Source organism: Periophthalmus magnuspinnatus, chromosome 4 (genome assembly GCF_009829125.3).
Source record: "Periophthalmus magnuspinnatus isolate fPerMag1 chromosome 4, fPerMag1.2.pri, whole genome shotgun sequence".
In the NCBI taxonomy this organism is placed as follows: domain Eukaryota; kingdom Metazoa; phylum Chordata; class Actinopteri; order Gobiiformes; family Gobiidae; genus Periophthalmus; species Periophthalmus magnuspinnatus.
Window position 1 is genome coordinate 22,940,646 of NC_047129.1, and position 72,089 is coordinate 23,012,734.

Here is a 72,089-nt window from a genome sequence, read left to right on the forward strand (position 1 = left end):
ACTTTGAAAATGTGTTTATTCTGAATGAATAAAGCTGTCAGTGTGTTTGGCCTCCAGCAGGTTTATATGTGAGGATGTAAACAGAGAGAGCAGAAAGAGACGCTCGAGTTTCTACACACAGGGGATAACTCCACTGATCAGACAGAATAGTCTTGAGGCCAGTCTGAGAAATACTGCTGTCAAACAGGTTTAAAATGTGGAAAAGAGACGTGGATCAGGGTCCAAACTGCGTCAGTTTTAGTGTTTTTAATCTGGATGCCCTTCCTAGCATGTCTAGGCCACACCAGTCAAATGTAAGGCTTATTTTTAGAATGTTATGGCATATTTTCTTACAAATTTGTATTAAATATTGTAGTATGTTTAAGCTTTTATGGTGAGAAGTCCACCACCCGCTTGTCTCCATGGAGATGTTGGTATGGCATTAAACTAATTATCTTGTATTTCTTCAATTACAGGTTTTTATATTGCTAATAAAAAATACCTTGAAAAAATGTATTCTACCAGGGGCTGTACTGCGTAACTATACTTGCAAAGCAAAAAAGGATCCTATTTGTTTCATGTATTTTTTTCCCATTACAGATATATTGTGAAAGGTTCAAAATGAGACCATTGTGTCCATCTAAAAACACGTTGTATTGTCCACGCAGTTATGACATGCTTTATCTTAAATTTGTAACTTGTATTGTTATGGATCTCTTTGACCTAACCTTCTGATACTATCTGTTATCATGCACCGGTGTATCTCTTGTCTGTTAGTCTGTCAGCCTATGAGACGATGTGTCCAGCGTCCTTGAGCCATTTAGATTACACTAAACTGGTATGAGTGTTTTGATGGTATAAATACACTGTATGTATGTTCATTTTTGAGCTAAAGGTGAGACGACACTGCTAGAGACAACAGCTCTTTGACAATTATCCACAATTGATTCAATAAAGACAACTTCTCTGTTGATTTTATATGTTTTAAGATTTTTATTGTTAGGAATTCCACAACCATGCTCCAGGAAGAAACAGTGGCTCTGGTCATAAACTCATTTAGTTCAGATGTGAGTAGTACATTGATCATTGCAGTCAGGCACCATACTTTAACACTTACTCGAAATATTTAGTTTGAAGTAACAGTACTCTTACTTATGAAAATGTTTTGGTTAGTCAGTAGTGAAAGTAGTTTTTGTAAATTATTTGCTTATTTTTTTTATTTGATGTTTTTTTGTTTTGTTTTTTCTCAGGAAATTTCATTAACTTATAAATCAAATTTGTATTAACCTCCAAACTGCTACTCAGTACTCAAGAAGTAGTTTCACCAAAAATGTAACTTATATGCAATTATATGGATCACTACTTGATATTCTACTTTAGTAATATTACTTTTACACATTCTGGCTACTCTACCCATCTCTGATCATTGTTGCTCTGAATGCATAAGGTAAGTGAGCCTTTGAACCCCTGCAACCAGTTTAAAATGAACTAAATCTGTTTATAAAACAGTAAAACTCAGGCACAGCACCTTTAAAGTGAGAAAGCTGTAGTGGCGGTGTTTGGCGTTTCTTCTCGCTCTTCCTCTAGTTCTAGGATATGTCTTTGGAGCTGGTGATTTTCTGCACCTCACGAGCGTAACATGGACTATATAATACATCAATAGAACCACACAGCACTGGGATGAAGTCTGCACGGACCAACCCCAGGGCCCTAAACCTGGCCACCCATTCAAGTCTCTAGATTAACCTTCAGCGACTAGGTACGTCCTGGCTCTCCTGGACGTACCTAGTCGCTGTAGTGAACTTCTCATAGAGCAGCTAGGACAGCATTAGAGCGAACAACTGAAGGATTTCGAGCTGAGAAAACGTTTCTGATCTGAAAATAGGTACAAACTGACACAAAATCCAGCCTTTGTGAGAGATGTACATGCCGTCAGCTGAATACAAGCAGTGATAACATTGCACTCTATGAGAAAAATGCTTTCTGGGCAGGATTTTTATTTATTTATTTATTTTTGCTGTAGTACCCATGAGTGGCCACTAATCTAACTCGAGACAGCTCTACGCTAGCAATACCCTATCCAGTTATTTTATGTTTATATTATGCTAAATCAGTTTTATGAGGTTTGAGCCATGTGAGCTATAATGTCATTCCCTCCTCAAAAACATACCTGGAGTTGTGTTTTATTTCATTCACATGTTTGAATAATCCATCACCAAACCTCAAAATGCTCTGTTCCACCTTCTGATGTCAGTAGTTTTCACACTAAAATAGTACAATTTACCGTTTGTTTTGTAAAGATTACCAAATCTAGGGCTGAAATTATCCAAATAATTCTCGTGAAGGTATATGAAGTTTAAAAACACAGTTGAGCACTTCCTGTATTACCACATGACATCACAAGGTGGAACAGAGTGTTTTTAGGTTGAGAAAATAACTGTGTTAAACATATGTGAATGAAACAAAACTCAACTCCAGATTGCTTTTTATTGTTTTCGTTTTGAGGAAACATTATAATATACATCAGGAAATAGTGTAATATGGACCCTTTAATAGATTCATGGCTGAGACTAAAAGGGAAGGAAGGAAAGATATAGATATAGTGGGTGACAGAGAGAGAAAGGGGAGAACAAATTTGCGTTTTCTTCTAATAAGAAAAATAGTGTAAAAAAAAAAAAAGAAAGTTGTTGCTTGTTTACCTGACATGTTTCCGTTGGACAGGCAGGTCGTCCAAAGGCTCAAGCCCAAACCCAGATATAGGACAGGTAAAAATGGATCGTCTGTGCAAGGTAAGTTTAATGAGGCTCTGCACAAGGTCTTCTCTCTTTCTCTCTCTCTGTCTCTCTCTCTCTCCCTGTCTCTCTATCAATCACTCCTCCTTCCTCCTCACTCTCTCTCTCTTTCCTTGTCTCTTCTTCCCTCCTCTATCCTTTCATCCATTTCTTCCCTTTTCCCTTCCTTTTATCTCTCTCCCTTTACTCTACCTGCTCCCTCCTCTCCTCTCTCTCTGTCTTTTAAATGCAAAACAGTCTACAGCGCACCATTTTTCGTCCTTTCAACAAACTCAAACCTCGAGTCCGAAAATAGCGCATGTCTTTAGCATAACAGTAACTCCTCTAGTCTCAAGACTTTTTGTTCACAGAGAAAAAAAAACAAAAAAAAAACAACAACCAAAACAAATATATATATATATATATATATATATATATATATATATATATATATATATATATATATATATATATATATATATATATATATATATATATATATATATATATATATATTTAAATAAATAAAAAATCTAATTAAATAAATATTGAAAACTATACCTCTGACTTTATGTTCCAAAATGGAGCTGTGGTTTTGTGGTATTGTAATTTTTACTCATTACAATAGAGAAATAATGCATTTTTTTTTATTTTTTTTTACTATTTTTGCAAACATTGCCTTATTGTTTTGTTTTGTTTTTTTGTGTTTTTTTTTTACTATTTTTGCATTTTTTCTCCACATTGCCTTTTTTTAATTTTATTAGATTTTTCTTTTTTTCCAATTTTTCTCCACATTCCTCTTTTTTTTTGAATCATCTGTTTAATGTTTGATTTTTATGAATGGCTCTAGTCTTTGGAAGCGTGGCGTGAAACAGGATTAGGAGTTAGTCACTGAATGAACAGACGTGGATTGTAAAGGATTAGAGAGTGTGAAAAAGAGGTTAACATCCTTATCTGCACGTCAAATGTGGTGTCAACTATACATCCATCAGCGGGAGAGTGGTTAGCAAGCTGGTGAGTGTTATGGCATGTGTGGAGTTTGCATGTTCTCTGTGTGTCTCCAGGGTTATCTCCATAGCAGCTAGACTGATACGTAAGTAACACTCTGAATTTACTTCTACACCTTATTAATCTGTACTGATTCTGGTTGAAAGCACTCAGGATGTTCTAATGAAGACAGGAACCTGATTGGTGGAAGCATTACACAGCAGAACAAGCAGGAAAATCTGGAAGTTGAGAGAAAACACAGGCATCTTTCCCGTCCACAAATGCACAAAATGCTTCCACTTTGGCTCCGCCCACAATTCTGCTTTGTGATTGGTCCAGTCTCTTGCTCATGTAGTGGTCGTGCACTATCACACAATAAAACTCACTCACTTACCTCATGCATTCCAATATTCAATTATCCAAATTATTAACCAGGACCACAACTCTCTGAGACTAGAGTGGAGAGAATAAATAACAAAAATAGAATAAAGTCTGGGAGAAAGGCGCAGTGGAGGCCGTAGTTGCTTACGTGGGCAGTGCAGGTGATAGTAATAAACTGTAAACAAATACAATTATAAAAGATGTGCTATATAACTTTTCTGCCTGCTAGTCTCCATGGAAACAACATTGTAAAGTTAAGACAAGCTACAGGCAATAGTCCTGGTTTGACTTGGCTTAGTTCTTTAAGTAGTGTTTGTGTTACGTGCCACTTGGTCCAGGGGTGGTGGCACGCAACGAAATGACGTTAAAACCCGGGTGTAGAACAAAACAGGAGCTTGGAGACGTGGCGAAAAAAAATGGATACAACTTAAACAACTAGATAATACAAAAATGAACAAAATAACCAAAAAAAAACCCCACTGGTCGCTGATGTGGTGTGCGCTCCAGGCTTTTATTCCCCAGTTGATTGTTGGCCGCTGCAGGTGTGGCTCAACCGGTGGGTGGATCTGGGTGGGTGGATCTGGGTGGGTGGATCTGGATAAGCGGAGGCAAGGCCAGACAAACAGGACTGCTCCATAACACTTTGAATAGTTCCATGTTTGATTTGCTTTAGTCATTACAGATTAAGTTGTATAAAACTATATAATAATAGTTTTGTTTTTGGTTTTTTTTGTAAATTCTGTAACTGTTTTCAATGTTACTTCATTCAAAAACAAAATTCAACTTGTTTTAACCCCCCTGTTATACTTAAAGCCCATGAATCCAATTTTTGCCATGTATTTCAGCAAAATGTATTTCCCAGTACAGATAGTAAGTAGTAAGTAAGTAGCTGAGGTCAAAATAAGTGTACTGTCTGTATCTAATCGTAAAGCATTAGTTATTAGATACATTACTGCATTACTAAAAAAAAATAACCCTAATTCGTAACCAGTTATTACTCAACGCTGGTACTCTCTGTCTAATTGCAGTGTTTGTCTGAGAATCAGGAAGTGCACGGAGTTATCTTTTCCACTCTGGTTTCTGAGGGTTGTGAAAAGCACTTATAAACTCATCGCGGTGAGTAACTACGATGCTCAGAACGCATACGGTAAGTGAGGAGTGACTTTGGACAACTGCAAACCGTTTAAAATGAACTAGTTCTGTTTTTCACGTTTTTGTAGACAGCAAAAATCAGGTACAGCGCTTTTAATGTGTGTCTGGAAACATCATTCTTTGCCACTAAAATGAAATTCCACGGCCTCTGCCTCCTCCACTCTACTGTATCCGCGAGTGATTTGGCACGGCCTCATGTGTGAACGCCGCTCTGGCAGTGCCCACAATTCAAAACACTTCCTTGAAAATATAAATAAATAAATAAACTGTCTGGGATAAACTACAGGAGGCGCAGCGGAGGCCGTGTGCTGCTTACACGGGCAGTCGGGGTGATTCATGACTCCATTAGCCCCCGTGACACAGATAAGGACCAGCATGTTTCAAAGTGATAGCTGACCTGTGCGTTTTTTAGCCGGGGAGGCGCTAACACTAGCTAGCTGCTGAGCCCCGCCGGATCCGTTCCTCAGCACAAAGACGCAGGGGGGTGGATTGTGCGAGTGGAGGGTGTGGGGGGGGGGTTTCTGACGAGGATGCATGAGGAGAGAGGGAGCGATCGATGAAAGCGCGGGGGAGAGGGAGTGCTTCTGGACAGGTCAGGAAGAGGTTTTATTAAAGGTAAAGTAATGTCATTTGTATTAGTTAAAACTGGACTATGTAGCATTTATGGTGGGGTTCATTACCAGTAGGTGTTGAAAATCAGATACTAATCGATACTAAAACTATCGATACTGAAAAAGTCACATTCACAGGACTGAAATGAATCTTTCCTGAATAGGCCTAAATGTCGGTCTAATCCCTCAGTCATCCAGATAGGATCCATAGCACAAAAAATGAATAAAAAATTAAACTTTTGTCCTGCTGATAGAATTAAATTTTTCTTTTGCTTTTCTGAATATCTTTAGAATAATCTTGAACTGTATCAGAACAAGTATAAGACAACACAGACTAGAATTCGCCCATGGACCACTATGAAACCTACCTGTACGACTGAGGAGTTACACAGATATGAGGTCACATGGTAACAAAAGAAAGTATGACAATTGAATGCTGAAAATGAGGTTTTATTGTCTAAGTAAAGAGTGTTTTTTTTAAATTATCATTGTAATATCAGAATTGAAAATCAAGTTTGAAATTTTTGCATCGTGTTGAATTTCCTGGAATGTTCCACTGTAGGACATTAAAAATATTTGTCCTGCATTTTTTACTGTAACTCAAGGCCCCTCTCCACAGATCTGACCTGTAACTTGACTTATTTGTCTTCATGGAGATTGATAAGTTTAACGCAACACTGTAGAACATTAGAGACAAGCAATAACATTTATGGAGATTAGCGTGTTTGCAGGTGGTGTATTCTGTGTATTCTGTGTATACCTGTGGTCGCTGATCGGCTGGTGCATAAATAATACTGACTCAGCGATTTGAGAGCTGAGCGAGGCGTGTTCGAAATACGCTGTTGTTGTGTCATTAAGCAAGACACTTCCCCCAACATGCCCATGAATGTGATGTGTGAGAAAGGGGTTGTTGATGCTCACAGTGGATGATCGTCCAGATTGGCAGCTTCACTTACGTCAGTTTGGCCTGCGGTGTAATTATATTTGACCCGTGAGATCATATAAAATGTGCATTAGAGCTGGCTTGCTGGTATATAGCGCCTGCACCAATACTACTACAAATCCCAGAATGCTTTGCCAGTATGTGACTAGTGGGCGACAGTGGCTCAGTGGTTAGAGTGTTGGTCCCTCAACCCGAAGGTCGGAGGATTGAGTCCGGCTCAGACCAAGTTCTGTCGTTGTGTCCTTAGGCAAGACACTTCACCCACATTGCCTAGTATGAAAGTGGTGTGTGTGCGAATGATAGGTGGTCGGAGGGGCCGGTGGCGCAGATTGGCAGCCTCGCTTCCAAAATTCCAAATTTCATTTAATTTCTCACTGTTCCATATGAAAAGGCTAAACATTACAGATAAGATGCAGCCAATTTTCCCATAAATATTGAGTTTGGCCTGTGAATTTGTCTCAGTTTTTAATTTGTGAATTTGAGTTTGACACCCCTGCTGTAACATTAAAGCTTGTCAAAGTTGTCAAATTCGTAACACAACATTATTATTAACAACTTTGTGGTATACCGTATATCAATTCACTTGAAGTATGAATTCTCCTTCAATTTTAGATCATTTGAATGTTGTGGAGCAGAGATTATAATAATTTGTTTATAGTGCTTTTTTGGACACTCAAATACGCTTTACATTGCATTATTCACTCCGTCCACACACCGACACGACTACACACACCACATTCATTCTAGGCAATATGGGTGAAGTGTGTTGCCTAACGACACAACAGTTTTGCCAGGTAAAATTCTTTATAGTAGAGGAGTTTCAGTTGGTATTAATATTGGATCTATATTGCGATGCTTGTTGCTTGGTGTTGAATCTAAACAAATATCACTGGTATTGCTCATAACTACTTAATTTGGACGTAGTTTACTTTACATTATGTACTTTTGTGTCATATACAATGATCAAATTAGATAGTTAGACATAGAAGATGTGTTAGCGTTGACTTTGCTTATTGTTGTTTCTTAGAGTGATACTTCAGAGCCAACTCACTCATCTATTCAGTCTTCTTCACCACACTGCCCAGACTCACATTATTATTCCATAAATCCCAAAGACCAGACTGTTCCTGTCCCCGTGGCACCAGTACATGTTAGAGTGCTGTTGCCAACTGCCCCTCTGCTCCGTAATCCTCCTCAGCCCTCTCCTCTGTGTACTACTACATAGCTATCCCCAAACCAGACTGAGGGACAGCTTTGGAAAGTACTGAGCCAATGATGAAAAAATCCAAAAGGGATTACAATTATATCAAAAACTAAAATATAAAACACTGTATTATACAAAACAGAAGACAAATAATCAGTGTTGGGACAAATAGTTAAAATGCAGTTGCTAAATACTGAAGACCTACATTCAGAAAGAAGGTAATCTGTTATATTTTCCAATCATAGTACTTTATTCTGAATACTTGGAATAAAAAAGGAACTGTTCCTACTCTCACCTATGATCATGAGCTTTGGTAATGACTCAAAAGACAAGATGGTGGATATAAAATTAGTTTCATGGCTTGGGAACACCTCAAATCCAAACAGTTTGCAGTTTGCACAGTTTGTTCTGCATTTGCCGTGTTTTCTTCTTTTTCTTTATCACTAATAGTGCAAAGCCTAAATATGGCAATGTATTTTTTCCATTTTAGTAAAATAACAGTATCCTGAAAACGACCAAAAGAAAAAGTAACTGTCCTGAATATATATTTTCCATACATATATTTAGTAACTTCCCAATTCCTTTTGCCAACAGTCTCAAACATAACTGTCTGCATCGTGTGGAAGGGCATCTGGCATAAAGGACTAATGAAACCCCATTGAGAAGAGCAAACAGCTGATATCCTGATAGCAGCCTGAGCTGGTAAAAGTCAAGGTCGAGCTGAACTTAAGCTGTTAATTGAAAAACGACTTCTGAAGCAGGAGTGTTTATCCGGTCACACATTACCTCCTCTTCCCTCTTCGTCTTCCTTCTCCTCTTTTTCCTCTTCTCCTCATCCACCTTCCTCCGCTCTCTACAACTTCCTTCTTTTCCTTTTCCTTCTGTTTCCTCCTTCTCATCCTTCTTCTTCTCCTCCTCTCTCTCTCTCACTCCTCTTCCTCCTCTCTCCTCCTTTCTACACCTCCTTCCTTATCGTCTTCCCTCTTCCTCCTTTCTCCTCCTCCTCTCTCTCACTCCTCTTCCTCCTCTCTCCTCCTTTCTACACCTCCTTCTTCATCCTCTTCCTCCTTTCTCCTCCTCTTCTCTCTCTCACTCCTCTTCCTCCTCTCTCCTCCTTTCTACACCTCCTTCCTCATCCTCTTCCCTCTAATTCCTTTCTCCTCCTCCTCTCTCTCTCTCTCACTCCTCTTCCTCCTCTCTCCTCCTTTCTACACTTCCTTCCTCATCCTCTTCCCTCTCTTTCCTTTCTCCTTCTCCTCTCTCTCCCTCCCTCCCTCCTCTCCTCCTGCTCCTCAGCCCCCCCTCCTCCTTCTCTCTTTTTCTGTTTACCTTAAATCTCATCCCACGCTCGCTCCAAACAACATGGAGGTCCACAGGGAACAGTCTTTGCCCCATTCCTCTTAACCCTGTACACAGCTAACTTTCAAAACCAGCCCGGCTAACACATGCTAACCGCACACTTCCTGATTATCGGACAATAAAACATACATAATTAGACGCAGACAGCACACCGCACTTATTTTAACCTTGAGAGCTTCTTATACAATACATCCGTACAGAGAAAAGACACATTTTGCTCAAATACATGAAAAAACATCTCTCACTTTTATTCTCTCTATCTCTTCCTCTCCCTCTCCTTTTCTATCTACGTATATGGTGGATCAGGGCATGTTACAGCAGAGTCGTAGTGACAGAGCTCCATGGCCCTGAGCCTAGAGCGATCAGAGGGAAACTGTGCGGTAAAACGCTCTTACCATAACCTCCGTGTGTGCCTGCTGTCCCCACTCACAACAACATATGGATACAAATGTAATGGAACACAAGAGAAAGGAACATGGATATCTAAACGTACAGTAAGTATACAGTATTCAGGGCATTGTAGGCAAGTTGTTTCTAAAGTGAATACACACTAGTGGATACCGTGCCTGGACACAGTTTAATTGCACTCACACTGGACAAACACACCGCCCTTTAGGTCCTATTGGGCTACTGTGAGCACACCCCAACACAGTTATAACCCCATTTTTATTTTTGTCCAAATAAGTCCCAAAAGCTATAAACTCATATTTGTTTTGTCCCCTTTGCTCTGGCTATGTCCCGGGGATATTGCATCTGCAGCCTTTAGAAAACCAATAACCTGTGAGTGATGGCTCCTAACAGGTGTGGAGCTCAGTGATAACAGCTCCTCCTCAAACCATCTCCTTTGTCTCAAAATAAACTGCACCTCTGGACTGGACCAAGGCACGAGAATATTATTATAGAACTGATACTTTGCAGCTCATGTCTTGGACCATAAGTGGACCATGAAGGTTTGTATTGATCGCAGGCTCCTGAAAATGTTTTGTTTACATCAATTCTGTGTTTTTTTCTTGAGTTTTCAGACTAACTTAAAACATTTTGGCAGTGTTTGCTAATGTGTGCATTGTGTTACCATGACAACTACTAAACATTCTGCCATAGACATACATGCAGTAGCTACACCTCCAGCCTGATGTCACTGCAAAGTAGAACTAGAGGCTATACATGGGTTTCTGAGTGATGAGAAATTAGCATTGTTGCGATTGTAATGACCCGAAATCGTAAATTATATCCTTACAATAGCTAAATGTCCTTAAAATGTCACATATAAGGTAAAATCTATAAATATAAGTCAAATTTGTACTCTTAAAAATGTGGAAAAAACAGATATAGTTAATGGGAAACGGTTTGCATTGATCCAAAGTTATTCATCACTTATCTTAATCATTTCGAGCATCCTAATCGTAAACCACAGTCAGTTAATAAGTGTTTTTTACAACTTTCATACTGTTGATCTGTATAATTATTTGTTAATGATTGGTTCTACAAAGTTGCCAGATTAATCTCATGGTTTAAAGTCCTTTCTGCTGACAACAATCACATTTAGAGTTGTTGGATGGAGTTGAATAATGGCACCACTCTCCGAAGCTGTTGTGAAAAAAAAAAAACAAAAAAAAAAAAAAAAATCACTTTAGTTTATTTATACTGACAAAAAAGCTGCTGAACCTTGTGCTAGTTTTTATTTCATGTGGATAAGTCCAGTAATTACAGAGATATTAACCATAAACCAGGTCAATAAATTTACATTCTGAGAGTTAAACAGCAAATTCCACCACAGAATTCTGACCTGAACAGCTCCATTTTGAAGGAGTGCTCATTAGTGTGCATCCCGCTAATGAAATGACTACACATCACACATCGCATCAGGTTTGTGAAGTTGTAGTGTATTGGTTCATGTCATCTTTTTGTATTTTCACTTAAAAAATTGCTGTGCGGGAGGATGGGTGACTTAGGCTTGTGGAATAAGCATTAGACAGAATCGTACTGCTAACCATAAGAAGGGTTCAAATAGGGCCTAAGAGAGATCGCTAAATTACTCAAACATGCATGGATAGCATCTAAAACCTCTTCAGGCCTGTGTTTGATGAGGAAATGTTATAGCATGGTAGAAAGCTCCAAAAAGTCGATTTTGCGTTATACAGCCTCTTTAAGGTTTTCCAGACCCTCTTCTGTCATTATGGGCTGGATATAGTGATCTGACAGTGAGTGAAAGCATAGAAATGAGAAATTATTCAAATCCCAGCATCGCTCTATGAAAATATAATTGGCTGATTTAGACTGGCGTGTTATTGCTTGGAATCAAACAAAATTATAATATTCAGATTTCGAAATAAAATGCTAAAATGAATGCTCGTTTAATGCTCATGTGAAAGTGAGGGGTAGATGTGGCAGGTGATCTCCTCCTCTCAGTGAGGAGGCTGTTGGGTAAACTCCTGACCCCTCTGAGGTGAGTGTGCATGTGTGGCCTGTGTGTCTGTTGGTGCCCGTTTAAGTGTGACCTGAGCCTTTAAGAAGGAGGGTCCCTCACCTGCTCCAGGTCTTGGTCACCTCTGACGTCACTCGCCGTGTAGGAGCAGTATAGTGGCACAAGTGCCAAATTAAGTCTTAATATTGTTTTAAATCACTTCTTCCACCAACCTCCAGTGTGTGCACGAGGGTCAGCTCAGAACATCTCCTGGTTCGCGTGCATAGCGTTTTGTTAAGGCTTGTGCTGTACACCATTCATTCAAACACTCGAGAAGGGTGTTGTTACCTTCAATTGCAGTTACAAGTGTCACTTGTAATGAATCCAGCACTGGGTCCTTCTGCGCTCAGCATCTTTGGGACTTTGATATGTACATACTGTAGGTCTTGCAGGCCCCTGTCCTACTACACATGAGTTTGAATAGTTCCTTTTCTAAATTCCAAGTTATAACGTTTAGGTTTGGAGACTCCACGAGCCTCCTGCTCTCTCCTCTTCTCTCCCCTTTGTCTCTCCCTTTTAAAAACTGGACTCAATCAGAACTATAGCCCAACTCCAAGTTATTATTATTTTTTCAAGCTGCTGTGAGTATTGGATATGCCTTTTCCTGTAGATTTAATGTCATCACTGAATTATATTGTATGTATGAGAGACTGAGTGAAAAAAACACAACTTTGTATACAGTAAACCAGTAACTAACTTAATAAAATTGTATATTTTTCATATTCCATGTCTCCATCATTTCATACTTATCTGTGTTATCCTTTATACAGTTATCTTTGGGGTGTCGTTGTGAGAAAAACATCTATGGTCACAAAGTGGCGTTAGGGAGCAAAATTGTAGTCTTTCATTATTTTTTTCCGGGTCTTCTGCACCTGTGTCACGACAAATGTGTCCTCCTCTCAGTAAGGAGGTTGTAGGAGTGGGTCAGACGGATGCAGAGGATTCATTGTTGACATCTGAGCAGAACAAAATCTATTTAACAGTCTAAATCCTGGGCATATTGTTACAAACCAGAAGGTAAACACAGTTGTGGTAATAAAGTGCATGTGGGAATGTGGGAATGCAGAATAAATGTACAACAGCTGTCCACGTCTCGCTCTGAACACAGCCAACGATCAGATGCCCTTCCAGGAGCCCCATATGTCCCAAGAAACAATACACAAATGCCAAAGATTTATCTGTTTTTATCCATCAAATTTTACACATAGTTGGCTCGCACATCGTGGAGTGAATCAACTGGGGCTAAACGTAACAAGTAAAACGGTATTGTGTTATTGTTTATAAAGGGTTTTTGTAAATTTAGTTGCTGACACAGAAAAAACACACAAAAAAAAAACACAAAAACTCTTAACTTTGCTTTTCCAGCTTTCTACCATGTTACAACGTTCCCTCATTTTTAAATAAAACTCCCCTCTTTAAGTTGTTGCTATCATTTTTAAGGATTTTTTTTACCTTTTGTACAGTTTTGATTATCATTAGAAAGTGTCGGCTAGTGCACGGGGGATTGAAGCAGTTTCAATGAGGCTAAAACAATAGCTATAACTTCAAATGTAGGCCTGAAATTACCAAAATCCTGTGATTCCTGTGAAAGCGCATGGAGTTTAAAAACACCGTGGAGCACTTCCTGTATTACCACGTCATGACATCCATAGGAAGATCAGAATATTTTTCCGTTTGAGAGAAGAATACAGGGTAAATATGTGCGTTAAACATGAGTGAATGAAACAAAACACAACTCCAGGTATGGTTTTGTTGAGGAAATTACATTATATAGCCCCTTTAAATCAATAAACACAACTGATTTCTCAAATAGAATGTTTTTAAATGAGGTTATGAAAGTATATCACATGCTGTATAACACTAATTACGTAAAACTTACAGATTATATAAAGCACAGGGGATTGTATACAGGTCCCCACAAGTGCCTGCATGATCGAGTGTGTGTCCCAGCGTAAGCAGTGAAACCCGTGCACACACTGGTTATATTAATTATTCACACTCTGCTGCTCCGATCCAGAGATAGCTTACAATACTTACCCCGCAACACGAGACGCTTTCACCTCCTGTCAGATGCCCTCCCATAATCCTCCCCTCGTGAGTCAGATGCCCTCCCGTCCTTTTATATCCTCGTTTATCACTTACTCTGCCATTCAAATGTTTTATATCCGTGTGAGTCAGACGCCTTTCCATCTTCCCGTATCCCTGTGCGTCAGATGCCCTCCCGTCCTGTAAAATCTTGTGTGTCAGATGCCCTCCCGTCCTGTAAAATCTTGTGTGTCAGATGCCCTCCCGATATATTCATGTGTTTCAAATGCCCTCTTGATATATGTATGTGTGTCAGATGCCCTCCCAATATATGTATGTGTGTCAGATGCCCTCCCGATATATTTATGTATGTCAGATGCCCTCCCGATATATTCATGTGTGTCAGATGCCCTTCCATTCTCTCATATCAGAGTGTCAGATGCCTTTCCGTTCAATACTCCCATATCTCTGTGTGTCAGATGCCCTCCCATCCTCCCATATCCTTGTGTATCAGATACTTTCTCATTATATTCTTCTAGATCCATGTATATCAGATGCCCTTCCATCCAGTCCTCTTTTATCCATGATTTCCAGATGCCCTTCCACCTTCTTATATCCCTATGTGTCAGATGCCCGCCCATCCTCCTATGTCGTTGTGCATCAGATACGTTCTCATTATATTCTTCTATATCCATGTGTGTCAGATGCCCTCCCATCTTCCTGTATCCTTTTCTGTCATATGCCTTCCCATGCAAGCCTTCTATATCCCTGTGTATCAGATGCCCTCCCATCCTCCTATATCCCTGTGTTATCAGATGCCCTCCCACTTCAATCCTCCTATAACCCTGTTTGTCAGATGACCTCCCACACTCCTGCATTAACACAAAACACAATATATAACACATACAAACTCAACAACAGTTTTTTTTTAATGAATTCTGAATGACAGATCTAATATAACATTTTGCCACATGGCCTTTTATACAGTGACTATGGGACAAACGCCACTCGTGTACTGGCTGTGTGTGCGTATGCGTGTGTGCATGTAAGCCATTTCACGCCGCTCCGGTCCAAGCTGCTTATCAGGCAAACGCCATTCTGCGAGGGTGAGATGTAAACATGAGTGAAGGACCCCACTGCTCAGAAACATACTCAGCGCATTATCGTGACAGCTGTGATGAGCAGGTATGAAAGTGCTCAAAGCAATGAGATCATGTTCGGCTAAACTATTTTTGCAGCGATGGATGAATAATAAACTTTTCAGAGCTTTCAACTATGTTATATCTGTTTCCCTTCTCATTTACCCTCTCGATGTTGTATTTAGCATGATTCACGCATGTTTTTGTAATCTTTATTCTCCTGTTTTCAAGACGTCATTGCTCCGATCTACTTCCATTTTCACCATCACTGATACACGCCCACTGCTCTGTACTTACTTCATTCTCCAATTTTATTTTCTTAATACGTAATACACTTAGGATTCGGATGTTGTTGCTTTGCCTGGAGTATTCCACAGTATTGCATAAAAAAAATATAATAATAATACATGTAGCATTTGTTCAATCATACATGTTTTTAATGCTCAAAACTACATTGAAAAACACAGATTTCTACTGTGAGCTAGATCGCCTCTCCTCAGATCTGACCTGTAACTTAGCCTAGTGGTGCCGTCCAACAAGTTTGTAATGGACGCTCCACCAGAAAAGTTACATAGTACACCTTTAAAAGAAAAGTATTATGCTAAATAAACTTGTATGAGCGGTTAACCCGATTGTTCTCTCTCGTCATTATCTTACTCTAAACTGCATTTCAATGAATTCCTGCGTGTTAGAGTAATCCTGTATTGTCCTGCATTTGTGACTTGATGGCTCTGAATTTTCAGTTTTCACCTACCCCCTATCTCCGCCCACCGCTCTGTACTTATTATTCACCACATTTATTTATTTCATGTGGACAACTCAGTTAAAAGAATTGATCATTTTATAGATAATCATAAAAAAAACAGATTTATAACCAAAAGTATCAATTCTGTTATGAAAATGCTAACAACAACTAGCATGCTAACAACACTCCGGCCTTACTTCCTGGTTCGCAGATGATAAAAGCACTTTATAATTGGATACAGACAGCACACAGTGGATATATTTTGACCCTTAGAGCTGCTTTATTTATTATTATTATTATTATTATATTTTATTACATGAAATAATAATAATAATAATAATAATAATAATAATAATAATAATAATAATAATAATAATAATAATAATAATAATAAATTCCTTTTAATTCAAATCAAAATACGCAAATTTACAATAGAGATTTTACCCAGCACAGTCTCAATGAAACACTGAGGATATAGACTGTTGTCATCTTAAAGCCTGTGATTATATGTAGATTACTACTCGAGGTAATAATAGTAATTAACCTAATGGGGAAATATGCCATTAAACAGAGAGCGTGTGGCATAAAGCAGATTGGCCGATCTCTCCGCCTCCTCTTCGTCAATTCTACTGGATATTTAAAGGCTACGCACAAGAGACAGTAGAGACAGAAGATTGGGGAAGGATGGTGCATTCAGGAACACATGGGAAAATATGGTGTTCTCTGCTCTGTATGACCCTCTCCTTTGCTCTGTCTGACATCTCCTCTTCTCCATCTGACCCTCTCCTCTGCTCCATCTGACCCTCTCCTCTGCTCCATCTGATCCTCTCCTCTGCTCCATCTGATCCTCTCCTCTGCTCCGTCTGACCCTCTCCTCTCCTCTCCTCCATCTGATCCTCTCCTCTCCTCCATCTGATCCTCTCCTCTGCTCCGTCTGACTCTCTCTGCAGTTAGAGAGCAATCATTTTTGTTGTATTCTTTTGATTAGTTGTCTCTGTATTTCTTTCTTATTCTTTCTGAGGATATTCACTGTTAAACTTGCCTAAGATATAGATACTTCATTTTTAACATTTTGACACTTTTGTTACATTTTCCTTTTTTTTTTTTTTTTACTTTACATGCCCAGAGTTAGGTAGTACTCAGTTAGATTTACATGAGTAACTTTTTAAAGAAATTGTACTTCACAGAGTATTCTCAAGCAGCATACTTTTACTCCTACTTGAGTAATATTGCTGTAACAGTAAAGGTTTTGGTTACTCTTCCCGCTGTATGACTAAGTGACAAAAGTTTTATGTTGACAATATGAAATGATTTGAACATTTATGTTTTTTGCAGCGCTCCTTCAGATATGATTTAGTTTGTCTGATTTTTGTATCTATCCTTGGAAAATACCAGATTTTGTGCATTATTTAATGGTTTGTTGATTAACTTCAAAAATATGTATAATATAATTTTGTGTACCAATACTTTGGACTTCTACTTCAGTAATATTATTTTGAAATAACATTACTTTTACTTGAGTTAAATTTTTGGCTACTTTATGTACCTCTGATCATGACTTAAATGCAGGACAATACAACATTTAATACAATCCTCTGACCCTCTAAATAACTCTTGAATAAGTTTATGGTGAAGGAACAAGTTGGTCTATAAAATGGTTTAAGGGGGAAATATTTTACTTCTGTGGGGTGTTAACTACTAATACATAACACATTTAGATCACAATGTTACCTTTTATCACTTTGAAAAAGCTATATTCACCTAAAACAACTTATTAACATGTTTTACAAGGTTTACTTTCGTTTTGGACACTTTTGAGTCTCTCCTCCCTTTGCTCTCTGCACTAAGTCACTCCTCCTTCAGAGCGCAATCACAACTCAGTCAGAGTGCATCCTGCTAACGAAACGACTACACATCACATCAGGTTTGTCAAGTTGTTGTGTACAGTTTTGTATCAAGCTGTTGCATATTTACGGAGAATTGCCATAGAGAACTTAAAACTAGACTAATGACTAATTGACCAGACATGGGCAAACTACGGCTCAGGGGCCACACACGGCCCTTTGAGCTTATTAATCCGGCCCACCAAACGTGACTAAATTATATTAAAATAAGTGTAAACCTTGTTAAAAAGTTTTTCTGTTGTATTTATCTAACACCCAAAAAACAAAAGCCCAAAATCACAACAATCTTAGGGCTGAACATGAGAATTAATTTAACCAACAAAAAGTTAGAAAATCAACAGTGAAAGAGAAACAAACAAGCAAATTAATCAACAGAAAACAAGCAAATGGAGAAGTGTCCCAGAACATCCTCGGTCTTTAGAGCCTCCTTCTCGGCAAGGAAAAACAAAAAAGAAAATATATGAATGCATTTGGAAAACAATTTGTATAATAAGCCTTGCGTATTCAAGCTTTGCTACATGTTACAGGCCCAATCTCTACTGTATTATATACAAATATATATCCTGGCCCGGCCCCTCTGTCAAATTTTAGTTCCCACTGTGGCCCGTGAGTCGAAAAGTTTGCCCACCCCTGAACTAGACTAATCTGATGTGTCTTTGAAAGAGATTGGCCTATTATATTTTATCCTTTTTTATAAAACCGCTGGTACATCACTTTGGGAAGACGTCGCTTTTTTTTACGCGCATCCCCTGAACGAGCCTCGGCCGTGTCACGTGACCCCTCCGCTAAGAATACGGTGACGTCGGAGCGCTCCGTCAGTGTAGCGGTGCCTCACTGCCAAGCTGCCCGGCTTCAGAGCTCCCTGGGCCGGCTGCGCAAGCTGACAGGCGTCGGGGGGAAGGAGCCACCGGAGCTCTGGAGCGTTTTTGACGTTCGGAGCGAAGGAAAACGTGACGGATTACACTGGAAAAACGTGGACTGTTCTTTTGTTTATTTCAAATTGACATCAGATGCAAACAGAGGCGTAAGAGGATATGATTTTTTAATTGAATTTGTGCTGTTCCCATGAGGCGGAGAGCATCGTGCAGCGCCGTTTCTCGTAAGCGTTTTGAATTTTTTATTTTTTAGCGTCTGGATTTGTGCTTTTTTTTTTGCTTTAAAAAAAAAAAATCAGTTTCATCTAATAACTTCAACTTGGCAAAAACACGAGGCTCAGTAACGGAATCCTGGGTGTTTTTTATTTTTTTTATTTTTTTGTTTTTTCCAGACGCACAAAGCGCAGGGGCAGGGGAGGAGGAGCAGGAGGAGACGCTGGACCACAACACAACACACCTCCCCGTAGCTCCGTGCATCTTTCCGGGGTTTAACCAGACAGTGATGGACGGGTTTGCGGAGGACACGGAGGGGCGGGTACGGCGAGGAGAGACGGCGGGGTCCAGGCGCTCCGTCAGTCCGCAGCAGCGTTAGCCCCGGAGAGAGGAGAGGAGACGGTGGAGAGGAGACAGCGTGGAGGGAGGTAAGGTGCACGTCTTCTCGGCCCGCTACATGCTCATTATTCATTTAGCCTCTCCGCCCTCCTCTCCCCTCCATTACGTCCAGGCTGTCCATCAATCAACGCGCGCAGTCCCAGCACACGTTATGGATTAATACCGAGTTTGCGCACCGATTTAGCGCACGGACATGTGTTTTAGCGTGATGTTTTTTGGCAAGGCAAGTTTGTCTGTATTGCACAATTCACACACGAGGTAATTTAAAGTGCTTTGAAGAATAGCAAAGACATTAAAATCACAATACGACGTAAATAATCACACATAATCGTGAAAAAAAATAGCATTAAAGGAGAAAAAGTGCAGGATAAAAAGGTTTCAGTCATGCACAGCTAAACAGAACTGGTTTGGATTAATTTATTTCTGAAAAAAGGTGAGAAGGTTTTGGTAATTAAGTTTATGAATTGTACAAAATGGCTATTCCTGATTTTTATGTATGTTTTTTTAACTAATCTGACAATTTTTTATGCATTTCACATGTTTTTAAGTCATGCAGGGATGTCAAAATTAAAACTGTATTCAACATAATGACTCTCAGATATTCACTTTCAAGGCTACATTGTCAAAAGTGTCAAAAATCAGATATTAATTGAAATTTAAGCTCATATCGGAACTAGATTCTCATCCATAGTGCAGAAAAAAAATCAGAATGAGTAAAGGACCTCATGTTAAGATAAGCAGCGTTTTTTATTGTATCGTGTGAATTCCTTAGTATCCAAATCCAGTCATTTTGTATCGTGTATTACTTACGACTTTTTAATATATATTTCCTTCAAGGTAATGAATTGGTGAGTTGCTAAAAGATAACACTGTGCTGTGTAAATGTATTATGACAGTAACATGATATCTGCCATATATCTGGAAGGTTAGAGGTTAGATCTGAGCTTTGACTACTGCATACTGCTGTTGTGTCCTTGGGCAAGACACTTATCACTTACTGTACACAATTACTGAAAATGTTTATTTGTATCAAGAGCGATATATTATTATTTTTGTAATTTTGTGTCAAGGGGGGGGCATACACACTCCGCTAGTGTCATGATACTAAAGTTTCAAACTCAATTTCAGTACTAAGGAGTAGACTATATAATAATAATAATAATAATAATAATAATAATAATAATAATAATAATAATAATAATAATAATAATAATAATAATAATGATGATGATAATAATAATAATAATAATAATAATAATAATAATAATAATAATAATACAAAAATCTTTATTTAGACAATTGACTGTGATTTTCAACTTAAAATCATAGTACTTTCCTTTATATTACCATGTGGCCTTATATCTGTGTAATCCCTCAGTCGTCCAGGTAGGTTCTATAGTGGTCCATGGGCGTAAACTAGTCTATGTGGTCTTTTACTTCTTCTAATACAGCTCATTCTAAGGCTATTCAGGAAAGGTTCAGTTCTGTCCTGTGAATGTGACTTTTTAGTATTGATACTTGCTCAAACACTTATCTAGTTTTGATCCTAGTTATAGTATTAATTAGTATCTGATTTTGGATATTTGTGACAGTCCTACACTCCACTCAGACAGTTCAGGAGTCTAACAACCTCTTTACTCAAAGGAGGAGACCGGCTAACCACTCTGCCACAGTAAGAGTATATTGTCTCAAATGTTGGCCATGACACATTTATCCCTATGGCACCTTGCAGAAAATTCAGCCATTTTTGCTCCATAACCCAGAGCCCTCTGTATCAATCATAGCTTTCATTTTGTGTTGCCTACAGCTGCAGCGGATTTGATTCTCGTGATGGTGGTTTAAATTGAAATTTGACAAAACAGCCCCATCTGTCAAGAAGCGAAACTCAATATGGTTTCAATGTGGACCTAGGAAAAGTACCTACGTTTTGTACTTGTATCATTTGTTTTTCGTGTTTTCCGGTTTGGGATTTTCATGTTTAAAGAGACTGTTCGTGACCTGCGCTCTTACTGTTTAAAAAAAAAGGCACAACTGAACCTGGGTTAGCAGTAGGGTTGTCAAATGCATCAGATATTAATTGATATGAAAACTATTATCTAAACATAATATATATTTGACAGCACAGACATAAAACTTTTCTGAATAGCTTTAGAATGATGTTGAGCTTTATCAGAACACGTATAAGACACATAGACTAGTATACGCCCACGGACCACTATGGAACCTACCGGGACCACTGAGGGATTACACAGATATAAGACCGCATAGTAGTGAAAGTACTATGATGTATTGGTGAAAATAGCATTCTATTGTCTAAAGAAAGTGGTTTTTTTTTATTATAATCATGGTATTGGAATCGGTATTGAGTACTGAGTCTAGAATCGAAATCACGCTTGAAATTTTTGCATTGTCACAACACTAGATCGTATTGAATTGAAAATTATGATTCAGTTTGATTTAGTTAAACTGACCAAACGCATTGACCCGTTTGCCTCTTCTGTATTGGAGTGACCCATTTGAAGCACATGTGTCCAGCGGCTGCCCAACCCCTGCTCCTATGGGTGCAGTTCCGATGGGTCCTGCCCCCGTTTACATCACATACACGCACTGCCCCCTCTCAGATAAACACTAATTGTTATAAAAAAAATATGCCAAATAAGTTAAAGGTGTACTATGTAACGTTTTTGTAACATGCTTATCTCCAGATGTTTTTGCGTTGCCTTAAATGTTCCGCAGTAAGAGCATTAAATACCCTGTACCTAATTTTTTGTCACATATTTAAAAAAAAAAAAAAAAGGTCCTGCCCCAGTACAGATATGTTGTATAAGCAACTCTTAAACTCTAAATAAGTCCACTGTGTAACTTTACATCTAATTTCATAGTGTTTTGTTGTTCGAGACTCAGGAAGTGCACTGTTAACATGCTAGTTCATGGTAGCATTAAAGTGATGGCAAAATTCCGCTCTGGTCTCTGAAAGTTTTGAAAAACACTTAAAAACTCATTATGGTGAGTAATTTGGATGCTCAGAACACGTAAGGTCAGCGAGGAATAACTTTGGACCACTGCAAATTGTTTAAAAAGAACTAGATCAGTTTTTCATGTTTTTTTAAGACGAAAGAGTGAGGAGATGAGAGGAAAGAGAGATAGAGAGGCCAGAGGAGAGAAAGAGAGAGAGAGAGCATGGAAATAAAGAGAGCGGGAAGCGGATGAAAAGCTCAAAGGGAGCGGGAGGGAGAAGAGAGTGAGAGGATGAGGGGAAAAGAGAAAGGCTAGATGAGGAGAGAGAGTGAAATAAAGAGATAGAGAGAGCGTAAGAGAGGGATAGAGAAAAGCTCACCGTTTAGGGAGAAGTAGAGGAGAGTGAGACGGAAAAAGAGAAGAGAGACAGAGGAGCGATCTTCTAAAAAACTCCTCTCGGGAGCCTAGACTTTGGAATCAGGACCAAGATCAGACCTGGTTCAAGACTAGGACCAGGAGTGGGCTTGGGTAAGTGCAGAACATCTGTAGATCTGGTGTTAATTTGTTTATTCATTATGTTTAATTTTAGTTTGGTCTTTTTGTTTACTACTGGTTTGATCCCGGTTTAGTCCTAATTTAGATCTGGTTTGGTCCTAGTCCTGCCTAGAGATGGAAGTATCAGTATAACTAAATATTAATACTACTAAACATACATTCGAAGGAAAAACTGAGATTTTTGACATGTTATATAAGGGTATGGGCATGGGAGGGCATCTGACATACAAGGATATACTAGGACGGGAGGGCATGTGGCACACAGGGATATAGGAGAACTGAATGGAAGGCATCTGACACCAGGGCACGAGGGATAGGAGTGAACTTCTCAGATATCTCTGTTGGCAAACATTAGACTGACCCTAGATCAGATTAAGATCAGAGCTAAAAGTACAAGTGAGGGTTATAATGAGGCTGTGTTCTTTGTAGACTAACTTTGGTCCTGATTTAGTCCTGGTGTAGATTAGATTTTGTCCTGGTTTAGTCCTGGTCAAGTTCTGATTGATTTGGTCTAGGTTTAGTTCTGGTTTAGCTCTGGTTTAGAATTTGTTTAGTCCTCGTTTAGTCCTGGTGTAGACTGGATTTGGTCCTGGTTTAGTCCTGGTAAAGTTCAGATTTACAGTTGCTTTGGGCCTGGTTTAGCCCTGCTATAGACAGATTTTGGTTGTGGTTTATCCTGGTTTAGTTTTGGTTCAGACTGGTTTAAACTTGGTTTGGCCCCAATGTAGACTGGGTTGGCCCTGTTTAGTCCTGATGCAAACTGTGTTTATTTCTGGTTTGGTCCTGGTTTAGTTCTGGTTTAGACTTGGCTTGGTCCTGGTTTAAATTTGGTTTAGTCCTGATGTACACAGGGTTGGCCCTGGTTTAGTCTTGATGCAGACTGTTTGGTCCCTTTTTAGTTCTGATATAAACTGGGTTTGGTCTAGGTTTTGATGAGGTAACCCCGCCTGGCCCTCCTCCGCCCCCCTCCCTCCTCCTCGCCTGGCCGATTTTTTGGTTCGATCCCCGGGTCGCCCAGGCCTTTCTGTGTGGAGTTTTTCATGTTTCTCCCCGTGTCTGGATGGGTTTCCTCCGGGTACTCCGGTTTCCCCCATCAACCAAAACATGAACGCCCTTCGAGACAACTGTTGTTGTGATTTTGGGCATTACAAAAATAAAATGAATTGAATTGAATTGAACTTTATAACATGGCTTAAATTTCACATGAATCACAATTTGTGTAATATCGCACTTTTAAAGAATATGTAAACTAATATGAACAGGTGGGGTTTCGCTGTAGGGCTGTAGGCCTTCCTGTAAACTCATGGGCTGTTATCCTAACATGACCTCATGTAACATGGGCATACCAGGACCTGAGGAGACAGATTTTGCATGATGCATGAAAGCCCTAGCCAGCTCTCAGGTAGCCACTGTAATTAAAGCCTGTGGGGCAGATGGGGCAGATACATAACCATGCAAACTAGGGGTGCTGGGGGTGCTCCCTGACCCTCCAGGAGCTTCAAGAAGGCCCATTGGTTGTTGGATCTGTCCTGAGCAAAACTAGACCTATTCCTAACAGAATAAACACATTCTAAAGGTACACTTTTTGTATTTAAATACATTTATATTTTTACTTTATTGAATTGTTTCTGCAATAAACTGTTTGCATGAAGGTTAAACTGTGGGTAAAGTAAACCTAAATGTGATGCTCCGCACTCAATAGTAGCGTGCTACCCTGTGAGGGCTGAGCAGTGACAGCAACCTATCGCTCTTTTTATTTTGTGGAAGACTTGGCAAAAGAACAGAGAAAAGGATGACCCCTGACAGGATTAAGAGGAAGAAACAACGTGGATCCCTAAAAGTTTAGACATTGCTGGATTTACAGTCTGGATTTGTTGTACAGGTTGTATTTGTTTAAAACAAATGTGTTAGGACTTGTCTTTGTTTACACTGTGAGAAGGCCTGCCGCTTTCTCAGGTGAGAAAGAGGGGGAGCAGGAGGTTAGTCCTGGCTTAGATCTGATTTAGTTGTAGGTTAGACATGGTTCTGGTTTGATCCTAGTTTTTACCTGGTTAGTCCTTGATATTGTCCTAATTTCAACCTGGTTTAATCCTCATTTAGACCTAGTTCATCCCTGGTATAGACTTGGTTTAGAAATGATTTAGTCTCCGTTTTGACCTGATTTAGTCCTGGTTTAAACCTGGTTTAGTTTAGACCAGCAACACTACTGGTATGCAGTTTTGTATGATATTGTGTGTAAAAAATTTTGACAACCAGGCTGTTTTATTATAACATGCTAGTTCATGGTAGCATTACAGTGATGGCAAAATTCCGCTCTGGTCTCTGAAAGTTTTGAAAAACACTTAAAAACTCATTATGGTGAGTAATTTGGATGCTCAGAACACGTAAGGTCAGCGAGGAATAACTTTGGACCACTGCAAATTGTTTAAAAAGAACTAGATCAGTTTTTCATGTTTTTTTAAGACGGAAGAGTGAGGAGATGAGAGGAAAGAGAGATAGAGAGGCCAGAGGAGAGAAAGAGAGAGAGAGCGTGGAAGTAAAGAGAGCGGGAGGCGGATGAAAAGCTCAAAGGGAGCGGGAGGGAGGAGAGAGTGAGAGGATGAGGGGAAAGAGAAAGGCTAGATGAGGAGAGAGAGTGGAAATAAAGAGATAGAGAGAGCGTAAGAGAGGGATAGAGAAAAGCTCACCGTTTAGGGAGAAGTAGGGGAGAGTGAGACGGAAAAAGAGAAGAGAGACAGAGGAGCGATCATCTAAAAAACTCCTCTCGGGAGCCTAGACTTTGGAATCAGGACCAAGATCAGACCTGGTTCAAGACTAGGACCAGGAGTGGGCTTGGGTAAGTGCAGAACATCTGTAGATCTGGTGTTAATTTGTTTATTCATTATGTTTAATTTTAGTTTGGTCTTTTTGTTTACTACTGGTTTGATCCCGGTTTAGTCCTAATTTAGATCTGGTTTGGTCCTAGTCCTGCCTAGAGATGGAAGTATCAGTATAACTAAATATTAATACTACTAAACATACATTCGAAGGAAAAACAGACATTTTTGACATGTTATATAAGGGTATGGGCATGGGAGGGCATCTGACATACAAGGATATACTAGGACGGGAGGGCATGTGGCACACAGGGATATAGGAGAACTGAATGGAAGGCATCTGACACCAGGGCACGAGGGATAGGAGTGAACTTCTCAGATATCTCTGTTGGCAAACATTAGACTGACCCTAGATCAGATTAAGATCAGAGCTAAAAGTACAAGTGAGGGTTATAATGAGGCTGTGTTCTTTGTAGACTAACTTTGGTCCTGATTTAGTCCTGGTGTAGATTAGATTTTGTCCTGGTTTAGTCCTGGTCAAGTTCTGATTGATTTGGTCTAGGTTTAGTTCTGGTTTGGTTCTGGTTTAGAATTTGTTTAGTTCTCGTTTAGTCCTGGTGTAGACTGGATTTGGTCCTGATTTAGTCCTGGTGTAGACTGGATTTGGTCCTGATTTAGTCCTGGTGTAGACTGGATTTGGTCCTGGTTTAGTCCTGGTGTAGACTGGATTTGGTCCTGATTTAGTCCTGGTAAAGTTCAGATTTACAGTTGCTTTGGGCCTGGTTTAGCCCTGCTATAGACAGATTTTGGTTGTGGTTTATCCTGGTTTTAATTTTGGTTCAGGCTGGTTTAAACTTGGTTTGGCCCCAATGTAGACTGGGTTGGCCCTGTTTAGTCCTGATGCAAACTGTGTTTAGTTCTGGTTTGGTCCTGGTTTAGTTCTGGTTTAGACTTGGCTTGGTCCTGGTTTAAACTTGGTTTAGTCCTGATGTACACAGGGTTGGCCCTGGTTTAGTCTTGATACAGACTGTTTGGTCCCGTTTTAGTTCTGGTATAAACTGGGTTTGGTCTAGGTTTTGATGAGGTAACCCCGCCTGGCCCTCCTCTACCCACCTCCCTCTCCTCCTCGCCCGGCTCTCATCCTCCTCGCCCGGCTCTCCTCCTCCTCGCCTGGCCGATTTTTTGGTTTCCTCCGGGTACTCCGGTTTCCCCCATCAACCAAAACATGAACGCCCTTCGAGACAACTGTTGTTGTGATTTTGGGCATTACAAAAATAAAATGAATTGAATTGAACTTTATAACATGGCTTAAATTTCACATGAATCACAATTTGTGTAATATAGCACTTTTAAAGAATATGTAAACTAATATGAACAGGTGGGGTTTCGCTGTAGGGCTGTAGGCCTTCCTGTAAACTCATGGGCTGTTATCCTAACATGACCTCATGTAACATGGGCATACCAGGACCTGAGGAGACAGATTTTGCATGATGCATGAAAGCCCTAGCCAGCTCTCAGGTAGCCACTGTAATTAAAGCCTGTGGGGCAGATGGGGCAGATACATAACCATGCAAACTAGGGGTGCTGGGGGTGCTCCCTGACCCTCCAGGAGCTTCAAGAAGGCCCATTGGTTGTTGGATCTGTCCTGAGCAAAACTAGACCTATTCCTAACAGAATAAACACATTCTAAAGGTACACTTTTTGTATTTAAATACATTTATATTTTTACTTTATTGAATTGTTTCTGCAATAAACTGTTTGCATGAAGGTTAAACTGTGGGTAAAGTAAACCTAAATGTGATGCTCCGCACTCAATAGTAGCGTGCTACCCTGTGAGGGCTGAGCAGTGACAGCAACCTATCGCTCTTTTTATTTTGTGGAAGACTTTTGGCAAAAGAACAGAAAAGGACGACCCCTGACAGGATTAAGAGGAAGAAACAACGTGGATCCCTAAAAGTTTAGACATTGCTGGATTTACAGTCTGGATTTGTTGTACAGGTTCTGTTTTATTATAACCTTGCACAGCAAGATGGATTCTCGCAATATTTGTTAGTTCACAAACTCACGAGAATCCATCTTGGCATTACCCCGCTGTAAGATTCATCAGTCACTGAGCAGCATTGAGGTTTGTGCAGAAGCCAAAGGCCAAGCGCCCAGGTGAACCAAAACAAACATAGCGACGCTGACAGACATACTTCAACCTATTTTAACTGATCTGTCATGTGGGAGCATGGATGACGTAGACTTGTGGACTGAGCAGAATTTTACAGCTAACTATACATTTTGCATAATACCCCTTCTTTAAAAACAAACCAAACTGAAACCTTACTTAAATAAAACAAAAAACAAAACAACATTATCTGTATTGCTAAATGTGCTGATCAAAAAAGTGAAAAAGAGCGTAAAAAAATTCCTCACTTTAATATTTTTAAAACACCTTATTTCACCGTTTTTTTTTTAGTTTTTTTTTAGTTTTCCATTACTCATAAACCATCTGAAAGCATTCATTTGTGTCATGTTGCTCTCTCCATTCTCGTTTTGTCGTGTTTTTTTTAACCTATTTTTCCAGCCTGCAGGCTTCTCCGTTATTTTTATTCCCCCTGGACGATGTGTCACAGTCAGGACAGGTCACATTCACCCTGACTGCAATGAATTAACCGCACCACGAGGATGTTTTTACGCTTCATTGCCAGATATTACTCAGAGATCAGACTTAAAGTGCATACCACAGGTTAGACTAGGGATGGGACGATATATGATAATATCACTAATCTCGATCAAAAAGGTCAGTAATTAATTGTTTGTGGCATTTTTTTATAAACGTGATCATGATGATAATCGCCTTTATGGCACCAGACTGCTTCATGTTTCCGGTTTCAATACAATGTTTCGATGTTAGTTCTGTTGTTTCTCCATAAAGTGTCCCTCTGTCAATGAAACTTGTTAGAGACAACCATCCTGGATTGTTTGACAAACTTGAGTTGAAAATATCCATCTTAAGTGACATACCGTGTGAAATAAACTATTGAATGTAGTTTTGTTAGTTTGGATTTGTATGAATAATGGTACACGTTTGTGTTGACTTTGCTATCACTAGGTTTGCTGTCGCTGAACAGCATTTTGCACAGCTAATTGCACAGCTTACTAGCAGTGGCTCATGGTTTTACAACAATCATGAATTAATCTGAATACCTATAACCTCCTAGGACCTGGTGTCCACATATGTGAACAATAGATTTTGTATAGGCCACAATACAATTTTTATTTCTCTACAAGGTCCTGGTGTCCACATATGAGGACATTATACTGCCTTGGTTTAATATTCATTGTGATAATATTGTTAATTGCAATTATTGTAGTCACAATAATTGTGAGTCCAAATTTTAATATTGTCCCATCCCTACTACTCATTTAATTAACACTTTCATTCATCCCAATTAGACATGCTGCCCACTGTGGTTTTTCAGACTTCCGTAATGCAAGACATAGTGACCCAAGTGAATGGTGATAAATACAGGGAGTGGTGTTATAAAGTCACTGGTGGTATCGAGTGTTCATGAGTCCAACAACGAATTCTGTTCTGAAAGGACCGTAGCCTCCTGTAAGTGATACAAATAGTCTTTGTTCATGTAAATTTAGGAAAAAAACAAAAACAAAAACATGAATCATATGCACTTTAAAGAGGACTGACCACTCACAAGGGAACAGACATAAAGAGCTTTGTTTGTTTTGTTTTACATAAAGAGATGTAAATGTGTGAATTTGGTTAATATCAGATACATGTGTAAATGTATGAGAGTGAGCTTTAGTGGTCATCCTGTCCCATCCCTGAGCAAGCTTTCAAACTATTATTATTATTATTATTATTTTATTTTATTGTATTTTATTGTTGTTGTTTTTTTCGATAAGACTATGAGAACATTTAATGGAAAATTTAGCTTCATTTTATGAAAAACAAAACTAGATAAATTTAACAAACCCGTGGGTCACGTTCACGTGACATCACAATATTCCAGGACCACTACAGTTTAAACTGAGCTGGAGGACAGGCCAATTCTATGTAATTTGCTGCTTCACTGTCAGATTGCAGATGTTTAGACTTGGTTTATGGTTAATTACTGCAAATGCTGGGCCTATCTGGAAAAATTGGCATAAAGCTTCAAAAGGTGGTGCCATTATTCCACTCTGAAGAGTCGATTGTTGTCAGTTGAAAGACTCTGAAACCATGAGATTAATATGACAAGTTTGTGGAGCCAATTCCAAACAAATATTGATAAGGTTCAAGGTTTGTGGATCTTAAGTTTGAATATTTATTTAAAAAAAACATCAGTCTCCCATAGACTTATATAGACCCTTGCCTTCCACCCGCAATTATAACATCATCAAATCCTAGAACATGAATGCAAACTTTTCCATAACTGTTACGTCTGTCTCTATGTAAATGATATAGTTTCATAGAGACATTTACAGTACATAGGGAAATATACACATTTGTGAATTTGGGCAATATCAGATAAAACATTAATAGAGCTATTGTGGTCATCCTGTCTCCTCCTTCTCAAACCTTTCAAAGAGGAAGTATTATGCAAAATGGAGCTTGCATAATATAACTGGAGCTTTCATCTTATAACTAGGGTTGTTTCGATACAATACTGGTATCAGCAAAACAGCATCTTTTTCAGGTATTGCATCAGCGATTGATCAGACCAAATCACCAATCTGATACCACTCTGTAGTAAAATAACTATGCTACAGAGAGTGCAGCCCGACAACAACGTTAACATGGACTTTGTTTACTTATTGCATAATTAATTAGCGTAATTTGCTCTTGTATTGTAACAAAATTGAGTAGTCTTACCCTATTTGTTCTCATTATGCAGTATCAGACTGGTATCAGCGAATACACTAAAGCCAGGTATCAGATTGGATTAAAAAAAAAAAACAGTATTAGGACTGTTATAGACTGTTTTGCATTCAGCTCCAGCCAAATAAGGCTAGCGGTTATAGCGGCTAATTTGGAGCCAAGTCCCATATTTGGAAATCCAAGCACGAGTATCATGGCAAGAGCTAATCAGGAGCGACTGCCTATCTAGAACGCGGTTGCTAGCAGGTTAGCTATGTCCATTTATACATACGACGTTGTTCCTTTATCAGAAGCATCCCTGAATGTCATCATTGCGTGTTTGAGTAATTTAGCAATCTTTCCCAGGCCCTATTCGAGTCCGTAAAATGCTCAGCCCACAAGCCTACATCACCCATACTCCCACAAGGCCGTTTTTCATAAATATACCAAAGCATGATACAAAACAATACACTGCAGTTTCACAAACCTGATGTGTGCAGTAGTTTCATTAGCGGAATGTACACGGAAACTGTAAACTGTGACTCAGAGCATCAAATACAAAACTGAAATGTATAAAACATGTTCATATGTTGTTTTTGGCTAATATAGCATTTTCAAAACAATGAAGGTAACATGTTGTTCTAAATTTATTACGTGTTCACAGTTAATACCTCACAAAAGTCTAATACCCCCACTTAAAACCCCCTCACATTTCCTTCTCTCCCTTCTCTCTATAATAACTCCTTTTCTTCCAACGCCTCACCCTCCTGTCCATCATGCTATTGACCGCTCGCTAGCTTGGGTCTTCATTAGCGGCGCTGTAGCTAATTGGCCAGCTCAGACCTGACATTGACGAAGGCTAGCATGAATTACCCACTGTGCGGCGCATTGGCAGATTTAACACAAGTGCTAAAACGTGTCGCGCTTGTGTGTGTGTGTGTGCGTATGCTAGCTGTCTCGGTGAGCTGACATTTCAGAAAGTCGTGGGAGCTTAAGTGATTGGGTGGGTGGGTGGGATCTAGTACAGCTTTAGAGTTGATTGGCAGCACAGTGGCAGAGTGGTTAGCTCAGCAGAAAAGGATTGTGAATTTTGGGTGCAGTTTACATGTTCTACTTCTGTCTGGCAGGATTTCTAGGGTTATCGTCTTAAAATAAAATATGTAAGCAAACCTCTCCTGCAATTAGGAGGTTAGTCGTGGTTTAAACAGTCTTTAGATCTAGTTTGGACCTGATTCAGTCCTAAGTTAGACAGTTCTGATTTAGTCCTAGTTTAGACCCCCGTTTTCCTGGTTTAGACATGATTTAGTCCTGTTTTGTCCTGTTTTAGTCCTGGTTTAGATTTGGTATGTCTAATTTAGAGCTTGTTTAGTTTTACTTAAGATCCAGTTTAGCCTTGGTTGGAATCTGGTTTAGACTTGATATAGTCCAAATTACGACATTGTTTATTCCTGATTTAAACATTATTTTTTCCTATAGTTTTGTCCAGTTTTGACCTGGTTTAGTTCCGGTAAAGGGTTTATTTTTTGTGCTGCTTTTAGACCTGGTTTAGAGCTGGTTTAGACTTGGTATAGTCCTAAAATAGACACACTTTATTCCTGATTTAGAAAGAATTTAGTCATATTTTTAACCTATTTCAGTTCGATTTAGTCCTAGTTTAGATCTGGTAGTCTTGAGCTGGTGTAGACCCTAGTTTAGTTCTAGTTTTTACCTGGTTTAGACCTGATATAATCTAGTTTAGACTGGGTTTATTCCTGCTTTAGACATGACTTTCCTAGTTTTGACCTGTTTTAGTCCTGGTTTAGTTGTAATGACTCCACTCCCCAGTCCTCCACATATTGTGATGAAGCAGAGAAATGAATGAGCTGCCAGCGCATCCTCAGATTAAATGTGTGGGCAGATTTTCATCATGTTGTGGGGACTCAAATCTGTACACACGCTCACATCATGGGGACCTTATGGAGACAAACATCAGGCTCCCATGACCTAAAGCTTTTATTATTAGATAAACAACATGGTTTAAATTTCATGGACAGTTTCAAGTAGGTTAAGGTTAGGATTTAGGTTAAGTTTAGGCAAGTAGTGATTATGGTGAAGGTTAGGACTGGTCTCCAGGAAATAGTATTGCCATGATATAAAAATTTCAAACTTGATTTTTTTTTGATAAACACTCCCCTATCTCTGTGTAATCCTTCAGTCGTCCAGGTTGGTTCCACAGTGGTCCATGGGCGTATACTAGTCTATGTGTGTTAGACTTCTGATATGTTCTGATACAGCTCAACATGTTTCTAAAGCTATTCAGGAAAGGTTGCTGCCCTTTGAATGTGACTTTTTGACTATCAATACCTGCTCAAAATACTGCCCTACCAGGAAATTAATGCAGGTCAATGCACTTCAAAAAGCAATGTTTAGGTGAGTTAAAATTACTTAAATTATAAACATAATTATGTAAATTTGAGTAGATTAGACTAGCCAAGTAAAAGTATCTACCAATGGAACAAGACATTTTTTCAATATCGTTGGATTTTATTTCTTCAGTGCAAATATGTGTTGTTTTTCCTAAGTTATAGCCACAGTATGTAACATTTTAGCCAATATTTAGACTAAAGCATGTTTTTTAATGTTAGTTGTATGTATTGCACTGAAAAACACAGAAAAACATGCATCCTTACTGTGAGTGGGTTTTGCATCTCCACAAACCTGACTCTTACTTGGCCTCTTCCTGCTTGTTTCTATGGTAATGTTATTACAGACTGTACCTAAGTTTCACAAGATGTTTCTTTCTTGTTTTAAGTTCAAAAAGTCTTCCATTTCAAGATTACTTTAAGATTCACGTTTCAACTCAAAACTGCTCCAGATCAATTATAATTGATTTCAGTTATATTAATTTAAATAGTTATTCATTTTACAGTATGATGTCCTCAGAAGCATGGAAACCCAACACGTGGGCGAGTGTGTGACATTCAGGAAGTGGCCGGGTCATTAGTGAGTGGGTGGGCGGGGCCATTAGAGCGGCAGCAGTGGAGTTGGTAATTATAACAGGCTTTAAAGGAGACAGCGATTCGCCTCATTTGCAAATTGGAGCGCAGCCAAAAGACTGTACTAATGCTAATCGAAAAATAAAAGCGCCCCAGATCTCTGCTAAAGATTCTGGGTTTTTTTTTGTTTTTTTTGTTTTTTTTTAAAACTTTGAACCAAGAACTATATTAAATCCTCAATCACATTATTAAAAGAAAAAAAAAAAAAGTTAGGCTGGTGGCATTTATTGAACCAAACAGACAGAAAACCATACTGTGAGCAGGGTTGCATCTCCACAAACCTGACTCTTATTTGACCCTAAGTTCTCAAAGTCTTCGATTGGTACATCCTTTTTAGATTTACTTGTCAAGTCAAAGATCAAATATGATTCATTTCACTTACTGTATATTAATTTACAGTGGTCCCTCATTTATTGCAGGGGTTATGTTCTAAAAATAACCCGCAATAGGCGAAATCCGCAAAATAGTCAGCTTTATTATTATGTTTTAAGGCTGTAAAACCCCTCACCACAAACTTTATTCACTTTCCTCATTTCTCTCTTGTTTAAACACTCTCAAAGCTCAAACCTTCGTAGGTGCAGAACATTTTATTGACATTGTGGGTTTTGCCGGGTTGATGTTGAGTATTGCACAAAAGTGAGTAGTTTAAAGTTCTTTTTATCTTACAAATTTACATTCAAATATCATTCTAGACAGTTAACTTTATTTTTTGTTCTATCATTCTCTATTGTAAAAAGAGACACACGAGGCAAATGATGATCTTGCAACCACAGTGTTTCCAAACCATTAGCTTACTCATAGTTGTATTTTGATTGACTCATTGAGTAATCCTGTATTGTCCTGCATTTGAGGCTCGAATGCTCAGAAATGTCCCCACCTACTCCCTGTCTTCACTCACTTCTCTGAGCTTACTCTTAGTGTTTGAAAAATATAATCAAAACGTTAGGTCATACACAAATCTTCCAAAATGTCACATAGCCATTTTTCACAAATAAAACATGGAAAATATGTATTGTTTTTATTGGCCTGTGCTCATTGGTGCAGATCAAAATCCTATAATGCATAATACACACCTAACAGCTGGGATACACTATGTGCTGACAGTGCTCAACAATAGCCTTTGTATTAATCCATTGCTATCATGAAACCCTGATGGTCCAATGGAAGAGTCTATTTGCTGGGGCAGTGTATTTGCTGGTGCCTGTCATGTGTCTATCTGAACATATAAACTATAATTATGATGTGTTCCCTGTTCTCCGGGGGTGCCTTTCACTCCCTCACATCTCACTGAGCTGCGTGTTCATTCAGGGCTCAGACAAATGTCTCTGTGCTAAGTCAGTTAACCTTTAAGAACAAGACCTCCCCCCTCTCTCTCTTTCTTCTCTTACTCTTTCTTTCTATCTCTTTTGCTCTAACCTTTTGTCTCTTTTCTGCTCTCTCTCTCTCTCTTTGCACTGTCCTCTCTTTAGCTCTCTTTTTCTCAATCTATCCTTTTCTTTCTGTCTCTATTTCTCTCCTTTTCTCTCTCCACCACTCTCATTTTGCCCTCTTCCTCTCTCACGCTCCCTTCTTCCCATATCTTTCTCTCCCTTGTTCTCTCTGTATATATTGTATCCCTCTTTCCATCTTTCTCTCCCCATTCTCTTTCTTTCCCTCCCGTTTTCTTCTTCGCCACCCATCTTTGTCTCCCTTTCCTCTTTCCAGTCTCTCCTTTTCTTCCCCTCTCTCACGCTTTCTGTCTTCCCCTCTCTTTTTTTGTCAGTCTACCCTTTTCTTTCAGTCTCTCTTCTTCTATAAGTATCACTGTCTCACTCCCTATTTCTCCATTGTCTCTCACCTACCATCTCTCTCCTCCTTTCTGTCTGTTCTTGCATCGTTTTCTCCTCCCTTTCTCTCTCTCTCCCCTTTATTTTTTCTCAATCTACCATTTTCTCTCTCCTTCCTTTCATTCTCCCTCATCCTTGTTTGCTCTGTCTCCATCTTTCTCTCTTCCTTTCTATCCATTCTCTCTTTCTCTCCCTCTCACTCTTTATCTATCCTCTCCACTCTTTGTCTCTCTTTCCCTCCCTCTCCATTGCCCCCTTCTCTTTTTCTCTCCCTCTCTCTCAATCCCTGCTGATCATGGTATTACGAGTGCGTTTGAAAAGGTTAGCGCTGGACATGACAGATGGGCAAACACATCCACTAAAAACAAGATCAGAAGTTTAAACTCAAATACCTAATGCCTAAATCTCACCCAGTTTGAATTTGTAACTTTACAAAAATAATCCAGAGCTGCCATTTTGAAATGTATTTAAGCAAAATCCGTCTTGCCCCATTGCAGAAATACTGTATAAGCTTCAAAGGGCCCATATGACTCTATTTTCAGATGCTATAATGGTGTTTCCTCATCAAAAAACTACCTGGAGTTATGTTTTGTTTCATTCACACATGATTAATACACAAATACTGCATATTTAGACACCAAAAAACACCCCGTTCCACCTTGTGATGTCATGTGGTAATACAGGAAGTACTGCATTGTGTTTTTCAACTCCACACACCAGATGTAGACAGACTACAAATAAAGGATTACTCAAAAATGTGTGAATGAAACAAATCTCAACTCCAGGTGTGTTTTTGATGAGGTAATGTCATTCTAAAATGGTTTAACGCTCACAAGAGTCAATTTTGCGTAGTATAGGACCTTTAAGTTTACTCAAGGATTACTCAAACGTGTACAAATGATGCAGAAAACCACTTGAAAACCACATGTTTTTAATAGCAACAATACTATAAAACGGTAGAAACATGGTAGAAATCTCCAGAAGGCCGATTTAGCATAATACCCACTCTTTAAACTACATGCAATATCAAAGCCAAGCTACACATAGATAATTCATGGTGGATTATTCTCCATGTGAGCAGTGACATGGCAGTGATGCAGAGTCCTTACATGAGTGAACACATCTGTGCCAGCTTCACTATTTCACCACATCTGGAGTCTCTGATTGTTCTGTTTGGTGAGATACTTCTCCACCATGAGTAAGATGCAGATGCAATGTTGTCTGATACACAAGGCTAATGCATTTTTACCATGAGAGATATTGTTACTGAATCAAAATGGCTGCTTACATTTTAGAACAGCTATTGATCCTTCCAAAGTGATTTGAAATGTCTGAAAATGAAATATTCAAACAGACGTAGAGTCGTTCTACAAACTTGCCATAACTGTGGATTTAATGTGACAGATCTCCATTATATGTGGCATTCATTATTTAGTTAAAATGACTTTTCTTGTTACTGGCCTAGCTTTAAACATAGTCTTGAGTACCTTTGTTTGGGCATCTCAAATAATACCTATCCGCTGACATGAGACACCTTGGTCCCACAGACACACTCCCTACAATGCAAACTGACATGAGACACCTTGGTCCCACAGATAAGCTCCCTACTCTCCAAACTGGCAGCAGATGGAATTACTATTGAAAAAACAAACAACAACTAGGGTTAGTAAGCATTTCCAACATACTTAGAACAGGGCCCTAGCCTTTAGGGGGCCCTAGGCAGAATTTGCCTTGGGGGCCCTCACCACATCTGCAACACAAATCCCCTACTGCATCTTGATACGGCACAGATCTCTACAGATTACAGGCTGTATAAATAACACACCATAGACATCAAGAATCTTAAGTCAGACACAGTACCGGTATCAAAATTGGTGGTGCATTATAATGTGGCCCTATTGGCTAAAGTAAGAATATACGTACATGTTGTAAAAGCTATATGATAGATATTTTTACAAAAAACAGCTGTTTAGACTAAATCAGTTTTAACATAAGACCCACTAAATATACTTTTTCCTTTATATATTTATGTTTGATATGATAAACATTGCCAAGATTAAGTGACTGAAGTCAGTCAGTTGGTGATAGATTAGTATAGATAATTTAATTCAATATTGGCTATGAGTCACTGAGTCAAACTGTGTTGATATCACAAAAAAAACATTAGGCTATGTGTTGAATACCATATTATATTTATTTATATTAATAAATTACTAATGTGTACACTCTGATAAATTAGTTAAGTAATAAGTTATTATCACCAGGCATTACCAGCTTCAGCATCTTCAGCAGCATCTTGAGATGTGGATGTCACTTCATCTCCAATGGCAAAGAACTTGTCTAAAGAGACTAAATGTGAATCCAAATTCCTGAATAATGACAATAATGATGAAACCATTATTGAATTGTATGAAAATAACAAAAACGACACAGTTAAAAAAAAAAACAGGTGCAGGAAGAGGTAAAAAGCCCAACTATTAACCTTATGAATACATAAAACTGAACATTGTGGTGGTGCACTGGATAATAAATGACATTTATGCAACTTAAAAAGCGAATTTAAACATGGATTGAAAATCAATAAAACATACAACAATTGAAGGATTATTAAACATTACCCTGGAATATCAGACATTTCCTTAAACTCTTTTTAAATAAAGTTTCTGCCATCACAAGCCACATGGCTCCACACTTTACAGCCTCTGGATCATAGACAATGAGTATTGTATCTATGAATCTGCATTCATTTTAAATAAATTGTGAAATGTTTAGGGATAGGGATTATAATTATATATAGTTTAACTGTTACCAACCGTGGCTTTATTATGCTGCTCAGGTCTTCTACAAATGTGAAAGACCGGTGTCCCGTCAGCTCCATGCCCAGGCCCTCTCGATAATTTAGCTGAGCAATGTAGCACCAAACACCTCAGAGACAGTGAGACACACTGACAGCAACGCCTTAGCCTGGATCTAATGTTAAGAGTTGTAGAACAGCAGATTTCCTGCTAACTGGCTAACAACAATATACTACACACACACATAATTTACAGGCAGGAAACACGATCATGAAAATGTTTCATAATGACACATGACTTTCACTACTGGGAAGAAGGCTGCACGGTCACAAACACAGCAACACCACCTTACACTGGGCCTGGGCTGGGCCCCGCCACCTGCTATTACACCTGCTGCTGCGATGCTATGCTAAGTGCTAATAGCATGTTGACATACTCGATGCTATGCTAAGTGCTAATAGCATGTTGACATACTCGATGCTATGCTAAGTGCTAATAGTATGTTGACATACTCGAGATAGCGGTGGGTGGTGACATTGTGAATTAAAATGATGATAATGTAACTTGTCACATTAATTGCATTAACCTCTTTGTAAGATTCACTCAACATTACCTCTAGATTGATGTTTTTTCTCTTCTTCTTTTTACGCTTCTCTGCACCCGATGGGTAGCTTCGTTTTGACATGATGAAGAGGATGAAAACAAACTCGGAACAGTCGGGGACAGTACCGTTACATTATGCATTTGTTTACTCCACACTCGTGCTCGCTTACAATAAAGTTGGCCAATCATCGCAAGATCAGGTGTAGCGTCGTTTAGTTGGTTGCCAGATTGTCAATACAAATACATCATGTGTGCACTACAGAGTGCACTTACTGCGCTACAGCGGAGATGCGTCAGTAGCGCGTACTGCACGTACAAAAGGCAAAGTATATTGTGGGGGGTTGCAAGATTGGGGGCCCTCTTGAGGCCTTGGAGCCCTAAGCGGCCGTTTAGTTCACTTATAGGCTGGGCCGCCCCTGACTTAGAATGAGTTTGGCAACGTTTCGGGACTTTTACCTGTGACGTAATAATACAGGGAAAATGAAAATCTCATTTTTTATTATTATTTTTTTTTTTTAGTTCTCAGAGAGAGCGTGCTTACTTAACAGGATTAAAGAAACATGAAAACTATGAAAGTAAATATAACTCCAGGTATGTTTTTGATGAGGGAACAACCTTATTACAAAGCTCAAGAAAGTTATATTTGTACAATATGTCCCTGTTAAGTCCTTCAACTAGGACAGACTAATAATAAAGTTTTACTCAAACATGTGTGAATGAAATAAAACACAACTCTGGATATGTTTTTGATCAAGTAACAACATGACATACATGGCTTGAAGCTTACAAGAATCAGTTTTGTGTAATATAGGACCTTTAACTAATTCACCTTAGTTACAAGAGCAGAGAATCTAAACAAAAATTCAACCACAATACACAAATCTAGTGAATGCAAACTATCGAGAATATGGTCGTCTTTTTATCTACTGGTGCAGATAAAACCGGATGAGGTGAATATTTGAAGACGCTTAAAGAGACGTTGTGGGCTGAGCATAACCTATATAAAGTGGAATCAGAAAGTTTCACGTCACCCATAGTGTTCAGCTCCAGTTAAATATAGGTCACCGCGGTTAGCAGTTTTATGCGCAACTTCCGAGTGCGAGTGTCAGAACAACCAAAGACCCAATCTTGAGGGAGGCTGTTGAAGGCAGCAGGTATTGAGCGCTTAGCAATGTTTCCAGTCAGACCTGTTGCTAACGCTAGAAGGAGCAACCTCTGAGGAAGAAGGCACCTGATTTGTCTGTTATTAATGTTCATATTATGATTTACAGATACAATAGTAAAATAAAAATACCAGGATCATATAGGGGGTTAATACATATAATACAAACATTTTAAGACCAAAATGATGAGCCTGACAGCAACAGTTAAAGAGAGAGGGGTGACAGTTTTTCAATAGAAAGTGAATTGGAACCAAAGTCAATGGAGACGGAAGCGTGCCCATGCTCACTTCCTATTTGAAACGTAGCAGCTAGCAGGTTAGCTATGTCCATTTATCAAAACATACAAATGTATTATACTGCACTGGCTGCTGATAACTGGATAAAAAGCGAGTTTATAGTAGTAACCGATGAGTACTGTGGTCCCATGTTTATCGCAGTGGTTACGTTCTAAAAATAACCCACAATAGGCAAAATGTGCAAAAAAAAAAAGTAGTCAGCTTTATTTTTTACAATTATTATATATGTTTTGCAGCTGTAAAACCCCTCACCACACACTTTATACACGTTTCTCAGACAGGCATTAACATTTTCTCACATTTCTCTCTTGTTTAATTAATTAATAGTGACTCACGTGTATTTCACAGTTTCTCTGATTGTGCCTCTTCGCCCTGGCACTGCTCTGCTATAGTGTTGAGCGAACATTTATGTAAATTTGACTGAAGGCATTCTGTACTGTACAGGAGACACGGCATGGAGGAGATTAACAATTGTCTACAGTCCCTTAGCCAATCAGGAGGCAGAACACAATGTACGTTCATACATTATTAAAAAAAAGCATGCCAAATTGCACGAAAAAAAATCAGAGAAACAGCGAGAACACGAAAGGTGAACCACGATATAGGGAGGGGCCACTGTACTGTGTGTGAGTATTGGACCATGGTGAGTAAGTGCCCACATGTGCTGCTCCTCTGGGCCCTGCTCCTGAGGGAAACAGAGGATCTCGCTCACAAATCATTTACACTTTCCTCTCTCTACCCACTCTGCTAATTTCTGCTCTTTCTTCTCTCCCTCTCTCCTTACTATCTGGATGTTTATTCGACTTCTCCCTCTTTCTCCTTTTTCCTGTCTCCCTCTTTATGTTTACCAACTCTAGCCTGTCTCTCTAGCCTCTCTCCATTCTCACCCTCTCTATCTCTGTCTTAATAACAGGCAGTAATAATAATAATGCATTAATTTATACAGTATTATATTGGACACTCCCACTTAAGATGCTCACACACACACACACACTCACACACCACATTCATACCTAGGCCGTGTCTCAATTCGATGGTTGCACACTTCGTCGGGTGCGTTGAAGGGCACTTACATAATTTCCGGCATGACAAGGCCTGTCGTACACCCCACAAATGCGGACGACAAATGTGCCCTGCGTTTCCAGCTTTCCATGGAGATTGGCCATGACCAAAGAGTGCATCCGAGCACACTTTGCGCACTGCTATATCCCATCATGCACTGACTTCTTCTACGGGAGAAACAAGGTATATTTTCTTAAAGTTATGGGAAAAAATCACCAAAAACATTATATTTGCCTATTGATATTCAAAGCGAAAGATTAATTCCTAACAGCTACAAGATGACACCTTGACTCTTCTTCTATGAAATAATAAAGAATAAAAAATAAAGCTGTAATTAGTTTGGTGTTCATTCTACACGTTTAGGTCATGAGCGAACAACCGTACTGCTAGGCGATGTAATGTAAGCTACATAACGTTAGCGCACAGACAGGAGTTGAAGTACGGCACGGCCTTTTTGAAGGAGGGTCCACGGAGGAGTACCCTTCGTCGGCCGGGTACTTCAAACGGTACTTCGAAGTATGCAACCGTCCAATTGAGACATGGCCATGGACTAGGTGGGTGAAGTCTCTTGTCTAAGGACACAGCAACCCCAGTGTGGTACCTGGTATTGCCAGCGGTCTCCCATCCAAGTCATAACCAGGCACGTCTTTGCTTAGTTTCCAAGACCTCACAAGATCAGGCATTTTCAAGGACGTAGCATTTAAGTTGGTTAGCTGCACCGTAAACATTTGAGAGTAAGTTACTTGTGTGTGTATGTTCTATTTATATGTGGGAAAAAAAAAAAAATTGAATAAAAAGCCAATTTAGCATGTTTTACATTATTGATACATCCTTTCCCACATATCAGTCTTTCTATATCTGAAATATGTCTTCCCCCTCTCTCTCCTCTCTGTTGGAGGCTGATGACTCCTGCTACACAGCACTAGCTTTAGCGTTAGCATCCTGTTGCGCTAACCTGTAATTTGTACGCGCACGGAGCCCTGCAGGCGCTTAGCTGCTAATGACACCGGGTTAGCACGCTGAGATCCGCGCCTTATCAAATTAACTCTCTGATACAGTGTAGCGCAGGGCTAATTTTAGAGCGGCAGGAGAGGAGCGGTGTGCTCAGTGGACAGGGAAATACAGAGCACAGTGGGGTGTTTTGTTTTGATTTTTTTTTTTTTCTCAGAAAATGGAAGCTGGACAAGATCAACACTATGGGAATTCAATAATGCTTTTAATGGGCTCATAATAGGATAGACACAAGCTAACACGCTAGGTTTTGTTTGCATTGACTTTCATTGAAAAATAACAGTAGTTCAGTATATTTTCCTGGTTATTTTGAAGTGCACTAAGTTTTCTGGAGTAAAGTCCAGCAACTGCTTGTTTCTATGGAGATGCTATTTCTTTGATTAAATGTTCCACAGTATGCAGTCACAGAGTTCTGTCTGTCTCCACAGAGACGCCATCAAACTACAGTTTAGATCTGTTTGTCAAGAGAATTTCCTTTACAATTTAAACACCTGCAAATGAATACATGCAAGAAGGGTAATGCCATATGGTGGGACTTTACTCGCAAAGCACAACATCTCCAATGATATTTTAAACAAAGATTATGACATCACAGACGAATATGAAAAGCAGAGAGTTTAGATTGGACCACACAAGTACTGTTTTAGTTTTTTTTTCCAAGAGAGACCATGTGTAAACACATTAATCTCTTTAAAGAAGAGATGCTTTACACCAGATTTAGCTAAAGCTAGTTTCCATCTGTAGCCACGGGGCAGGTTAGCAAACACAACTAAAATGCATCCAAATATCCATCCATTTGGAAAGCACCAAAAGCTTCCTTTGAGCTTGGCAAATTGTAGTGTAGACACTGTAAAAAATTAAACTTAAAGAGTTCAAATGTGTTAATGTGATGATTGCTGCTTACATGTAAATGTGAACAAAATAAAAGAGTGTAAAAAATGAGTGTACCCCAGGTCAACTGGAGCCCACAATGAGGTCGCGATACGTGGACAGAAAATTGTATAAGTATAGAACAAGGAGCATGGACGAGCATATGAGCTGCATGATCATCAAGCGTGTGCAAAGATACTCCAGCGTCCATGCTTTGTCAGGAGATTACGGCTGTTTGGATTCAGTCAATATATTATGCTGAACTTCTATAGAACATAACATAGAGTCTGTGCTAAGGTACGGGATAGTCAGCTGGTTTGGAAACCTGATTATCAAATATAAATGGCAGATCCTTAGGTAATATTGGCTGGTAAGATCATGGGTGTGTCCACTCTGACTGCTACACACATCTCTCAGAAGTCAGTTGTGAGATAGGCTCTGAAGATCCTTAAAGATCCCTCTCATGTGCTTAACACAGAGCTACTGCAGTCTGAGAGGAGATATAGAGTTCCCTTATGTAAAAGCAACAGGTATAAAAAACTTGTTTGTACCTCAATACATAAAACTTATTAAATAGCTTTTTTTTTTTAGCTTCCTACAATATTATAGCATTGTTCCCTCCTCAAAAACATGCCTGAAGAGGTTTCAGATGTCATCCGTTTCAGTATTTTAACAATCTCTCCTGTGCTCTACTCAAACCCTCCTTACAGTTAGTTACAAGATTCTGCTTAGCCCAGGAGCCTATGTCACCCATGACAGTTCCACATAAATATACAAAATATGATACATAACTGTACAGCAACTTGACAAAGCTGATGCAATGTGCAGTAGTTTGATATAATGTGCAGGATGCACACTAATTGGATACCAAAGAAAAGGAAAACGAAAGACGTGTTAGGCCAATTGATTTATTTCAAAAATACTATTAACTAGCACATCCCCTTTTTTACATGACATCCTCCATTTTCTGTAGAGCTGGGCACCGAAAAGGTCCGGTAAATTCTGGCACCAAAAAACTAAGGTTTGTTCGGTGCCAACTTTTGCTTCCTTGGCTTTAAATGCCCATGTCAATTAGCCAATAAATACACCGTACTGATTTATTTAACAATACGCAGGTGCTCATGCATTACACTGCTGTGAAATAAATAAATAATAATGCATCAAGTCTCCAGTGAGGGACCTTTACAGTGTTTCAAAGTCAAAGTGTTGTGTTATAATAAATTCACATCCAGTCACAGACTGTAGTGTCTGCATATAGATGAAACCAAACAGATAATATGACCCAAACTCCACCAATAACCTCCTCCTCCTTGATAAAAGCGGAATTCCCAAATAAATCCGGTGTAGTGTGGAGGTGTGTCTGTGTAAAGATGCAGCCAAACGAGCCTGAATCAACTTGAAGCCAACAGATAATATGAACTAAAACTCCTCCTTCTTGGTCCTGGTAAAAGCATAAGCATGTTTTGTTTTGCAGTCTGTTCTAAATGACTTCAAGGCCTGACAGCTCCGTTAATCTTTTCTCTGTTCCAGAACGTGAAGTCATCTTTCCAAAATCCCACGTTTATCCACCAGCATTGGCTCTCTCTCCAAGCAGAGTCAGTACCAGGGGGGCGGTGCGCATGTGGTGTCTATTGAATTTGTGTCAAAACAAATTGAAATGATTAAGAAATTGTGGCTTATTTTCTGTCACAATTTGGATTAAACACACCAACAACAGGCCCGTGGCTTGCTGCCAGAGAGGAGAGACGCAGGAGGGAACGCGGCCAAGATTTTTTCGTTTTTGTGTAACTAAACTCCGCCCAATTACAGCCTGGAAAGCAAACATTATTATACTTAAGTGGATCTGAACAGGCCTCATTCAAACAATTACCACCAAAATCAGGACAATTATAGCTGTTTATTTATAATGGGGCAGAGGAAATTGGATCACAAAACTTCCTGTGTGTCCATGGGGTCTTATTCTATCTGAAACATGTAGTTTAAACATCAACAAACATGTGAAATGCATATGTGTGTGTGTACTTTTTGCAGTATTCTCTCAAATGTTAAAGTCCTAAATTGTGTTAAGTGGATTCTTGTGAGCTTTAAGCCGTGTTATAATGCTGTTGCCTCCTCAAAATCGTACCCGGAGTTGTGTTTTGTTTCATTCACACATGTTTGAGTAATCCTGCATCTGTGTGCATCCCCAATGCTCGAAATGCTCTGTATCACCGTGCCGTAGTAGTTTTAAAGGCATATGCAGTTTAAAAACACAGAGAAGCACTTCCTGACTCAGACTAAATGTGCAGGGTTTGTGTGTTAAACGTGTGAATGAAACAAAACACAACTCTGGTTATGTTTGTGATGAGGAAACAATGTTATAACATAGATCAGACAATAGGATACTATAGGCCCTTGATATACTGATCCTCAGCATGACATTAAATGGATCTAATATTGGATTTATTGCAATATGGGTGTTTTAATTCAAACATACATTAAAAAATATAGCATTCTTACTATGTCGTTACATAGATCTTTGCCTAATATTGCCGCAATACTAAAATTTCAAACTTGATTTCCATACTAAGGGATATATTTGATTTTAATTACTGATTATAATAGTACTTTCTTTTATATTACTATGCAGTGTTTTATCTGTGCAATCCCTCAGTCGTCCAGGTAGATTCCATAGTGGTCCATGGGCGTATATTAGTCTATGTGGTCTTATACTTGTTCTGATACAGCTCAAGATAAAAGATATTCAGGAAAGGGTAATTTCTGTCTTGATTTGACATTTTTAGTATCTATACTTGTTCAAAAGAGCATCTTGTTTCGATTGTAGGTTTTAGTTTTAGTAGTTTATCGATTTGTAGTTTATCAATTCAATGCTTTATCGATTAGTATCTGATTTTCGACCTGCTTGTCCCCATGGAGATAGTTAAGCTCTGGAACTCTCTCCCCCCTGACCTCCGCAATACTGACACACTCTCACACTTCAAATCTAAACTTAAAACCCACTTGTTCAGACTGGCATATTCTTTATAATCCACAACTGCCCTGTCCTTTTTCAATGTTTTTTATCTGAATGCTTTTAACTGTAGATTTTAACTGTCTGTATATGTATATATTGTATTGTAAGGTGACCTTGAGTGCCCAGAAAGGCGCCCTATAAATAAAATGTATTATTATTATTAAGTCTAATGCCTTACTGTGTAATATTTTAGGCAAAGCAATAACATCTCCATGTAGACAAGCTAGTGGCAGACCCTGCACCAAAAAAGTTGCGTAGGGCACTTTAAATTCTGGGGTTTCAAAATGTCAACGCCAAATCTAATTGCAATCAGACAATTTTTTAAATGGCAAGACCGTCTTCTACATTTCTTTGTCTATATGCCCAGAAGCGTTACTGATGGAGAAATTGTGTGATTGGTGGTGCATGGTCAGTTAAGCCATGGGCACAGAATGGCAACTAGGTCTGTGCAGTTCGCCCTGGGGCAGCTGTGGCATCGAAATTATCTTTCCAGCAACAGAGTCTGCCTGAGGAGTGAATGAATAATGCACCTAATTATAAAGCGATGCCAGGCAAAAATGGTAGTGGGAGGAGAAGTTATATTGGTCATGGTTGAAAATCAGCTACAATACACTTTTTAATAGCTTTTGACCATATTGTAAAGTTGTTTCTTTATGGACGATGTGTTTGAGAGTTGTGTTTTGTTTCATTCATAAATACTGTATTTAAGTGTAGCTGAAAATGCTCAATTCCACCTTGTGACATCATTACGTGCTCATCTCAGGAATTGATGCAGCACTCAAATTGTCTAAATATGACTCTGATGCTGGCAAACTATTGTTTTTAACCTGATTTAAATTTTAATATTCATGTATAATGTGGCATAAAACTCTACCATAACACAATGATATCCTCATTCTCATACATCACTATCTTATTATTATTATTATTTAATTTGTACTTGTAACTTGTAACCTAGCAATTTATTTTCTCATTTGTCTTTTTCAGATTTTAAAGACCAAGACTCACCTGGCCTACATTTTTGGACCTTTTTTGGATTGTCAACTTTGTGCCATCACCAAATGAACTTCCTGGATTCCATCTTTCAATTTTTCTGAATCAGGTTTAAATTAACGTCTTTGTAAACCACATGATTGATCAGACTATACCTAAGCATTTCTGCCATTGCCGATCTCCACAATGCAATGGAGAAGGCGCCACTGCTGTCCCGTTAAGATGACCTGGACATTCAAGCGCTCCTTGTTCCGGACTCACGTAGCCGGCTTGCTATCGCTAGCTTTACTCTTCACGTTATTTTTGTTTTTTAGCCATCAGGACTGGCTACCGGGACGCACCGGACCAAGAGACAACCCGCTAGCGTACACGATAAGGGGATTCCGAAGTCCCAAAGTCGATGCAAGCCAGAATAGCTCGTTACGAAGTTTGTTTAAGGATGCTAACGTGGCGGCTAAACCTTTGCTCAACCTTAGCACGCAGCAAGCCGAGACGGGTGGAAGTTCAGGTCGCGTGATGGGCCTAGGCGATGCTATGAGTGCTAACAACAGTTTACAAAAAGAAATGGACGTAACGGGAAAGCTAAGCGCGCAACCGTACCGCTACATCCTGAATGAGCCACTAAAATGCAAAGACAATACGCCATTTCTCATTTTGCTAATTGCTGCGGAACCGGGGCAGATGGATGCCCGGAATGCGATCCGCCAAACGTGGGGTAATGAAAGCATCGCGATGGGGTTGGGATTCGTCCGATTGTTCCTTCTCGGGCTGGGAAAAAGTTCGCTACAAAGCAGGATCGAGGAGGAATCGCGAATCTACCACGATATTATCCAACAAGACTATCAAGACACATACTACAACCTCACCATCAAGACGCTTATGGGTATGAACTGGGTGGCGACGCATTGTCCGCGTGTTTCCTATGTCATGAAAACGGACAGCGATATGTTCATCAATACGGAATATCTCATCCAAAAGCTGCTCAAACCGGAATTACCTCCGAAGCAAAGGTATTTCACGGGGTACTTGATGCGCGGATATGCACCAAATCGAAACAAGGACAGCAAATGGTACATGCCGCCAGAGCTGTACCCAAGCGAGCGTTATCCGATTTTTTGCTCAGGAACTGGTTATGTGTTTTCGGGGGATTTGGCAGAATTGATCTACCAGGCGTCGCTCAGCATACGAAGGTTGCATTTGGAAGATGTTTATGTGGGGATTTGCCTCGCCAAGTTACGTATAGATCCGCAACCGCCCCCGAACGAATTTCTCTTCAACCATTGGAGGGTTTCGTATTCTAGCTGCAAGTATAGCCACCTCATCACGTCACATCAGTTTCAGCCAGGCGAATTGGTTAAGTACTGGAATCACCTGCAAACCAACAAGCACAACGCGTGTGTGAACGCAGCCAAGGAGAAGAACGGGAGGTACAGGCACAGGAAGTTTCATGGAGAGCAGCCGCCGTGACAGACTTTGCAAATCAAGGGTTTTGGAAATGTAACCATGACTACGGGAAGATATGTTAAAGTATATGGAAAAAGCACATTGTTTCTTTATGTGGACCGTGGATGATTCAAAGTATTTTTTTAATTTGAAGAAATATTATGTATGTTACGTGATATTTATAAAAGGAATATGGGAATTGCGTCGGGTCAGTTTATGGAGATTCAAAGTTGGTCAAATATTAAATGGAAGAAAGTGGGAAGCAGCGGATGTATGCAGTACTTAGCATTGATATTTTTGACAAATTATTTGTTGATTGAATGTTAAACATAGCCATACAAATACATTCATACACTGGCCATGTGGCTGAAGTATCTTGCTCAATGACACAACAGCAGAATATAAGGCCAAAAACAAGCAGAGATCATCAATGGTCCAATAGTTGCACAATCAATATTACTCATTTACATATTCAGACATTTACTTTAATTTCATGTCATGTTCATTTACTCATTACGGTGTTGGGTGGTACGGTGTTAAGTATCTTGGATAAGGGCAGAAAAAATGGGTTGGAGTTGGGATTGAATGGCCAACCTTTCAAAGTGGTTTGTGGTTTGTGCTCTCCAACTGAGCCACAGCCCCTCATTTACATGTACTTTTATGTTTACCATACATATTTTATGTTCTAGTTTTAGTTACTGAAAATTCTGTATATTGCCAAATTAAACATTCTTTTTTTTGTTTTCATCCATCTTGTCTTTTTCTGTTTACATGTTTGTACATATTGTTTTAAATTTCACTCACCAATTGTAGCTTTAATATTAACTGTAGCGGAAATTGTGGTGTTCAGTGTCCATATATTTTTATAGTTATGTATTACGGGATTTAAGAAATTTTATGTGGTTGTCCCCTCAAAATCTACATGAAATATAGCATCATCATTTACATTATAATTATTCATTTTATAGGTCACAAATTATGCCATTATTTAGTTCAAATAAAAACACATTTACGTGTATACAAAACAAGCAGTTCAGTCTATATTATAAAGCATGTAAAATATGTGTCTTACTAATGAGGTAGTTCAAACAGGGTTAAAAACAATAGCTGCTAGCACCAAAGTTAGAATGAATTTTAATTTTATTGCTCAAGTCGAGTCTGGTTAAAGATTATGGACTTTTAAAACATAATGGAGCACTTCCTGGATTCCCACTTGATGACATCATAAAGTGGAATATACATTTTGAGATACACTACATATACAGAATTATTTAAATAAGATGATGAGGAAAAAAAACAAATTCAAAAGCTAGCTAGCTAACTAGATTATTGAATAATGCATATTAAAGGCCCTGTATCAGATTTTTTCCCATGTATTTGAGCAAAATGTGTCTTGCCCCAGTACAGCAAACTCCACTCTGATCTCTGAAAGTTATGAAAAGGTTAAACTCATTATGGTGAATAATTGGGATTCTCAAAATCCATAAGGTAAGTCAGGAATAACATTGGACCACAGCAAGGAGTTTAAAATTAACTAGTTTTTCATATTTTTAAGACAGTAAAAATCTGGTACAGTGGCTTTGAAGAGACCTTTAATTATGAAACATGGACTTATTACATTAGAACCACTCACCACGCTGCTTCACACCAACTTCCATTCAACATTTGGGAACTATCGAGAGTTCTTCTCTGGAAGATTGTAGCGGACTTTTCAGGACTGTTCATTCAGGTGCCAAGAAGAAACCAACAGCGAAGACAGAAGAGTTTAATATCGCACTACGTATAAATGTATAAATCTCGTATGCCACCGATGTGTTTACAGACACGGAAATGTATGTCTTTTGTTCAACCTCACACTACCTACTTCTGAAGAAAGTAACTGTGGCCTCCTTTAGGTGCTAAGGGGTTAAAATTCCAACTATGAGATAAAAATATAAATTGTGAAATGTTGAAATTGTTTAGTGTTTCGTGAAAAAAAGTGTATGAGATGTTTTGTTTTACAGCATATTGGAGGGTTTGGAGAGGTAACAAGTACTAGGAGCACCAACGTCATGGCTAAGTTGGATGGTAGTGAATGGAAGAGCTATCAACTTAAAAGAACTATCCTTCAACTTTGCCATTAAAAGGAACTGTGTTTTCTATAAAAAGCTAGCTGAACAAAACCAATATCAAACCATCTGTTAAAAGTAATCAGGGACAAATGAAGAATAAATGTAGGTTTAAGTAGAAGTAGTAGTAGTGGTAGTAGTATAGAAACGCACTACTACTACAAGTAAGAGATACTTGAAGAGTAACTGTCGGCATTTCTAATTTAAACAAAGCACATAATTTGAAATAATGCACAAAATCGGGTATCTTCAAAGGATAGAAGAGGTGAAAGGAAGAGGTATCAACTTTAAACAACTATCCTTCAACTTCGTCATGAAAAGAAAATGTGTTTTCTACAAAAAAGCTAACTGAACAAAACTAATATTAAACCAGTAATCAGGGACAAATGAAGTATAAGTGTAAGTTTAAGTAGTAGTAGTGGTAGTAGTTGTAGTAGTAGTTGTAGTAGTAGTAGTATAGAAACATACTACTCAAGTAAGATGCTTGAAGAGTAACTTGTTGGCATTTCTAATTTGAACAAAACACAAAATCTGGTATCTTCAAAGCATAGCCACAAAAATGAGTACTACACACCTCTAGTAGTAGTAATAGTAGTAGTAGTACAGCCTCTCAATGGAAAATAATATTCATCAAATAGTCAATGACAAATAATAGCACTTTTCACTACTCACCTAGTACCAAATCACAGAGCGTCATTATTTCAGGCAACATAACATCAGTATACGCGGGTTTAAACCACCTACTGCAAATTTAGCAAATTAAACAGCTATGTAATTTACTTTATTTTGGGAAAAAAATGGATAACATCTTTACCAATTTACCGAGCTACTCTGCGTTAACCTCTATGACATTGCTCTTATCTGCTTGCCCAATTATGCTATCAAACTAGCTCCAAACATACATTATACGAACACATGAACTAAATACTAAACGTTCAAATATTGTAGAAATTTTAACCCCTGTTCTGAAGGAGGCCACTGACTTTTATGCTGCCCTCTCTCTATGTTTACCACACGTTTTCTCTCCTACAGAAATGTGTCCTGTATATTATGATTATTATGAAATTCCTTTTATTTTTAAACCTCGTGGGGAGCATCAGACGGAGATTGTATTTTTTAAAGCTTTACAGTGACTGCCCTTGAGCAAACGTGCAATGAATCAAACAATTAAATGTATTGGATTCAACCTCGTGCTGTGTCTTACTGATAAGAGCGGGACAGGATAAGATAACGACTCTGCCACAGTAACACAGGGAGGACGTGATGCACACTCCAGTAGTGGTCAGTGGTCTTAGTGGTCGGATCTGTGGTGAGGCAAGCCTTATCAATAATGCATGTTTTTAAGGGTACATTTGCACAATAATCAATATTAAAACAAAGTATTGCAGATGTATCGTTTGAACAAGTATTGATACTAAAATAAGTCACATTCACAGGACAGAAATGAATCGTTCCTGAATAGCATTAGTGTTATAAAGACTGACAGGGGGACCAAAGAGACAGGACACGGGGAGCAGTTTAACAATGTTTATTTTACAGTTTTTAAAATGCGAGTATGAAGGTAGATTGATCAGATAGATGAAAGCAGGGCTGTTTATTGTCCAGGAGTAGATCGTGGGCAGCGGGGTCAGAGACGAGGTGAGCTGGGTCGGAGGGTGTGAGGTTAGTACCGGTCGTGGAGAGCTGGGTCGGAGACGGAGGAGCTGAGCGGGTCCAGGGAGCCGGATTTGACGAGGAGCAAAAACATCCAACTTAGAAATGAGTGTGTTGAAATAAGACTCCTTTTGCAGGCTCTGGTGAATGTTGAAGCAAAGACAAGAGTTTATTTCTTGCAAGAAATAGGTCCGACAGCATCTCCCCCTAATGTCAGACCCCGAATGACGGAAATCACCAGGTTTATATAGTTTGAGATGACCAGAGGACATACATTTCAAAGTAAGGATTTGACACTCCTACTGAGGCGTGGTCAGACAAGCTCCTGGAGGCGTTCATGAACTTGATCACCTCAGGATATGATATGTGGAGTCAAAACAACACATTTCAAAGGATAGGGATCTGAAAGCCAACGGTATGGTCTGATTGCATCTATCTTTCACTTACATTACAAACACTTAACAAGATTAGCAACCAAAAGGGAACAAAGGGGTTTAGATGAAAGGTTTTCTAACACTGTCTTTGACTACCAAACCAAATGAGTTTAAGTTACAAGACCACATGATTTTTAAAAGGTAAAATAAACACAATATTTCAATTTCCTTTACAAGTGTCCAATACAAAAACAAGAGACTGCGCCAAGCAGAGCTGAACCACTGTGGATGCACGGACGATCTGGTGCTGAGTGTCAGGTCCCGGCTCCCTTTGTCCTCCTCAGGTGCAATATAATTGGCAATTAGTTCCAGGTGTGCATGGGAGGAACCCGAGTCTCCGCCCAGCTCCAGGCTCTGACACAGAAGGGAGGAGGAAAACAGCACAAAACACAAGGCCTGCTGGGATTTTGACATTGAATGATCTTGAGCTGTATCAGAACAATTATAAGACCACATAGACTAGTATACGCCCATGGACCACTATGGAATGTACCTGGACGACTGAGGGATTACACAGATATAGACCGCATTGTAATATAAAAGAAAGTACTACAATTTAATGTTTAAAATAAATAAATATAATGTTATTGCTGTGGTATCGGAATTCGGTATTGAGTATTAAATATATTCCTTCTTATGAAAATTGAGTTTGAAATTTTAGTATAATGACAACAATACTTGGAAACAATATTAAGTCTGAATTTGAATAGTCATGAACTGATTCTTGGACATACTTTCTTCCATCTAAATACCTGCGGCTATGTCATACTTTTGCCATTTCTAATTAAATTCCCAAAGCGAGTTGTTTTGGAGCCGTAGGACACAGAACTCATTTGTCGTCGCCCGTGCGAGAGATTGGCTGTTTTTCTGCCATGTTTTCTGACCTCGAACGTTCTTTAATTTCCCGTTTGTGAGTGAAGGCTGGAGGCTCACCTGACGATTGTCGCAGTTGGAGGTTGGTTTGTTGGTTATGCGTTATACGTGCCGGAGGTGCCATGGCCGCCGAACCCAAACGCGAGGTAAACAGGGTAATGTCATTCAGAGGTCTGTGTAGAACATCTGCCTCCAGGAAACAGAATGGAATCAGGAGGTGTAAAATGTGACACAACAAGAGAGGAATCTGTAAATAGCACAAAGAGATTATGTGACGATTGTGAAAGCAAAACATTAGATTTGAAGAGTAAAACTAAAATGTTATGAATGCTTCGATCTGCACATTGGAATAGATGAATTATTATTTATATAAATATATATATATTTTTTGTGATCAAATTTTTATTCAAGTATTGTTCTCAACAGCAGCTATACAGACAACAATAATCCAGTTACATTTTCCCCCCATTATTAATACTAATAATAGTAATAATAATAAATACACAATAAAGACATATAATAATAATAATAATAATAATAATAATAATAATAATAATAATAATAATAATAATAATAATAATAAAAGTAAAATAATTAAAATAATCACCTCCAGGCCAACATATGAATTAAATGAGTTGAACTGAGAATATGAATTTTGATTTCAGAAATTCATTGATATACTGAGCAATTATAAATGATACTTGTAAAACGTACATACATTTAAAATAAATCATTCTTATTCCAAGTTAAATAATGCAGAGATGAGTATAATAACAACATGATTTACTCAAGTTAGAGATGTTACTTAAAAATAATGTTACTCAAGTAGTACGAAGTCTTCCAAGCTATTACTCAAGTAAGAGTAAGAAAATATTTGGGAATCTATAACACTAATTGCAACTATTTATATTCTAAAAGAGGCACTGCACACACAATTATATTTAACACTGCACAAAGAGGGCTTACTTTTCTCTATTTGGTGACCATGAGCATTTATATATACTTTTACTTTACTTTTACTTCCTGGTTCGGCCGCAGATGTGGCATAGGCAGAGGTAACTCCTTAGCGTTACCTAGCAACAGTGTCGGGAAGTAGCATACTCAGAATACACATTTTGAGTAACTGTATTCCAGCAATTACTTTTTCATTTGGTGATAGTCAGAATACAGTTACTTTCCTAAAAAGGTGAAACAAACATAAAGTTTTGTTCAATCCTATGTTGTCGTCTTTACCCTATAACTTTGCAACGCAGTGTAAAAGTATTCTAGGTATTCAGAATTCAGGACTCTGATTGGACCATTTAACAGAGTATATTACAAAATGCATTTTAATTCAAGTATTCAGTATTCTTTAATTAAATACATGCATACTACTCACTTCTGACAATAGCAGAGGTGTTACCGTAGCATATTAGCTTTGTTTTACCATTCTATTTCCCTCCATCACCCCCTCTCCCTGTTCGCTCCGCCTCTGCCCCTCCACTTCCCATGCGCAGTGACATTTGCCAAACTCGAGGCTTCATAAAATCTGAAGTGCGCGGCGGACATTTTCTCTGGCTGCCTTTTCACGCCCTGATGCCCCGCCTCATACACTGTTCTGCGGAGGTCGTCACAGTCACCTCCTCTGCTTCTTATGCACCCGCAACTCGTCAAGAGGCGCCATAGCGATAAATAAATCCACGCTTCAGTAGCCAAGGCCGTGGCACAGAGAAGGGACGCCGATAATTGGACCGTGTGCTGAAATGGACCATGGCAGATTGATATAATTTGATTAAGCTAATGGCGTGGTTTTAATCAGGCAAGATTTAGCGCGGCGTAAATCAGGTTAAAGTGCATATGACAGGTTAGATTACTAATATTGACAATTATATGTAAGATTTAACAACAGATCTTGCCTTTTTTCTGAAGTTTATTATTTTACTTCCTGGTTGGACAGGGGCAGCAGAGGTCATTTCATAACTGTTATCTAGCAACCATTTTACCCTCTATTTAAGCCAAATGTATCTTGCCCCATTGTGGATATAGTGTATATGCAGGTCTTCAGGTCAGAAATAAGTCCTTAGGGTTTATTGTCACTGCAAAACTCCCTCCCGGTCTCTAAATGATGTGAAAGAATATTTAGCATGCTCAGAATGAACAACGTAAGTGAGGAATAACTTTAGGTTTAAACGGTTTGCAGTGGTCCAAACAAATTCTGTTTTTCACGTTTTAAGATGATAAAAATTAGGTACAGGGTCCAAAATGTGTCCAAACTGCACAGTAAGTATGATTTTATTTATATAAATAGATGACAGTGGCTTTATTTTGTTAACTGAAAGTTTAAACTGCCAGAATAATGCCTCCCTGGTGCATAATTTAACCCTGCAGTATGGCTAGAATTTTGGCATAGATAGAGGTATTTAATTTTACCACTAAGTGCTACTTCCTGTGTTTTTGTGCTTTTGTTCACAACTTTTTTCGACAAACGACAAGCCACTTGACTGATGTAAAACTATGATACATATTTACCACTGGTACTATCCCACCAAATCAAGTCATATGGAGTCAGAGGTTTATTTTGAGACTGATATGAGGAAGAGCGTGGAGGGGCATTATCACAAGGACATCACAGATAAGCAAGAAGAGGCTGGGATTACTGTAAGTGCAGTAGAGCGAGGACAGTGGATTTTGTGCACGCTTTGTTAGTTTAGAGTGGTTTAAGGTATAGTATATCATTTTCTGGAATGTGCACATCACCTGCATGATTCCATTGAAAGTTAAAACTTGGGAACATTCTCCTTGGAGATAGATACATTTTACACCATACTGTGGAAGATTATGACCTAAGGAACAAGGACGCATGTTTTTCAATGCAATAAAAACATCCAAAATGAAAAACAGGCCTCTGTTTTTATGTATTTTCTGACTAAAAAAAGTTGCATTGTGCGGAACTCAACACTAAAACCACTTTTTTGTACAAAACTGTGTATATGGTATTTTAATAGTGTCTAATGTCTAATGTCCGTAGTCTTTCTTTGGCAATATTAGTTCAAACTAGGTATTTGCAGCTTTCTGATTAAAAATGTTGCCACTGGAATTTCAAGTATTATGTGACATCACACAGGACTGCCTTAGTTATAGCCAGGCATTTCTGATTGCAAACACCTGGCTGCAGGGGCAAAGTCTGAAGTGTGGATACCTGTTAGACCAATCAGACTGTTCCTTATGCCTCCAGACAGCTCTATTTGAAACGTGGTTGTGGGAGGAGTTTAGACGTTTATTTCAGCTTTATGGTGTAATTTATTGTCAGGTTGTCTGGAAATCTGTTTGCTGCATGTGATAAACTTGATTTGATAGGAGCTGTCAGGTACAACAGTCAAGCATTCGGGGACCCAGATCTGAACCAGGATCTTGGTACCTTGCTGTAGAATCATGCTTTCATTTTCACATAGACTTTAAAGGGGCACTGTGTAGCCTTTCTGGTGGGTCGTTCACCACCTGCTTTTCTTCAAGGATATGTGCTATTGCTTTGTCTGAAATGTGCCACAAAATAGCATTAGACAAGCAGGCGACTCCACCAGGCCAAGTTACAATTACTGCAACAGGGTATTTGTTAACAGTAAAATAATAATAATAAATGCAAGAAGCTTAAAGGGCCTATATTATGGTATTTTCGGATCTTATAATGTTGTTTCCTCATCAAAAACATACCTGGATTTTTTTTTTTTTTTTCATTCACACGTTTAACACACAAATCCTGCATATTCAGGCTGTTTGTCTCTCAAACTGAAAACACTCTGTTCCCCCTTCTGATGTCATATGGTAATACACGAAGAGCTCGCCTGTGTCTTTAAACACCACACACCTTCACTACAATAATTTGGATAATTTAAGCCCCGGAAATGCCAAACGCTGCTGAACTAAAGATAAAGCGTACCTGTTAACATGAAAACCACCAGTGAATTACATCACAAGGTGGAACAGAGCATTATGAGTTTTGTAGATGTAGACAGACATATAATAAAGGTTTACTCAAACATGTGTGCATGAAAAAAACAACAACATTCTAACATGGCTCAAAGTTCACAAGAGTCAATTTTGTGTAATAGGACCTGAAAATGTGATCACTTCAGTTTCAATTCTGTTTTAAAATGACCAGATAAACAATAGGTCTAATTATATAATAACCATAGACAGTATAAAGAAGTGGAGTGAGAGAGTGTGACGTCACCCATAGCCAAATGAAGCTCATCAAGGCTAACAGTTATAGGAGCAAATCTGGAGCTGACTTCCATGTTTGGAATTCTGACAGCGAGTATCACAGCAACCAAAGAGCCAGTCTGGAGCAAGGCTGTTGAAGGTAACACCACTTCCCTTCTGCAGCACTGGTTTCAGCTTAGCAACTCTGTCAATCAAACCTCTTGCTAATGATGTTCATATCTTGATTTATGGACAAAATAGTCAAATACAACAGGATCAGTGCAGATTAATACAAACATTTTAAGATAAAAACGACGAGCCTGACCACGGCAGGTACAGAGAGAGTGGCAACAGAAAGTGAATTGGAGCCAAAGCTGATGCAGCTGGAGGCACACCCATGCTCACATCCTGTTGTTGAACGTTGTGGTTAGCAGGTTCACTATGTCTATTTACATACAGAGTCTACGGTTGTAATAGAGAACACTAATGACTTACTTAACCCAAAGTTTCACAATGCTCGTTTTGGTGGCGATGGCTAAATAGCAAACACACTCGTGTCATAGCAGCAAGGTCCCTGGTTTGTCATTAAGTGGCGTGGGGCCTTTCTGACTGGAGTATGCATGTTCTCCCTGTGTTTGGGTGGCTCTTCTCCTCCAGGCCAAGTAAGAGTCAGGTTTGTGGAGCCAAGAATAAGGAGGCATGTTTATTTTTTTAGTGTATGTTTTAGCCAGTAAAGTTACATGATAAAGATTTAAAAATGGGACTAAACATCTTAACTCTGCCCACAAAGCCATTTTAAATAGATCTGCTAAACTGGGCAGTACCTGGAGGACTAAAGAAGAGAGTGAGTCTGGATATATAAAGGACTGGTATAACAGGTATCCACACTCTGCCCCTGTAGCCAGGTGTTTGCAAACAGAAACCCTTGGCTGTAATGAGGGCAGACATTGGCGATGAACTTGTAGTACATGAACTTGCAGTGACCACTGAAGGGAGCACACACATAGTTTTGGACATTTTTGTCCAGAAACTAAAATTACCAAAACATGACTATCAACAGTAAATAATTAAAGATAATATACACAATTTAGTAGCAGAACATTTATTAATTTAATGTTTAGTTCCACTTTAAGATATCTTTTTGGCTAAACTTGATCAAAAACAAATACAGGAGGAACAATCAAGCGTTGCCCCATATCCTGTTCAAAAAATCTGATGAATAAAACTACACCTGAGAAACAGGAAGTTTGCTGTGGCAGGGATGCTAAAAACAGGAAGCTGAACAAGGAGTGGACACTCAGATGCTTCCTGAGTTTGAGAGGGCAGATTTCTGCATGAGTCAGTTTCAGTTCTGCGTGAATGCTCTTGAGATTAGTGAATGTTTTTTTGAATGTGCACTGAACCGAATATATAAAAAAATACAACTAGTAAATCTAATTGTAATCAACACGTTTGATGAGGTCAACCAAAATTCAATTTCAAATTGGCTGTAGCTGATTTCTTTATAATTCAGTAAAGTAAAAATTGCCTTGACACAGTACAGATATCTTGTAAAAGCAACTCTTGAGGTCAAAATGAGACTGTTGTGTGTGTTAGCATTTCCGATACTGCACCATCAAGAAGACACATGTAGGTTTGTTGTAAAACAAGATTATTGATTCCATTAAAGGCCACATATTATGCAAAATGTATGAATCTTATGCAGTAAGTCCACTCCCCCTGAGCCCTCACAAAATACAAAATTGGAATTTTCCCAGGATTGTTGCATCACAGATAGAAACCCCGTGCAATTGTGAAGTCTATGAAAAAATCACCAGACTTATTCAAAATATATCTGACATTCTTACATCCACATGTCCGGGCATGTTCATTAATTAGATGACATTCTTTTGTTCTCATGCCCTACACCAGATTCCAGTATGGAGCGTGCCCAAGATAGAGAATAATGTCTGGTTCTTCTGGTTTACACAGCCGTTATTTTAAGTTTTAAAACATGAGATGTCAAAGCAAGTAAAGTACTTAAGAGCCAGTTTAAATCTGACAGCATTATTATACAAATAATGCATAATATGTTTCCAAAATATGCAGAGTTGGGTAGTACTCAATTGGATTTACCGGTACTCAGTAAATTCTGTACTCTGAAATTATACTTTTCACAGTACTTTTCTAGCAGCATATTTTTTACTCCTACTTCAGTAATATTCTTATTGAAGTAACAGTACTCTTGCTTCAGTAAAAGTTTTGGTTACTCTTCCCATTGTGAGTAAATCTAACAGTGACAAAAGCTTTAAGTTGGCAATAAGACATGATTTGAACATTTGTGTATCTTGCAAATCCATCCTTTGAAAAAACAGATTTTATGCATCATTTAATGTTTTGTCCATCAAATTACATTAACTTCAAAATATAAATAAGATCTTGTGTCCGGAAAATTGCCATAAATTTCAGACTATAACCCGCTACTTTTTTCCCCACGCTTTGAACCCTGGGGCTCATACAAGTGTGCAGCTAATTTATGGATTATTACCGGCTAACAGCTGACGGGGGGCACTCTCTAGCAGTAAACACAAGAGTGAATCAGATGTGGGGAAAGATTATGCGCTGAGAAATACACTACTTTTGATTTTGAACTGTCATTTAGCTCATAATGAAAAAAATAACGAAGAAATGCAAATGATGCAGCTTTAAGATGAAGGCAATGGATCTGTCCATCAAAGAAGGAAATGGAGCTACTGCACGTAAGTTTGGCATTAATGAATCGGTGGTGCAATGTCACTTAGTCAATGTGAAAACACGACAAAAGCTTTCAGAGGGAATAAAAGCAGATGGCCCGTGTTGGTGCTGTTTTATTTTCTAAACATGGATTTTTTTTTTTTTCAACAAATTGAAAAAAAAAGTGTGTCTTAAAATAAAATAAAAAAAAAAAAAACCTCCATCTTTCTGTGTAAATATCTCAACATATTTATAACATGCTACTTATATTCAAGTGCGGCCTATATATGTACACACTTTAGCTGGTGCGGCCTATATTCAGGTGCGCTCATTAGGTCGAAATTTACGGTACTCTTACTTGAGTTTTTTTTTTTTTTTTTACTCTTACTGAAGTGATTTCATAGACCACTACTTTGTACTTCAACTTGAGTAACATTATTGTGTATTGTGAGGTAACTTCGCTCTTACTTGAGTACAGTTTTTGGCTACTCTACCCACCTCTACTTCAGACCTCGATCCTCCATAAACAAATGCAGATGCCACCACCAAGCTAAGTTGCAGTTAGCGTGGAAGATTCTAGCCAAAGGAACAGCCATGGAAACAAGCAGGTGGTCAGGTTTGCGGAGATGCAAGCCCCACTCATAGCACCACTAATGTTATTTTGAAGTAACGCCACTCTCACTCCTCTACCCACCTCTGAATATATGTTATCGTACGCATAAATGTATGTATTTTTAGTAGCTCATATGCTTCCCTCTGTCCTCCCTCTTTTTGTCTTTCCCTCTCCCCAGACACCTCCCTCTGTCTCTGTTCAGAGCCTTTTATTACAGGTTTACAGTTAGTTCCGCACTTGTTCAGTCAGTGCCCCGTGGTGCTTCATCCATCATGCCTCTCCCTCCTCTACCTCCTTTTGCTCCTGCACTTTCTTTGGTCTGAAAGGTCATTTTTTTATTTGAGTTTTTTATGTTCATTTTTTTATGTTTTGCCTTCCTGGTCACACCTCGTTGCAGAAGTGACTCAAACAAAAATACACTTCTTTGATTGATTTTGGATTTTTGACAGATGGTTCAATCTCTGCACCTGCTCGTGTTACTTTTGTGTATTTTAGCAAAGTTCTTCACGTACTTTCTCTATGTGTGATTTTTTTTTTTTTTTTCCCAGATTACTTCTCAAAATGTTCCACAATTTCAAAGATGTACAAAATGCTGTGGCTGGTAGTTTAATTTCTGCACCTGTTCCTGTTACTTTTGTGTCCTTGAGCAAGGTTCTTCACTCACTTTCTCTTTCTCTATATGTGATTTATACAGATTACTTCAAAGAATGTTTTACAACTTCAAAGATATGCGTAATATTGTGGTTGGTAGTTCAATTCCTGCTCTGGTTCCCGTTACCTGTGTGTCTTTGTGCAAGGTTCTTTGCTCATTTTTCCTATATGTGATTTTTCCCGGATTACTTCTCAAAATGTTCCACAATTTCAAGGACCTAGAAACATTGTGGTTGGTAGTTCAATGTCTGCACCTGACTTTAAGTGCACCTTTGTGTCTTTGAGCAAGGTTCTTCACTCACTTTTTCTATGTTTTTTCTAGATTACTTCTCAAAATGCTCCACAATTTCACTTATGTACAAAATATCATGGTTGGTAGTTCTATCCCTGCACTTATTCATGTTACCTTTGTGTCTCTGAGCAAAATTCTTATCCTACTTTCATTTTTTTCCTTTGCTTAGCGGAATTTTCCACCATTGCACAAAGCGATACATTCGTAGTTAGATTCCAAACCCCCACTTAATGTTGCTGTTGTGTCTTTGAGCAACATTCTGCCCTTTACATTTCCTGTCCATATGTTTGTTTGTTTATTTTTGTATTCTGTTTGTTCCAACCATTGCACATAGCGGAAGTTTGGTGGTTTGATTCCGGTTTATACTACTCCAAACCCCATTTTATATTGTGTCGTTGAGCAAGATTCTTCCACTTAATTTGCTTACATGAGTGATTACCTTTTTATAACAATTTCCACCACTGCACGAAGTCGAAGGTTGGATTCCAGTTCATACTATTGTGTCGTTGAGTAAGATTCTTCACCTTACTTTGCCTATATGAATCATTTGCTTTTCTCTGAATTGTTTTGTTAGAACATTTCTCACCGTTGCGCAAGGTAGAACGCTGGTGGTTAAGTTCCAGTTCATACTTGTTGTGTCCTTGAGCAAGATTCTGCATTACTTGTATAAACATGTGTGAATATCTATTGTATCATTAATTTAAGTGACCTTATCCCATTTCCACAATTAAAGTTGAGGGATGATAGTTTGGTTTCCCATTGTTTCTTTGAGCAAGACGCTTTCACCCAGTCTGAATCTATTGTATCTTCACTCAAATACCCCAACGCTAAACTATACTGAAGCATTTTCCACCAATGCACAAAGCAAAGGCTGATGGTTCGACCTCTGATATTGAGTTCATTCTGCTGTTGTGTCTTTGAGCAAGAGTCTCCGCACATTAAGCAACTCATACATCAATGTAAAAAAGCCAGTAGTTTGATTCCTGACTTCCAGTTCATACAACAAGAGCAAATGATACCAAATCTGTTTTATATTTTGTTTTTTTTTCTGTGTAAAATTCATCATAATTACATGTCCATTCTCCCTTCTGTGTGAATATAATAAAGCGACAGTCAGTTACAGATGAGTAATGCTTTTAAAACATGGACCAATCACGTGTCATTTAAACAGCAGGAGGATGTGTTCAAGCACAGTGGGAATTCTAAAGCTATCTGCTTATATACAGACAGATCACAGTTATAATGGAGGGATTATGCACAATATGTTTGGTGGTTTCCATGGAAATGTGAGAGGTGGATTGTTTATAAGAGAAAATTGCTGTTTTCAAAGTACAATTTTGTTTATTATTATAGTCAATAGAGCTCCTGCACCCACATGACTACATTTGATAAGGACACCATATTGGTAGTGGTGAATTAGCGGTAATGAATGGCACCGAGTCGCTTTTGGAGTTTTTGTCTTCAAATTAAATTGTAAACAATGATTTATCTTAAAACTAATCCGTTTAAACATTAGTGACCTTTATCTGGCACAGGTGTTATTTTCGGTAATATTTGAACATCTGTTTCACTTTTCACCTTCTTCATATCATCAAAAGAGTCCCTGGAGATGTTTGTGAAAAACAGACTTTATTACAAATCCCTGTACCTATAACGTTCACTGATACTTAGTGTTTAAATTATGTGAAATTAATTAAATAGTGAAAGCACGCTATAAGTAACTAATGTGCAGATGTTGTAGCCTATTAGCATCACTCATGTCAATGTAATACACAAAAAACACAGATTTAACTTAAGTTTATTTTATTTTATTTTTTTAAATTCTCTACAGTCAACATTTCTAATCTAATGACACTACACAAGTGTTATGAGACAAAAAAAAATTATATCAATGTAAAAATACAATCACAGCTTAATGAATATATGGCTTGATTAGCTGTTTATCCGTTTAGCTGCAGAAATCCACTTCTCGCCTCAATCTGAAGCTTTTTAAATCCGGTAAAAGGCTCTGGCTTTATGGCGTCATCTTTAAACACACACATATACACATATCCAGTCTGAAAGTGAAGCGTGCACGTATCTGACCGCATGCTTCGATTTTCTTTTTTCTTTGAGCGAGTGCCCGCAATGTATTTGTTTTTTTTTTTCTTCAGCAGAAATACGTCATCAAAATAAGGCTTGAACAGACGATCACAGACTTAGAGAGGCTGAGAGTGGCTCTTTCCTTCACTTTGGTTCTCCTCAAGATTTCTCTTTTTTTTAGTTTTTCCTTGCTGAGGAGGAGGATCTAAGGACAGGGGATGTTCTGGGACACTTCTTCATTTGCTTGTTTTCTGTTGATGTTGGCTGTAGTCATGCCAACATCAGTAGCATAGCCTAAATGTCACCAAACAAATGCGCAAAAGTGGACAGATCCTCTACTGTAGTTCGTTTTACATATCACGTAATTTCATGGTAATTTGTTTCCCATTTTAATATGAAACTATCATGTAATTTCATGTCAAAACATGATACTGCTGATGTTTGTTTTTTTTGTGTTCAGATTTGACAGTTGTACGCTGATATTAAATTGTACAGATTGTAAAATGACAAATTCTGCGATAAAGAATAAACTTTTAGTTCAATTTAATTTTGTAAAGCTCAAAATCACAACAGCAGTCGCCTCTTAGGGCTGAACATGAGAATTGATTTGACCAACAGAAAGTTAGAACATCAACAATGAAAGAGAAACAGACAAGCAAATTAATTAACATAAAACAAGCAAATGGAGAAATGTCCCAGAACATCCCCTATCCTTAGACCCCCCTCCTCGTCAAGGAAAAACTAAAAAAAAAAACACTCTCAAGGAGAACCACTTTGAAGAAGAGATCCACTGTCAAGCTCTCTAAATCTGTGATCGTCTATTCAAGTCTTGATTTGATGATGTATTTCCATTGAAGAAAAAAAAAAATAAATTAAAACCTTTCACTTTCACGTTTTCACTGCTCACCTTTAGATACTGAGCCCTACAATTTCAGAATACGTGCTACGATTTTTGTATATGCGCTTTTACTTAAAGATGACGCCAAATGACGCCGTATGGCTTTCTTCTAAACATGCTTTTGTATATCCAGGTGCACCGCAATAATCCATAATCTCTGAAACTCCCATAAAGTTTGTTAATTATGACAACAGCGTTTTCTGGACTCTCTACTGGGACCACTGCCAGTATGGGGTTTGGAGTTGATGCCGGGATTGAGTGACCCATTGACTATTTGTTTAATATTTCAACCATACATTTAAAAACACATGTAATTTATGATGGATTGTTAAAATATGGCCTGATGATTGTTGTTAGGGAAAATCCAGAAATGAGAGCATAAAAACATGGTACAAAAATAGACTGACTATATATAGACTAAATATATAGATCGACTACATTATTTTTATTTATTTTTTTTAATTAAAATTGTCCTCAAACATTCCTTAGATTGAAGTAGTTTTGAATCCTCATAAAATGTCTTTCTGTAAAAGATGGTGGCATAGTAGAGCCAAGCTTGCCTCACAACAAAAAGTTACAGGGTTAGGGCTTTCTACATGAAATTTGCAAAACTGTTTCTTTTCTTTTTTCTTTTTTTCTTTTTGTCTTTTAAATTGCCTTGATTTTGTTTTAATTTATTCATCATGGAATTTTATCTTTCAAGTTTACTACACTTTACGCACATTATTATTATTATTATTATTATTATTATTATTATTATTATTATTATTATTATTATTATTATTATTATTATTATTATTATTATTATTATTATTATATTGTTAATGCAATATGAACCATCAATGAAAGATTTTTTCTTTTTTTTTATACACCCCTCCATAGTGTTATGAACAAAAACTAACTCAAATGTGTGGTCAGTCTGCTCCTTGGTGCAGAGCGGCAGTGACATGTCAGATTGAAGTGGTCATACTTTGATTTGGTTTTGACCTGGTTTTTGAGATTTTATTTTAATCTGAGATAATCTCCTGCTCAAAGAGTACACAGGGACGTGAGGACACAGGGACACAGCTCTGATAGAGATTATATAAACGCACATCTGTTCCGCTCTCAACCGCAGTTAATCCACACACATGCAATCAGATCAAATGCAGTTATATTTTAGTTTTCATACAAACATTAAAGGGCACTTATTATGCTGTTTTCTGATCTATGTTATAATGTTGTTTCCTCATCTCAGACATACCTGGAGTTGTGTTTTGTTTCATTCACACATGTTTAACACACAAACCTGCAGATTTAGGCTGAGTTCTTCTCTCAAACAGAAAACACTCTGTTCCACCTTGAGATGTCACATGGTAATTAACTATTAAACTAAAGGTAAAAAGTAGCTGTTAACTTGAAAAATACAACTTCATGACATCACAAGGTGGAACACAGCATTTTGAGCTTTGGGGATGTAAACAGACTAATAATAAATGGTTACTTAAACATGAAACAAAACACAACTCCAGGTATATTTTTGATGAGGTAACAACGTTTTAACACGACTTTTAAAATTCACCAAATTTCACCAGTTTTAATTAAACCCGTTGTAGCCCAGCACCAAATCTGCACAGCAATGATCTTCAAACTCTACAGTTAATTTTCCAAACCCTGAGAGGAACCTTGGAAGGATATCTGTGGCTTCTTTGTTTCTGAGTGGGTCTTCTAGGTACTCCTTTAAAAAAAGCAAGTAAGTAATGATGATAAATATATGTTTCAGAAAACCCAGGTAGTTTTCCTGCCCTTGATCCGTCTGTGTCTCAACTTTTCACCCTCGTTTTTTTTCAACTATCATGAGATTAAAATTTTAAAATGGCCACGCGCTACTATTCAGTCATGTGTTGTTGGTACCAGGTATTACTGAGATTCTGCAGGTCTTACCCTCTAAAAGTGACCATTCATTCTCTGCCAACCTTTTCTAGATGCCTCTTGCCGTGTGATGACGCGCTGTCACTAGCCTGGGTGATTTAACTCAGTGGTGAGTGATGACTTTGTTGTCTGGTTCTAACATGCTAATGCTAATGCTCCAATTTAATGCGGATCTGTCAGCTGTAAATAATGTCTGTGCACTGTAAATAACACCACGACTAAGCACTACACACTGTATGTCTGTCTCAGTAAATACCTCATTTTCCTCTGAGCTGAACCAAGGTCTTCTTCACCAGCCTACGACCACTATTACTACTACTACTACTACTACTACTACATTTCAGTGCACACTAACATCTGGGGATGTCAGCCAGGAATAGGGCTGGAGAGTTTTAATTGTAAGTCAAGCTGTTTCTTCATGGTTCAGATCCTGCCCTTCCTCCCCTTTAGCCCTCCAGATCCTGCTCTTCCTCCCCCTTCACTCTCCCCTTTAGCCCAAGCGAAAGAGGAGAGCACAACCTCCACACATTTTCCACAAGCAGACCACACTACTGAGATGATTGACGGGTCAGCGCTGAGCAGAGAGATAGAGAGGAGGGAGTGAGAGACAGGACTACTGCTTATTGAGAGCACGCACTTGGTCAGGGGTCTAGTGTTATCGTACTAAGATTTCAAACTCGATTTCAGTACTAAGGACTACTCGATATTCAATACCGATCCCGATACCACAATAAAAACAATTGAAAAACACCCTTTCTATAGAAAATAGAATGTAATTTTCAACATTAAATCATAGTACTTTCTTTTATATTCCCGTGTGGTCTTTTATCTGTGTAATCCCTCAGTGGTCCAGGTAGCTGTCCATGGGCATGTACTTGTCTATGTGTCTTATACTTGTTCTCGTACAGCTGCATAATGTTAACAGGGTTTTGCTTAATAATCTGGGAGTTCGAGTTCTATTTTCTATTACAAAATATACTGCATCATCAATTATCCTGGGAGGGGATTTTAATTCTGTTTTTGATAATCAGTTGGATGGATTCTTAAAACAACTGATTCATCTGGTAATTCCATTAAAGTACTAACTGAAAAAAAAAAAAAAAATTAACAGATGCTTGGAGAGATAATCATCCTACACCGAAGTCAGTCCCTTGGAATAACAAAACACAGACCAGATAGGCTTGTATAGATTACTGGCTCATCTCTAAAAGTTTGCAAAATACATCAATACTTCCTGCTCCTTTATCGCTCCTTCTCACCAACAATAACATATTAAAATATAAGGAGGCATCCTCTGGTATTACAGATTTGATAAATGTCTATTGAAGCAAAGCTAAAGAAAATACATATAATTTAAATTTGGAGCTATTAGTACAAGTTTGCAAAGTTTTTCCGTGGATTTAGTAGAGACCTGGCTAAAGTGACCTCAGTGAAATGGAAAAGAATGAACTCAATCAACTGCAGTTTAGATTAAATGGGATATATTCATATAAAGCTGAGGGAGTGTATGTGCGATCACATCAATGAATTAACAATAAATGGTGTCACTTGTGATGACAAGAAGACAAAAGCTACATATTGCTTCCATTAATCCATTATATGTCAATGTCTACAGAGTTCTTTACTTCATTTGCATAATGTCAAAATCACCTCTGAAGCAGACAAAAACCTTTGAGACATTTTTTTTTTTTTTTCCCCTACACAAAGTTGAAAATGCCATTAAATCTTTAAAACTGAATAAATCTCCAGGAAATAATGGTCTAATGGCCGAATTTACTTCTCTCTCACTAAGCACTTCTCATTTAACTTGGCACTTTTTTTGTTAAAAGTTCTTGATGAATCGATAAGAAAAGGATCACTGCCTTGAGCCATGGTCTAATAACACTAATTCTGAATGGTAAGAAGGATCCTTTGCTATTAGATAACTGGCATCCTATTTCTCTGTTAAATAATGACTGTAACATCTTGCTTTAATTCTTGCGTGCAGACTCAAACAGTTCTTCCAGAAATAACTGATGAATGTCAGTCAGACTTTCTGTCAAAAAGGGCAAAAAGGGATATCTCTAATAATATCCGTTTAATATTGGATATTTTGGATTATTCTGACCTTGTGCTAGATAATAGTTTGATCCCTTTCCTTGATTTTTACAAAGCATTTGATTCTTTAGAACATGGATTTATTTCACTAGCACTAAAAAATGTGAGTTATTGCCAGGCAAACATTGTACAGTCAATACAATGTGTAATATTCCTGTAGAGAATTCTGTAACATATTTATGGCTGCTTTTTACCAAAGACTCAAATTACAGAAACTGCTCTATTTTTTCCCGTTATTGAAAAGACCCAAAAGTGTTCAGTTGCTGGCTTCTTTCTTTAAAAGACAGTTTTTCTCTCCAAAGCAGAGAGTTTATCTCATCTAACCTACGCTGCTCAGGTGCTACAAGTGAATGCAACAGTCAAAAAATACATAAAATACTAACAGACTTTGGATGAAAGAACAAAATACATTCTATATAAACATCAAAATTCTGACAATATTTTATGTGTCTGTTTATGTGTCACTATGTGCATTTGTCCAATATTTTGCCCAGAGCTCATGTTCAGAGGGTCTACCCTCTGTAATAATTAACTCCTACTCTCAAGTCTATTTTCACACTGGATTCTTTTAAAAGACAGTTAAAATAAATGTTTATTCATACAAATATTTAATATTTCAACTATTGTGAGTAGATTGACTTGCCTGTTCATTTCTGTTATGCTAGAAACTCGTGGGAGGTGGTCTTATAAGACCTTTAAGGTCTGCTCACTCTCTCCCGCATAGTAATTTTATGTTTTTTTATTTATTCAATGTTTAACCAGGTGGGTCAATTGAGAACAACTTCTCATTTACAATGACGACCTGGATAGGCAGAAACAATAAAACACATACAACACAAACACAATTCACAAATCTGTTCAAATGTTTTTTTGTTTTGTTTTTTTCACATCTCATCAAATTGGAATTTTATATCACACTTTGTATTTTCAGAAATGGCTGGTCTAGAATTCCTTCTGCTTTGTGACTATAATTTAAACAAACTTCCAATTAAACTGCCGCTTTTCATCCACAGGCCCTTTTGGCATGGACTTTGATTTTCAAACACATTTTCTCACCACTTTCATATTATATTTGGAACAATGCCAATATTCTCTTCAAGAACAAGTCTTTGTTCTACAAAAACTGGTTTTCAAATGGTATAAGTTTAGTGGGTTGACTTGTCCAAGAAAACTGGGCTCTCTGCAGCTACACAGAATTCTTAGAAAGTTATAAGATTCCAATTTCACCTCAGGAGTTCTCAATATGTTTTGATGTCGTTCCATTGGGCCTGTCCATGCAGGTTTTATTTGTAACACTTCAATATAAGTCTCATCAGCTGCTCCTGCTAATGCCTATGCTGGTAATGTTTGTTTTTCTGCTCACAGTAGCAACTCCAGGACAAGAGCACTGTTCCAGGATGCCTTATCAAGCCATCGCTCATCTCTGACTAGGAACAAAGTATTCCAGACATAAAATGGAAACAGGTACAGGTTTTTGCTCATATATATATATATATATATATATATATATATATATATATATATATATATATATATATATATATATATAGATATATATATATATAGATATATATAGATATATATAGATATATATATATATATATATATATATATATATATATATATATATATATATATATATAGATATATAGATATATATATAGATATATAACATAGTAAGAGAGGTATCTTATAAATGAACACATAGAGTATATCCTGTTAAAATCATTTCAAATGATATTGAAGATCCATGAACTTTTTGCTCAGTCCCTCAGGAAACCATATTCCATTTGTTCTGATCTTGCTCATTCTGAAAGGATGTAAACATACTTATATCATATTATGTAGCTTGTTTAGCATAACAGAATAAAAATAAAATAAGTAAATCTGTATTTATCAAAGTACTATTATCACAGACCAACGTAAGCACATGTGAAGTCCTCCTTTACAATGATTTTGAAGAATTTGATAATTATATCGCCCAGATAACCCACTCAAACTATAAAACTGCAGAAAAAACAGCAAGAGTTTGTAATTACTTCAACCTACTCACTTACTTACTAGACTAGTTTGGTATTATAGTATTACTATAGTAGTATTATAGTATTGTCTAATAGGGCTGCAGTGGTTGATCAGATGAATTATGAGAACCAGACCATTCAGAACTATTGTAATTATATATCAATAGCCGTTATGTTAACACTGGGAAAAATACCTTACTAAAACAAAAACAGCATCTCTGACACAGGATGCTGTAACTGATGGTATTTTTGACTACTTGATTTCCACCCACAATGCACTTGGGTGATCTCTGGCTAGGACCTGTAGTCACCATAGTTCAATCCTTATTTAGATAAAAATAGTTCACTGGAAATGGTCACTGATAGGCTGACTGCTGCGCTGATCTCTAGTTTCAGCCCTGTTGCATAATTAACTTAATGCAGGTTAATTATGCAACAGTTCCCCTGATGGTACTTTTTAGATATCTGTATTTATTATTATATGGATGTTTAGTATCAGTGTGTGGCTCCTGTACAGTTGTAAAAGACTTGTTCTGATACAGCTCAAGATCATTCTAAAGCTATTCAGGAAAGATTCATTTCTGTGCTAATCAATACTAGTTTTAATATCGATTAGTGTCTGATTTTTACTACTTTTGACTGGGCTCTGGTTTGACACCGGGAGAAATGGATGCTCCGTGCTTCAAGTCTCAAACTAAACTCTCTTCTTTCTGTTTCTGTGCCATATTTATCTTCTCTCCAAAGAAAGTAACAGAGAAAAAAGGGAAAGAAATGTTTTGCTTGTCACATCACTAGTGTATGCTCTCTGATGAAAGATAAACATACAGCTATCACCAGGAAGACCACAAAATGTCTACTCTGATTGACACATGAGTTGAGAAGCCCTGAACGCAGAGCTCTGGTATTTTCGCAGCACAGATGGAGACCAGTGAAAGAAATCAGACAGGAATAAAAAAAAAAAAAAAAAAGACAGTTATCTATTGAAATTGTTATAAGAGTGAGTGGCAGAGTTAAGCAAAAACAACTTCCGAGCTTTGAGACCAGTGACTAAAGATAGATAGCAGATAGAACAGAGGAGCAGGCGATGGGGAAATAGAGGGATATTTATGTTGGAAAGACTTGGAAGAGCAGA

The 72,089-nt window shown here is 38.3% G+C and overlaps 1 protein-coding gene across 2 annotated transcripts; it reads left to right on the plus strand.

The window, feature by feature from the left end:
- The first annotated feature begins 18,481 nt into the window (after positions 1–18,481).
- Positions 18,482–48,470, plus strand: b3galt2 (UDP-Gal:betaGlcNAc beta 1,3-galactosyltransferase, polypeptide 2). Of its 2 annotated transcripts, none has more exons than XM_033965758.2 (3): positions 18,482–18,763; positions 18,932–19,180; positions 46,985–48,470. In XM_033965758.2, exon 3 carries the CDS (start codon positions 47,177–47,179, stop codon positions 48,455–48,457), a length of 1,281 nt encoding a protein of 426 aa, XP_033821649.1. In that variant the 5' UTR covers positions 18,482–18,763; positions 18,932–19,180; positions 46,985–47,176; the 3' UTR covers positions 48,458–48,470. The 2 variants fall into 2 exon arrangements, with proteins under 2 accessions (XP_033821649.1, XP_055077344.1); XM_055221369.1 differs by having other exon boundaries at positions 18,494–18,763; positions 18,932–19,409.
- The last annotated feature ends 23,619 nt before the right edge of the window (positions 48,471–72,089 follow it).

Excerpts from the sequence above, each read along its gene's own strand:
- b3galt2 (XM_033965758.2), top strand. The coding sequence starts at position 47,177 with ATGCAATGGAGAAGGCGCCACTGCTGTCCCGTTAAGATGACCTGGACA.